We start from the raw sequence: 71,397 nt of genomic DNA on the forward strand, positions 1-71,397 counted from the left end.
GCATCTGAAGGATTCACTCAGTTTCTCCATTTTAGAAGTCATCAAGTCGGCTTAGTCCTTGAGCTTAGTTTCCTCAAATGAGGTCTAGACCCAGAGCTATCTGTACTTTGTGGTCACCCACAAAGAGCTCTCGATCTAGAGACTTCGTTCCATCTAGCTCAGTTCCTTTTTGATCTTTCTAACGTTGGTCAACATAATCAAAAGCCGCTTTCTTTCTCCTTTAGCCTTATCCACAGTGCAAGTGGGTGGCTATGGGAAGAAATTCTCTAAGCCTGTGCTAGATCACAGCATTTTCTTCCTTCTCTGTAAGACTGTATCCCTGCCCATCAATTTGTGACTTGAAGTCCTTCTCAGAAGGTCAAGTCTTGTCAGGCTTGGTCACATGACTTACTTGGCCATGGGAACCAAACCAAGGACCAGTAGTTTTCAGACTATGAGTTTGAATGAGACCAAGGAGCAAGGGGCAAGGTTACCTGGGAGAGGCTGGAGGGAGAAAGGGAAGGGGAAATGATGTAATTATATTATAACCTAAGAAAGTTATTTTTAAAAAGTGGCTTAAACATTAAAGGTGCAGCAGCCTGGGTTTTTGTTTTGTTTTTGTTCTCTCTCTCTCTCTCTCTCTCTCTCTCTCTCTCTCTCTGTCTCTGTGTGTGTGTGTGTGTGTGTGTGTGTGTGTGTGTGTTCACCTTTGCTCTGATCCAAAAGAAGGCCTCTTTGTTTTGGGCCTTGCAATGAGAAGACACTGCAAGACTTAACAAATGTTGTATAAGTGAAAATTATACATTGTTGTAAGACCCTAAGATCATGTGTTACTACAGCAAAGTCACCAAATGCAAATACCAAAAGTAAATTATAAATGGAAGATAATAAATGTGATAGTCTCAATTCCCAATCACTTTTATTTATATAAAGTATATTAAATAAATAATCTCAATATATACAAATAGAAGCTATATACATAGAAAATCCCATATACAAAACCTTTAAAATGTATATAAATATATGCAATGTTAACCATAGACACTTTTAAGTACCTTAAATCATAAAACTCAATGTAGTTGTTTATATAGTAGTCTTATAAAAATAGAGACAGCTGTCAAATGTTTAATCCTCACCATTGTAGTTAAAGTGCTAAATTGTAATACATAACAGAAAGATGCCCCACGCAGAAATATACTGCATTTAACACATTGATGTGAGAGTTTGCCAATTTCTCTGAACTTTCAAGAGTACCTAGGAGGGGGAAAAAAGAAACAAAATACCACTTTATAAAAGGACAGCTATCAGAAAAGTCAGCCCTATTTCCATTTTAACTGTTCTATAGTCAATGGAATCACCTTCTCAAAGGCTCTTCCAAAAGTCCACCCTGGTTATACAAAAGGCATCTGTCCCCTGATGACCTAGTGTCTTCCTGAGTGTAGAATACACAATCTAAAGCATTTGTGCAAAAGACGCGGTAGTGTTAACCAGTCTGTACCGTTCAGTACATTCTAAAGTGACAAATGCTAGTGTTGAAGTCAGAGTGTTGGCTGGGATATCAGGCCACAAAGGGAACCTTTCTGTACCGGGATCGTCAAGCTCTGTGCTCCACATCCTCTGTTCCCATTAGAGGTCTTAGTATCAGTGCGGTGCGGTAGTGCAGTATCTAGCGGCTTCAGCCTCCTTTCTCTCCTCTATGCTGAGCGAAGTGGGGAGTTTTCCTTCCTTTGCTGCCCTGCTCTGCCCTTTTTGCACTTGCACAAATATACGGACAGGAGGATGAAAAAGATGATGACCACGAACACCACTGCTCCCACGATGATGAGTGTTTCTGAAAAAAAATCAAAGACACAAAGTCAACTTGGAGGCTGAAATCCCACTCACAGGTGGGTATGACCCCAAACTACACCATCCTGCTCTTTTGAAACTGGAAGTCTATTTCTTTTACTCCTTCTACCATTCTTAGATTAAGAAAGAATTTACCTGACCTCATATGCTTGACAGAAATGACAATGGCTACAGCATTAAATGAACCACCCAATGTTCCTGGCTACGGAAGACTGTGACTTGATAATTAACTCTGAACTGTGGTCTGCATGCCCAATAGCCCATAGAATTTGACCCACTGCAAGTGCCTAGGGAAGTGCTTGCTAACTAAGGGAACCAGTGGAATCATTTCTAAATTTCCCCAAAGAAAACCCAAAAAGAAACCCTAAAACACGCAAAGGTAGCTTCTCCTTGAATGTTTGAACCAAAGACATACATGTTGTCTCTGTTGTGGGGCAACCAGTCCTCCCAGACAGGCATGGACACTCCTCCATCATACTCTCCCATTAGACAGGCATGGACACTCCTCCATCATACTCTCCCATAGACAGGCATGGACACTCACCTCCCATTATACTCTCCCATAGACAGGCATGGACACTCACCTCCCATTATACTATCCCATTAGACAGGCATGGACACTCACCTCCCATTATACTATCCCATTCATCTGAGCACTCCATGTTGCTTTGTGAGCTCTGCTGGTTATCTTTCCTGGAGCGAATCACAGCTTGTACAGTGAAGCAGTAGCCTTTAGCTTGTTCCAAAGGGATGGTGAAATTATTAGTGTTTGTATTGGCTGGCTTCTGTGAAAAGATAGAGTTATTGTTCCATCTAGTCTCTGAGTGGATTCTTTCCCCTTATTTAGTCACTGAGGAGGGTGAAACCTGAGATCTGAGCAAAGTCTATGAGGACATCATTGACATAGGAGGACTAGAAGTTACTTGACTAATCTGATAACTGCTAAGGATGCCTTTGCCAAGGCTGAAAAATACAACTTAGACCCATCTGACTCAGTTCAGCCTCTTTATTTTCTGTAGGAAAAAAAAAAGAATCACTGAAAAGGGGACATTTGGGGGCCAGGGATGTAACTCTAACTCAGTGATAGAGAACTTGTCTAGTGTAGAAGGTCCTGGGTAACAACCCCAGGATCACAAAGTAGTAGTGTGTGTATGTGCATGGGTGCACACAAATTAATCAATAAGTCATTTTCCCCCTCCGGGAACCCCAATGAGGATGTGGGAGAGGGCAGGACCCTTGGAGATGATCTGGTCCAGCTCCTTGGTTGAGAAACTGGAATTTCTGAAAGGACTTGCCCAAGGGCACAAAGTGACAGGAGAATGAGGGCCTGTCGTCCATACCGTCATGTCAACCCCTAGTCCTCTATATTTGAACTAGGAAAGAAGTGGACTGTGGAGAGTCAAGGTTCTATAAAACAAGGAATAAAAATGAATGAAAGATTTCTCACCGCCCTTGAGCTTGACTCTTTCTGATAATGAAGTGTATAACTCAAGTCCTTGCCAAAAACATCCCGGAGGGTGAGGAACGTGCCATTCCGCCTGACCGCTGTTGGTGAGTCTTCTACTGTCACATTCAGTTCCTTGCCAACTTGTTTAAAATGCTGGATTACAGGCTTTCCGAGTTTTGCTGGAATGAAAAAAATAAATTACCTTGGTTGGAAATTAATATCAATACAAAGAAAAGACCACTTCATTATAATAACCAACAGCTCCTCCATCACTCATATAGAATATCTGTCCTGAATCAGCTCCAGGAGCAGGAGTGGTGGGATTCTAGAGCTGAGTCCCAAGACAGCACACAGCAACACCATCCTCTGGAAACACAAGAGTTTTCCTTACAGTCATTAGAAAATATGACAAGGAGCTGGTGGAATTAATCTTTTTATTTTTTATTTTAGAAGCACTCCTATTTACTTATCAATGCCCCCATTCCCTCATCCTCCCATCCTCCCAAGTCCCCCACCGACCCCAGAATTAATCTTAATAAATAAACTTTAACAGTTCCATTGGTAGACTAGCATTTTAATATGCAATCAATATAAACATTTCATGTATATTTTACATTTTTCGAAAGCTGGAGTATGTTTCTTCTTGGCAGCATTAGCAATATTTCTAGAGTTTGGTCGCCATGTGTGGATGATCGCTACCAGGCTGTATGATGCAGTTTTACAAGCTTCCGTATTTTGGCTACAATAAATTAGGGGCTGGGAAGTCCCAGAAGTGTCCCTAGTCCACCAAGGAATCCATTTTAAGCTATTCTTGGTTCAGTTCCCTCATGTGAGCTGGTTATGTGATGTTCAAGTAAGTCCCCACCCTACAGGACAGTGTGTGTGTGTGTGTGTGTGAGAGAGAGAGAGACAGAGAGAGAGAAAGAGAGACAGAGAGACAGAGAGAAAGAGAGACAGAGAGAGAGAGAGTATGTATGTTCTGTCATGTGCCATAAAGAATTTTGTCTGGATTACTGAAAGCTCAAGAACTATAAAGGATAATCATGGCGGGGGGCCATGAGATTGTCAGTGAGCCTGCATGAGATGAAGGTGTCATGCAGAAACACACGGTAAAAACACATAAAAGTCTGAAGAGAGAGGGGCTTGTCAATGGGGACTCTAGGAAGACAGCCACATTCACCTGGGTAATTAGACCATGAGAGCAGACATAAAATTCTGGTCAATTGTCCCTCACCCTTCTCACCATCCATGTCGCAGAGCTGTCAGAGGGGTACAGATAGGAACATCAAAAATATAACGCTTTTGTTTGAACCAGCAGGGCTTACAGAAGAAGTGGAGTTCTGTCTTCCTAATGTATGTGCTCATGAGATGTCAACCCCTGAGCCACAGTCCTACACCCCCTCCTGCCCACCAAAAAAACCCCTCCTACTTGGCAGGAATTCTCTGTGTTTCCTCATCAGATGGCAGACTAGCATACCGGGACAAAAGTAGGGAAGAAAGCATGCCACACTTTCAAAGCCAGCTTGAGGGAGGCTGGCACATACTGGCTCATCTTGGGATCAAATGAAATTCGTCTGGTTGAGGAACCAACGTGCCTAATTACAGGCACAAGCAAGCTTCCCTATGGATGTGGGTTTGTTTGAGGAAAATCCTCAATGAGGACCTGTGATCTGAAGGGATAGAAAAGCCATGTGTGACATGTATCCTGACAGAGTATCCCAAGGAAAAGCCACAGCCCTAGCCTTGGCGCAACCTCCAGCTGGTTACTGGTAGGAACTGGGAGTAGACTGGAGGAAAGAGTAGATGACACAGTTATCAGCACACACGTTCACGTCTTGTGAGCCTCCCGCCACATCTGCAGAGAATGGAAGACTTATTTATTAGATGCCTCTTTGGCCCTCTCAGTGTATAGAGATACAGGGTTAATCTAATGGTCAGTAGGGGTCACGAAGCAGAAGAGTGTACAGAAGACTAGACCAAGAGTGAAGGCGCTATATACCAAGCTACTTACTGTCTCGGTAAGGTAAAAAATCTGGGGCGTTTGCAAATGGTGGTTCCTCCAAATAAGTGTTATTCCGTGGGACAGATAGGACCCTTGCTTGATAAGTCAGGTGCACGTCTTGCACGGTCTCGTCTGTGAGGTCACACTCAGTGTCTGTGATTAAGAAGCATTTGATTTTCCATTTAGATCCAGAGCTAAAGGAAGGAAGGGCAAAAAGAAATGAGATGTTAGGGTCTGTGCCCACCATTACACCACATGCTAGCTTTGACTGCAAGAATGAGAACACACCTCCCCAAAGATCGGAGAAAACCAATGCAGACAACACCCATTTAACAAAGTCTGAGCATCCTCTGAGGACAGAAGACAGAGCTTTCTTTTTTTTAGGTACCGTTGAAGAGAATATAATTGGAAAAACTCCTGCTGAAAATGAAGTTCTTTGAAAGGACTAAAATGACCATTAGCCAAATTCCGCCATTCCTTGTCCCATGCACTCCTACCAAATGAATGGCAGGACTCACTGCTCTGTGGTTCACACCATCCTTCCAGACAGACCCCAGCACTCAAGCCAAGTTCCAGACCTCCTATCACCTTGCTCAGCACTCATCTCTCTCTCTCTCTCTCTCTCTCTCTCTCTCTCTCTCTCTCTCTCTCTCTCTCTCTCTCTCTCTCTCTCTCTTTCTCTCTGGTCCCCACCCTACTGCCACACAAACGCTCTTTGTACCAAGAGTCTTGTTTTCATCTCTACCAAGAAGTGGTGGTTCAGTGTGTGCTGAGTATGAGGCTGTGACCCTTTTAGGGTGAATACACACTTCCCATGACCACACACATTAAAAAGAATCCGGCCCCTCCTAAGAGAGATTACATCAAATGAGGTAACATATGCAAAGGGACCAGCATAATAGCTGGCATACAGGAGAGCCAGTGGTTGACCAGCCATACATGATGAGCATAAGAGAATGTAACTATGTAGGCAATCTATTAATAATAGACTTTAATTATTCAACATAGATATAGACTATGATACAACAATGAGTAGGGGAGTCACATATAGATTCTTTTATGTAAATCCACACAAAAAAGGCACAAATGTGGATTCTCCAAAAATATAACCAGACTGAAAGTTTGAACCTGGGTACATATATCCTTTATCTTCAAAGTCACAAACTAACATTAAAATAGAAATATTTTAGCTTCTTGTATTTTTTTTCTATTGTTAGTATGGAGAGGCTGCTTGGATCCAGAATGGCCAAAACGCACCTTGATGACATCTTTTCCATATCAAAAGCCAATGGTGGCTTAATGGTTTCTTTCCAGCAATAAGACAAACAAGTCCCTCAGGGGCTAGGCTCTGGGTGAGGACATACAGCTGAGAGGTGTTTTGTTCCACTCAGTTCACAAGTAGGAACATGTGCTCTCTGAAAAAAAGTTAGGACAGGGGCCTACATCATCCCGTGACAATAGGTCAAGAAGAGGACAGTTCTCCAATGAGGTCCTCAGGGTGCTGCCAAGAGCACAGCCACTTTAAAAGTCTTCAAGGTCCCTCTAGGTTAGTGAAAAACTCCCCAGATTTGGAAATAAAAGTCCCTCCTAGTTTACTGAGGAGTTCCAACAGAAAGCAGACATTCACTAGTTGAGTTAGAGGCTGTGTCTCGATGCTTCAGAATTCAGCACACACTATGGACTGGATGGCACAAGTTGTGGATGGTGGTGAGGCTGGGCCTCTGATAATGCCCAGCTACTATGGAGTCTATTTTCAGAGAAACCGCTTATGGAGGCTCAGCCAAGGAGCTTTGCTACCAAAGAGCTGCCCTTGGTCCAGCAGCACAGAGCCAAGCATGGGTGGGGGTGGGAACAGGGTTCCCTTGTTAAGGTGCTGTCTTCTCAGGGAGGAGATGAGAAAATACAGGAGATTCAGGAGAAGCCGTGATGAGCAAGGCTTTCCTCCCAGCCTTGCGCCAGCCGGACAGTCTCCTACAGATGTGGCACGCCTCAATTCCAGGCAGCCTGGGAATTCACCAGAAGCAGTCAGGGTAGGTCCCTGGCTTCCCAGAGCAGCGGTTTCCTTTAGAAAAGTGGCTGCTATGATTCCCTTAACCCTGGAATCCCCTTCCCCTTGGGAAGGATGAAGGCTAGCTCAGGTCTCAGGCATTTACTGATGGAAATGCTTCCAGGATCAGCCAGCTCAGCAGCAAGGGTCTGAGGAGAGTGACTGGGCCTGTCTCTGGGCATCCCTAAGCTGTGCCCTGAGCTCTGATGATGGCAGATCGTGAGCCCTATTCATCTAAGTAACCACCATCTTAAACCCCCAAAACTTACAGCTAATAGAGATTTCTATTTCAAAACTCAAGTCAATCCGAGATACAATTCCAACGTCGTTCCAATTAAGACGATGTATTTAGAAGATAATAATTCCTCCCAAAATCTAATATTCTTATATAGGAGAAAAATGTTTCCTAAAATAAATGTCAAGTCCGTACAAAGGAAATTAATTACTTTAATAACTTTTGTTAGAATATGAACTGGCAAGGTTTGAATTTGTTTCAAGTCAGGGTCTCACTATGTAGCTCCAGTCAGCCTGGAGCATATATGTAGCCTTGAACTCATAACCCTCCTGCTTCATATGACGAAGGTGTCCCACCATTACCGGTTCAACTAAATTGAAGAGGAGGCATGAATTAAGGATGGGACGCAAGGCTTTGTATACGGCAGGAAAGAGCTCTACCACTACTATCCTATTGCACCAGCCTTTGAACTGATACATTTGACTACCATGGTAATTATAGGTTACGAAATTTCTTTATGCACAGCTGTGCATGCATACATATGTGTGCATGCTCACACTCATATTCTCTTCCCTCTTGGTTTGGCAATAGTTACTATGCAGTTCATTTTGAAAAACAAGCAAGTTGGCCGCGCGTTGGTGGCGCACGCCTTTAATCCCAGCACTCGGGAGGCAGAGGCAGGCGGATCTCTGTGAGTTCGAGGCCGGGCTGGACCAATAGCCTCCAAAACAATACAGAGAAACCCTGTCTCGAAAAAAAACCAAAAAAAAAGAAAAGAAAAGAAAAGAAAAACAAGCAAGTCATTGAAAAGACCCACACCTAAGCCTCGCACCCTAGTACTATCAAAGGTTTGGCATAAGCTGACACAGCAAAAGAAAGGCTCAAAAATGTGCTTGACTTTCGTCACCAATATCCCTGTTTATCTACATCATCACTGTTAAACTAATTTCTATACCAGGCAGCCTCCATCTCTCCAGTTCCATGCGCATCTCCTAGAACCTATCAGAAAGCAAAGGCTTGCCAAGAATATGTGAAAACAGTCAAAGGAAAACGTGGCACACCCTGATACTCAGTTTTAAAGTGTTGAATTACAAGTTCCTGAGAGCTATCAATCAGTGAACTGGCTTGAATGAGACGAACAACACCCCCCCCACCCCCAGACAGCAAAGGGTATAGACAATCCTTTAAACAGCTCAGTGAGTCAGGAATTTGGCCTCCACCAAGATCATGAAATTTGATGCACAGAGTCCATAGATGAATGAATCAAACGCTGCTTCAGGGCAGTGTAGACAATGGAATTCCTCCTACCTCTCCCTGGCATGCCAGGAGCAGCTCAATCTAGACAGCTAGAACCAGGAAAGTATATTGGTGCTTATAGGAGATCATCTGCCGCCTGATCCCAAAGCATAGCATGGATGCCTGCATGAGCAGGATCACCACGCTGTAGCTTATATGCACTAAGTAGTTTTCCTATAATTTCCCTCAAATATCTAGGCATTGTATCATTTTATTTATTTGTTTTTCATTCTTTATTTATTTTGGTACAGGGTCCCACATACTGCAGAATGACCTATATACAGCTAAGACTGACTGTGGATTGTTAATATTACTTCCTCTACCTCCTGAATGACACCATGCCAATTCTATGTATTGCTGGGGATTGAACCCAGGGCTTTAAGTGTCTAAGTAAGCACTCACTGAACTGGGCACACCCCTAGCTCCTGTCTTAACAGTTTAAAGTATGGAGACGTTTCCCCCTTGATGGCACACGACAGTGGCCAGCAAATTACCATGAAAACTCTATTACTTGCTGAATAGCCTCAAAGAGTCGGTATCTGCACATAAGATCCGGAAGAGCAAAAGCATCACCTTTGGGTTTTTAACCTAACTTACCTTATCTCAACATTGTAGGCATAATCCATGGGTTTGGGTTTCCACTCCAAAATTGTCTTGAAATTAATTGAATTCCAAGTTAAATTAAACGCTTTCTGTGGTGTGCCTGCAAATAACACAAACGCACTATAATTGCCTGCACTTCTGTGTTCATGAAACACTCCCAGCTTCCGCCAACAAAAGGAGCACATTTCAAGTGTCAATTCCAAAAACACTGCCAACTTATATAGAACAGAGAGTCCATTTTCCCCCGAGATCCATAGCATGCTCCAGGCAACATCCACATCGCAGTCTGTGGAAACGGCCAAAAACCCTGAAGTCCTTGTTTAAACCATTCAAGGGAAAGCCCACTTTATAACGACATGGAAGGAGGGCCCAACGTCCACTCACATGCCAGAGGGTTCCAGACCCTTCTAATGCAGTCAGGCTCAAAGCAGAGGCAGCAAGGAAGGGTTTGAAGAAGTTCAAACGTCCCACACAAGTGAGACGAGTCAGGAATGCACATAAATGAAAAAAAGCCAAACCTGGCCTTTCCCACTGTAATCTAAAACATCTCTACTCTGAAACTCCCACGGAGAGCAAGGTAGACAGGCAGCCCGCGTGGCACCTGTCACATGGGGGGATGCCATTCCACTAAAATATTCTGCTATTAACGTCTCTTTGTGCAAGTCCTCGGGTTTCAGTCTGTCTCACCCCAAACATTGGGCAAATGTGGGGGAATGCACTCCGTCTTGCCTGGGTTTGTCAGATCTAAACCAAAGGCCACAAGAACAGCTATTTTACGGGAAGGCGCCCCCCCTTGTCAAAGGTAAATAAATGCAAGCCACAGAAAGCACGCGGACTTGGAGAGAGGTGGACCCACCGCCTGCCACCTTCAGAGAAGCAGCTTCTTAGGAAGCTCTTTCCTCAAAGTAAAGCGGGAAACCCAGATCATTGTGCAACCACGGTGGACACGCAGAGCAGGCATCTCCGGCGGCGACAAAAGCCGGGGTCGGGCATCAACTACCCCTACCCCTTGCGTTCATTCGAACCCTCGGGGCAAGCGCAGCAGAATCCACAGGTGTGGCGACACGTTAGGGTCCCCCAAGGAACCACAGCAGCCTACAGCCACGCAGGTTCGTCCCCTTTTCTCCCGTACTCCCCGGGCTCCCGATGACTAGTGCCACTCACCTGCAGCCGGGGCCACCTGGACAAGGAGGCAGCCGAGAAAGGTGGGCGCGAGGGCCGCCAGGAGGCGCGGGCGCACGGGGATCGCCATGTCCAAGGGCTGGTGGCGGGAGGTCCCAAGGCTTGGCGGCGGCGCGGAGGCTGCGCTACAGAAGCGATCGGAGGGAACGGGTGATGGGTTCCGACCGTAGCCAGGCTGCCGGGGTCCGCGCGGGGCGCGTTATAAAGGGCCGCGCGGCCACCGGCGCCTCTCCACCCCGCGCCGCCTCCGCCGAGGCCCGCGACTCCCCGCCCCCCAGCCCGGGTCACTCGCCTAGGCGGTGGGCGGCTCCCGGTCAATCCACACCCCTGCCCCGCCTCCTCCCATAGGAAACTCCGAGACCCCGAAAGGGGTGACTCACCAGTGATTCAACAACGCCGCCGAGCACCGAGTTGCCCCTTCGGCGCAGGCGGGTCCAGGTGCTACGGAGTCCCAGGCTGCCGGGCGATCCCTGGATGACCAGCCTTGGGTGGCCTGCGAGGGAAAAAGGAGTTGTGTTCCAGAGAACTGAGTTGCATGTCAAGAGAGCCTTACTTTTCTCTGTGCTTTCCATGTAGACTCAGTCCCTAGCAGAGGTTGTATCGGGGTCCCTGGACCATCCCCAAGTAGACAAGGGCAGTTCCAAGGCTCTGGCCGAGCACCCGGTGGTTAGCGGAACATTCTGTCAGTCTCTTGGTACATTGTGCAGGACGGCACAGTAAATGCACGTGTTTGCCATGGACAATTGCCCTGGATTAGGTCTAAAGGCCACTTGGCACCCCCCCCCCCCATCCTGCCCCGGTTCTCGTTCCCAACTTCAGAGAAGGACTGAGGAACTGCAGCTTGAAGCCTGGGAGACTCTGAGTGTCACTTCTGTCGCCAGGGGCTTCCAGGAAGGATGGTTCACACGTTGAAGAAGACAGTGTGGGTTTGTGAGAATTCCTCCAAAATGCAGAAAAACATAAAGCGAAACTGAAAAATAAATGACATTCGGACTTCCAGTTTTGTTTGTTTGTTTTCCTTTCTAGATGCTGGGAATGGACCCTGGAGTCTACCCATTCCAAGCACACCTCTGTCACTGAGGCTAGCCGCAGCCAGGTGCCACCGTGCAAGCTTTGGTTTTCCTCACTTGTTTCCTGGCTTCCTTTTCTAGGTTGTGCTGTGAAGCTGTTCAGGTCTGAGAATGTCACGTATCTTATTGATAGTATTTGTCCAACGTCTCGTCAAAAGATTTCTTGTCATTCCTTGTTGACTGTTCAACTCATTCCTTCCTTTACACCAGTGGTCCTCAACTTTCCTAACTCTGTGACCCTTTAATACAGTTCCTCATGTTACAGGCTCTCCCAGCCACAAATTATTTTCATTGCAACTTTCATAAATGTAATTTTGTTACTGTTATGAATCGTAATGTAAATATCTGTGTTCTCCTATGGCAAAAGAGTCCTTCACTCTCCCACAGGGTCGCCACCTCCAGGTTGAGAAACACTGCTTCACAGGTTTTTTGTTTTATTTGGGGGGGTTTGGTGGTGGTAGTGGTGGTGTTTTGTCGCTTCAGTGAAGTCAGCTTAGGTCCACCTTGTAGGCTCTGAGAAGTGTAAAAAGTTATTAAACTGTTGTCACACTCACTGTGGCTTTGACTAGGCTTTCTGATTATGTCTGAGAACAGGCAGGGCAGCACCTCCTAGATATCTTTTACAACGCCAGTCTCGAGGTGGCTGTGGACTCACTGACCTACCTGCACAATGTCTCCGTATCTGGTCCTTCACAAGGGGCTTTCCCTCTTCTCCTTGCTGCTACTCCTGATCCGAGCAAAGGAAGATTGCATCAAGAAAACTTCAAAGAATGATAAGTTTTTCCACTCACAGACACTCAAGAGGGTTCTGCAGTGGTGTAGGAAACACTTGGTGCTTGGGTAACTTTCTGTACATAGGCAGAAAGATCCTGTTGGCCATTCCTTAAAATACACATGCATGAAGACACGTAGAAAGCTCGATTTCGATTTCCTTTTGCATAACCAGTGGTGAAGTGTGGCTGATGAGGAGTCTGCAAATGACCAGGGCACTCTTTCAGTCCTTCCTGTGCGCGTTTATAGAGCATGCTAATAGTTTTACCAACTCATCCAGTGCTTACATAATTTCCATTGTGCGCTCACACCTCAGTCTTCCCCGTTCAAGCTCTCTCTCTCTCTCTCTCTCTCTGTCTCTCTCTCTCTCTCTCTCTTTGTCTGAGGGGGAGGGGGTCACGTTTTCCTTCTTCCCAGCCTTTAATACAGTTACTAGCACTTAGGAGGAGTTCCATATGTTTGAATCAATGAAGACTACTATGCAGCTATGCATGCAGCGGGAAGTTTTAATTAACATTCAAGAGACACACTCTGTCGCTGAAGTTTTTCTGTCTAGGAGCCAGGCAGCGAGATGGTAGGATTGGTGAGAAAATGCAAATCTATGTCAATCAAGCAGCAGCAGGCCTCAGCTGTCTCAAGGTGACTGAGGTTCTTTGTGACTTCCAGGACTTCTAACTGGAGGAGAGGCAGTTTGAGACAGAATGAAGAAGTTTGGGAGCAGACTGCATTCTAGGGTGACTCAGAATCTGCTCAGTCATGGGATGTGATGAGACTGTTGGTAGCCAGGCTTAATGGCTATTTAGCAGAATTTCCTCAAAATGTCTGTCTTCCTAGGGAAGGGACAGGTAAAGATTTATGACAAAATGTCAAGTTGAGAATATTAAAAAAAAACTGTTATTTGGTTTGAGATAGTAAAAAGAGCAATTTAATCATTTCTCCACCCCCCACCATCCCCCAAATGAAGGTAAAAGGCAAAATATGAGAAAAAAGCCAGAGGGAATTCAGAGTTAATGAGAACACAAAGTTCTGAGTGGGGAGAAAAAGTGACTCAGCAAAACCAAAGAAACATCTGGCAGGGTTAGTCATGAAAAAATTGGCAGTTGTGATTATGCATTTTGTGAAAATAATTATGTACTATCCAACAGTTTATATTTCAACCAAAATTAGTTGAAAACCTGTTACAATAAGAATCTGCGTGACCGCGCAACAGACTTCTGCTCAGCAGCCGCTCACTCAGTCATCACACAGCACCGAGATTTTGAAAAACACTGTTATTTACTTGTTGGATTGATTGATTGTTAGTGAGCTTTGAGACAAGTTCTCATTAGACAGCCCTGGCTATTCTGGAACCAGTGTAGACCAGATTGGCCCCCAACTCACAGAGATCTACCTGCCTTTACCTCCTGAGTGCTGGGATTAAAGGCATGTGCCACCATACCTAGTTTAAAAAACTCCACAATTTAGGAGAAACCTCTTCTAGTCTAAGTCTTGGGTTTTGTTTTCTTTGTTTTTTGTTTTTGTTTTGTTTTGTTTTGTTTTTTTGCAAACTCAAGGCTTAGTAGACTGCCTGATAAACACACTTCCCTAGTGATCAATAGTTAACAATTTATTATGCACACTCAATGATGATAGATAAATTACAAATGGATCACAGTTATGATCTTAGTAACAAAATCCACTTAAAAGACAAGTTTAACCTGCACTTTTATTAATACAACACCAGATAGCTTAAGATTTTGTAGAATGGCCTTTCTGAAAGAATGCCTTCATTCTTAATTTCTGAGACTTCTAACTGAATTTGATGTATAGAAATCTATTCACCTCGAATGCCTAGCAGCCGCTGGCTTCTATGCTAGACCACAGATGTGAGGAATGAAAAAAAAGTCCCTTTTCTGTGGCATACATCATCTCTCCTGTTTGGGAGAGATTTTAAGGATGTGAATGTTTTTCTGTCAGCCGATTGGTTAGACAGAAAACAATGTTAGCAGTACTGTTTATTGATGAATTTTCTCTTACTCCCCTCCAAGCAAAAATGCTAGTCAGTCAGTCCTTCTAACAGGCATTTTAAAAAGATTTGTTTTATTTTTTAAGAGAGAGAGAGAGAGAGAGAGAGTGTGTGTGTGTGTGTGTGTGTGCAGGTGCCTGTGGAGGCCAGAAAGACTAAGCTGAGTGCCTTGGGGATAGTGTTGTAAATGGTTGTAAGTTTCACAAAATGAGGGCTGGAAACCAGACTCAGGTCTTCTGCAGAACAGCACCTCTTCTAAACCGCTGAGTCATCTTACCAACTCCAGTTAGGTAGGGTTCACTCCGAAAACTGACTATGAGTCTGAAAACTCCTCGAGTTAGTGAAAAAAATGAATGAAATAGCCAACTTGAAAGGACGTGTGTAGGACATTTCAACCTTGTTTGTGTATTTACTTGTTGACATTTTCTAATAGCCTAGTTCACCGATGCCCTAAGTTTTGAAGTGCATCGAGTCAATTTTGCCTTTGATGATGATGCTTCGTCTTGTCCTGAGTCTTTGTTCAAGGAAAACTCTCAAGGCAGAGGGTAACTCTCTAGTAAGTAAATATATATATATATATATATATATATATATATATATATATATACACACACACACGTATATATAAGTGAATATATGTATATATATGTTACAGTACCATTTGTGTATATATATAAAACTCTCTAGTAAGTGAATATATGTGTATATATATATATATATGTATGTTACAGTACCATTTGTAATGCTTAATTGGTTGTTGTAAGTATCCTCTTGAACCATTATTGTTTAACTTAGCCTATTGTAACAGCACACACAGTGGCTACTATTCTCTACTATTGGGGGTGTAACAGGAAGCTATAGACTCTATGTATCCATCTCTTGTCTGCTCACAAATTCCTAGGTAGAAATCCTTATCTCCTGAGTTATGATTGATAGACAATTGGGTCAAGTGTGGATCCCTCATGAATGGGATTAGTGCTCCATTAAAGGATTCTGTAGAGCTCTCCCGTCCCTTTCTGCATGTGAAGATACCAGGAAAAGATAGCCATGAGTAAACCAGGCACCTGAATCAGGAGGTAAGTCTTTGCTAGGCACCAAATCTATCAGAATCTTAATCTTGGACTTATGAACATGCAGGACCACCAACCGTATTTTGAGTGTTGTAAAGTCACTCTAAATATATTACTGTTGTTATTGAGTCAGAGCTGACTAAAAAGATGCAGGACATATGTTATGGAGGGTGTTTGTGATATCTTGGCTGTGAATGGCTTCTCAGAATTTGGTAAAGTTTATTATGAACAGCTATTCAACAGTGAACGTGGCAAGTCTTAAGCTTGAAACTATGTTTTAAGAAAAGTGTTTCTTTATCCTCCCTACCACTAGGGATTAACCAAGATCCTGGTTTACATAACTTAAATATTTATTGAGGGAATATATGTATGGGACAATATACCAGGAACTATGAGGGGTTTTTGGAAAATACCCTTAAGCTAGTCAGGGAGAAAAGGCAAACACACAACTTTTACAAGGGATTTGTGGAGCAGAGGCATAAGCTACATTGTTCACTAGTAGACTGGGAAGGTGCTGGAGACGGCCTTGGTTTTGTACTACACAGGCTTCCTAGCACACAGCAGCTTCCCGTGTCCCTAAAGCTTTGTTTATATCATAAAAGCTGCTCAGAACCAGCTGGAGAACTCTCTTCTGCCCAAGACTTCAGAGGAAGGCAGAGCTTGAGCTATGTCTTCGTCCATTCGGGCCACTCTAACAAAACACCTTCGTGCTCACTTGGCAACTCATACACAAGAAGGAGGAGGGACAGGAGGAGGAAGGGAAGGCACGCTTAGACTGGGTGATTTACAGGGACAGAAATTCCAGTGCTGGAGGGTGAAAAGGCCAGCAAGTGAAGATCAAAGTGCTAGCACATTCAGGGCTTTTCAAAGACTCGCTCTGGGCTTCATAGACGGTGACTTGTGTCCTCACATATCAGGGGAGGGCAAGCAATGGCGCCCCCCCTTTTCATTAGGGCACTGGTTCTTTATATAATTCAGGAGGACAAGACCTTTTGACCTTGTGATTTAATCACATCCAGAAAAACACTCCCATTTCCCATTGATACTCTTGCACCCTGCACGGGGTTCCAATGCATGAATTTTCAGGGCGCACCAGCATTCAGATCATGGTAAGCTGGAGAACAGAGGAAGTGCAGAGCCAGAGGCAGAGGGCTGAGTCTGTGGGCAGAGGGGTGTGTCCGGCTTTGGAATACAGGAATCCTATAGGTGAGATGTGTGTCCTCACATAAAAGCCCCAGGGCAAGGCCTGGGACTGGTGTCACCAGGCTATCCAGGAGGAAGCTCACTCTTTTGGTTATAAAATGTCAGCAGAATTGAGAATTGAAGAATTGAGTTGAGGTCACATAAAAACAAACAGAATAGAACCTCCGACCTACACAGTGGCAGGGATGCAAATCGAAGGGGCAGCTATAAGAAACTATGAAAGAAGTAGCGGTGGGATTCAATGATTGACATGGGTGGAGCAGGAAGAACGGGGGGGGGCGTCTGGGGACGCAGGAAGGTAGCGCCACAGGTCAAGACCCCGAAAAGGTGGGCAGCTTAGATGAGCTTAGAGATGTTGAAGCTGAGGGACCCCGGCACTGCTAGCACAGAGTCGAAAGTGGGGCATAGCTTAGAGGGAAAAATGATACTGGAGGGAGAAATCCGGAACCATACTGGACAAAGTCTCCTAGAAACATCTACAGTGTTAGCGACCCGAATGCAATTAGCAGGAGCTGCTCAGCTGTATGTAAGGAAACAGGCAGCAATTCACGAGTCCAGGAAGCTCTTAGAACCAATGAAATTCCCCGTATTTCTCCTCTCAGTCAGTTTCTGTGCTGCTGTGCTCAGAAGTCGCCAACAGACCCAGACTCACATCCTCTTGGCTTTGTCATTCTGGGATACAGTCACCAGTAATACTGCAGGATTCCAGTTGTCCCTGATTGAGGCAGGAACCGCTCCTCCAGAGGAATAACCCAAGCCTGGGTCACGTGACCTAGGGGTCTGAGGTAAGAGGAAGAGATTGGTAAGGCTACCCGACAGGTGGCACATTAGCTACTTTCCTGAGGTTGTGCTAAAAGAACCTGACAAAAAGTAAGGGAAAGGGGAAGGATTTATATTTCAGATAGCTCCAGAGGGACAGAGTCCATCGTGGTGGGGAAATCATAGAAGCAGGAACACAAGGCTGGACTAACAGGAATCAGAGAGATCAAATTTCACCCACAGGAAACAGACAGCGGAACCAGAAGTTGGGTGACGCTACAGATCCTCAAAGCCTGTCCTCCCACAAGGCTCGTAAGGATGCCATAACCCCCCAAACAGCACTGCCAACTGGGGACCAAATGTTCTAATATATGAGCCTATGGGGTACACTTCCCATCCAAACCCTCACAGACAGGAACAAGAGCTACTGCTGGAGGAGGAAGGGGACCTGGGGGAATACGGAGAACTATCCAGAGATATGGAGAAGGACAGCAGACTAAAGATTGCAGAAAGAGAAGACCATGAAATTTAAAGTGGCAAAAATCCCCTTATATGTTGTAGCAGCTACTAAAGGACACAACCACTAAAAACAAATTCTCATGGATCTTGTCAAGTTTCTCACTTCTTTTGACTATCAAGAAAGGAAGCTACTGTTGACTTGAGAGACACATGTTAGTGATTCAGATCAGTTTCCCAAACTTTTTTGGTTTCTCTATCATCAAGGTTACTCATGGTGTCCTTGCTCTGACGTCAGCATCATTCATCTAGGAATTTGTCTTTATCAGTTCTCTAAGGCCTAGAAACTTGGTGTGGTATGAAACTATTTCTGGAGAGACATGAACAAAAGTCTACTCACCCCAGATAGAGAACTTGCGACACATCAAAGTAACAATACCACCAAAGTTCAATTTGGTAACAAATGAGTTTATTGGGGTTACTTATGAGAGTATGGGTGAAGTTTACTTATAGAAGTAGGGATGACTTAAAGGCAGCTTTATTACCAAAACTCACCCCAGCCTGAATGAAGATTCACACACACACACACACACACACACACACACACACACACACACACACAACTGGGGCCTTGAAGCTCTCTGCACACTTGAAGCCAGCTTGACAGGTGGGAGAGTCTCTTTTCTTCAGCCATCCCTATTGCTTCTATAACCATGAGGAAGATGGAGCCTTGTGAATCTGATAAGTTTCAGGAACTTCCTAAGACTTCTAAATTGTTTATTTCCAAAGTCTTAAATAGCCTACCTTTAGGGCAGGCAGACCTTTGTGAGTTTGAGGCCAGACTAGTCTGTAGAGTGAGTTCTAAGACAGCCAGGGCTACACATTAAATGCTGCCACAAAACAAACAAACAAAAACCAAAACAAAAGACTTTGTAAGTATTGTGGGCTAGAGAGCTGGCTCCACAGTTAAAAGAACTTGTTGATCTTGCAGAGGAGTTCAGTTCCTAGCATCCATGCCAGGCAGCTCATCTTGTGGCTTCCCTGAGCATTGTCTGCAAGTAGCAAACACATGCACGTGAACACACACACACACACACACACACACGTATCTCCTGAGTACCATGACAGAATTTTTCATTTTAGAGGAAATTGCTATACAACATGCAAATGTTCATATTCTACCAGTAGGCCTCACAAAATAGTGAATGGACAGTTCAGACATGTTTATAATGGTTTCTGTCATGGCCAGGATTCTCTCACAATCCAGGAACTCTACAAATAACTTTGTTTCCTCTTTTCTTTCTTCTTAGCTGATATCATATCACAAGTGGAAAAGCAAATAATCATTTGGAAACAGAGTGGATTTCAGGACCAAGCTAAGATCTTCCTGCCATTGAAAATACTATTTACTAGCTACTAAGTATTAACTCATTTAGTCTTTGTAATAATCCCATTTAAGATAGATAGACATTTTCATTTTATAGATTGGTTAACTGAAGCCAAAGGTAACTGATCAAGTTGTCTAGAAGTTACACAGCTGGAAAAAGATGAGCTTGAGTTGCACCTAACAGTTGGTGCCCCAGGATACAACTTCATAACCACAGTGCTACACTACCTGTTTCACTGAGTGACTGAGTGCGTTACAACACACGCTTCCCATGGGAGTACTGTAAAAATTGCAGCATGGACTCAAGACTCTTTCTCTTATGCCCTCAATGTCCCCTGCTTTATGAAATTGAGCCTCTCTGGAGTTCCTGGCTTCAGAATATGGGAATTTTCCAAAAGAAAACCAAGCCAAACCTGCCCTTAGGCAAGAAGAAAGGGCTCTTTCTTTTGCTTTGTTTCCAGCTTATTTTGTTCCTGTATTTGTACATTCAAGTTGCATTCCTACCCAGAACAGGGGAGAAAAAAGAAATTGTACCTGAAAATGGCTCATTTGCCCTGAGAACATGACATCAATGCCCCCCAGCCCCAGCTGTGTCTGTTATTCATTGAGAAGTATGGGTCCCGATTCCAACTAATAACTTGGGCTAGGGAAGGCCGTTTCAGGCTTGCTAGTTGAACTTACGAGAACGTTTGATCATACTCACTTCCATGTACCATCCTGCCATTCCTCATTGCCTCTCTTACCCATCACTTCCTGTCTGCTTATCATCGTGACGCCACCACCCTGGCTTGTGAAGCAGTCATCTGCATTGCTTTGTCCTGTTTGTTAAGTGGTTCCTTCTTACCCAAGAGCTCCAGGGAAGTCTCCCCGAGGTGTGTAGCTTTCTCCTGGGAGATGTCCAGTGACCCCACTACTGACCTGGCTCCCCAAAGCCACTCACTTCCATAAACCTAGTCTAGTCTTCCCGGTGACAACCCCAGAGCCTGCCTCTGAGACAAGTTAAAGATTTATTTCCACTGTGTGTGTGTGTGTGTGTGTGTGTGTGTGGTTGGCACAGTCTGTCCCAAATGTGTGGGGGTACCTGCAGAGGAAAGGTGTTGGGTACTCTGGAGTTGGAGTAACAGCTAGATGTGAGTGCTGGGAAGATCAGTGTTCTCTATTATCCTGGCCACTTTTAATCTCTGAAATGATGTGCTATCTTCCCACGTGGGCACATGAAGGTATAGTTCCAGGATTTGGTTGTAGTTTCTGTGGAAGAATGTTCTGGTCTCGGCCTCATTCTGTGCCTGTGACTTATTGGGCAGGATACTGAAATGTTCTTTAGTCAGCATTTCAAAGAAATAAATTTAAACAACCAAAGCTGAATTCACCTTTGGAGGCAATGGACAATTAGCGAAAAACGGAATAAAATGAAAAAGGGAATTTAAAATTTCCCTGTCTCCCATGGGCTATGCCACTTTACTTGAAGCCTGTCTACCGTGTGTGTGTGTGTGTGTGTGTGTGTGTGTGTGCAACAAAGGCACTCTTACTAGTTTTCTAAGCCTGAGTCATCACTTTGATATATAAATCTCTTAGTCTGATGAGATTGAAAGGAAAAAACGCTTCCCCACGAAGCTGAAGGCTTTCCCAGGCCTCAGCAACACTCTTGTTCAGCATGTGTCATGGCTGTGACACAGCCCTCTAGAGCCCTGCTCCTGCCCTCAGCCCTGTAGGCTCTGTGGGGACTAGGAGTGCCCTGCAGAACTTTCTCCTGTGATGGACCTTTATGGGAGCTTAGGCATAGATGCTAGTAGGCAGTGTGGGTTCGAGCACACACTCTGGCGTCGCACTGCTGTGAGTCGCAGTTTTATCCAGCCTGGCACCTTATCCTGGGCAGATGGTGCTGGTCTTGGCAATCCTCAGTTTTCTCAAGGGGAAAGTGAGGGTAGCTGGAGTATCTGCTTCCCGGGGTTTACATGAGAGATAAATCAGACGTTGAGAGAGTTATTAATGACTACACATGAGCAGCCTAGATAGACAGAACTTACCAATGCTAATAAGAACAGTGATTTGTTCATGAATTGTCCCGGCAAAGGATGCCCTGCTGGTTTCAGCAGATGCATCACGAAGGTAGGAATACTAGGTGCCGCACACACGATGAGGAAACTTCATCAGTGTGTGTCTACAGTCCGCAAGCAAACTGAAGAATTCCAAGGTCAGGGGTCGGCAATAGAGGGAGAATCCAGTGTGTTTGCCTGTGGGGATCCTGTGCAAGGGGAGCCCCAGACAGTTGCGTCCACCTCACTCTCTGGCCTGCACCTCTCAAGTTCTCTCATCCCCAAAGCCGTTCTCAGAACAGCACCTCACTGCTTACAATGGAAAGTGATGGTGTCCATGAGCTTCCGGCCCCTCTATGTGTGCTGTGTCCTGCCAGCATGCCCACTTGAGTGGTCTGCCAAGGGCTGACACTGTAGACCTCGCAGGATCGGTGACAGCACTGAGTCTCAGTCTGAGAGGATGATAGTGAGAGCACATAGACATAATTACTGCATGTGCCAATGCTGACATAAAGCAACCAGACCCACAGGCAAATGGTCCTCATGCCGGAGTTAATTGTAGTGAAAAGAAATGAGGAGGCTGAGCTGGCTGTCAATGCTCATAACCAATTTGCACCTGGATGCTTCGAACGAGTCACTTTAGAAGGCATGTTCAGAGCAACTGTTAATTATAATCATTAAATATAATTGCATCAACTAAAATTTGAAGATAAGCTTGGACTTAGTCGTTACTGGATACGATTGGCACAGGTCAGCCGTGAGACTAAGTGCTGACCCACAGAATCAAGACTGTAAGTCCCAGAGTACAGAGTACAAGATCAAAGTCCTGGTTCCATGCTCCCTGTTTCACAGAAGCTTAAACTCTGAGAAATCAAATGATTAGACCTGCAAGTATACACACACACACACACACACACACACACACACACACACACACACACACTTCTCTCCCTTAGTGTCAAGAGCAGGTGTGCTTTTCCATATCTGCCCTCAGTCTTGACAACTAGGCTACTTAACATGACCTCATAACTCAGTGTTCTTTGCTCCCGGATGAACTGAACCTTCTGAAGTAAACGTCTAACTCATAATTAGTTAATTCCAAAGGCATTAATGTTGACATAGTGTTCAATTAGCAGCAAGGGAGGGCGGTGGCGGAGGAGGAAATCTCCGGTAAATTGATCCGCCCTTTCCCACACCTGCTCAGCTGCTCCATCCACGTCAGTCAACAGCAGCAGTCAGAAGAAAACAAGCCCCCAGTCCACCCAGCCCTCAAGTTCATTTCCCAAGCGCTCATTTGAGTGGCGTGTCATATTTTCACTTGGCTGTATGAGCCAATGACAATAGTTGGTTTTTATTATGCAATGCCTAAAACTTCACTGATGGCTTCAGGTGTTGAAAGCAACAAAAACCCTCAATGAAGATTACAGTTATGAAGCTGTTTAGGACTCAATCCAGGCTTGAGGTAGCAGGACTGGAGTGCCATGGGCTAGGGTGGTCAGCCCCTGACAGACGTGAGGAGACCCAGAGACGCAGATGGGCATCCCAGGCTACCCCTCAGGGTTTCTGGTTGTGAATCGCCATGAGGTGGAGGGTTGGGGATATCTCAACAGGACTGCAGTTGTCCTACTATGCTTTCTTGAAATAAATGGATCGAGAGCTCTGTACAAAATGACACTTGATCTCCCACATCCTGGAGCTAAGTGGAGACCCCAGCCAGTTACATTTTTGCTTATGCTTGGCAAATGCATAATCTTTCTTTGTGTGTGAAAAATATAATTCAACTTTTCAAAGCAAACTGGCATTCCAAGAAGCAAATTTTCTACATCAAAAATGGCTGGATTTGGATGTGACTCATTCCTTCTTATAAGACAGAGTGTATCTGTGCCCTAAGGTCCAGCAGTATCATCCTAGGAATGCAATTTCGTATAGAAAAAATAAGTATCATGCATGGGATGAATAGAGTCCTTTATCAACCACAAGAACACTAAAAAAAAAAGAGTTGGCAAAGAGTTTATCAGGTCTGTACTTTAAAATTATTAATAGGCCAGAAATAGATTATAGTACTGGGTTAGATTATGCAGGTACTTTTAATGAAGCATTAATGTAACTGAAAAAAAATAAGACATCAATTAAAGAAGATATCCTGGTCTCTATATTCTCTGCGTTGTTCAGGATGGGGAGAGATGGACAGTGAGGCCTTTGTGGCTGAGACCCAGAAGGAAGCTCTTCAGGCCCCAGCAGAAGCTAGAAGCCTGACTTCCACTATCTGGTTGTTCTGAATCCCGCAGGCAGGAAATGAGGGAAAGGTTTCCCCATGGTTGACAGTGGTCTGAGGTCGTGGCTGGAGGGCTGCAGAGGTGCCTGAGCCTGGCTTCCCATGGCCTTGACCAGTGTCACCATGTCTTTGTCCTGGGGGACAACCTCCTTCCCACCTTACAGGAGCCTACGGGGAACTCAGGTCTCTGGCATCAGTGTTTGGATTTCAAGTGGCCTAGATGTGTCACTCGTGCTTTGCTGAGGGAAGGGAGACCATTTCCAAAGAACATGCTCATGTTTACAGCTCAAACACCAGACACCCAGTTGGTGCATCACAGATGTTTGGTGAATTGTGTAGAATACGCTAGAATCTAGGAGAAAACACAATTGGTTTTGTGGTACTATCCCCATTAATGACGCAGCTGTGTCCTTGTGGCATAAATGTGTGCACCAGAACTAAGAGTAACAAGGAAGAAGGTGTACATCGGTGCCTCTCCTCAGCCAAACCCTGTTCCCACAATACCCCTCCCTCCGCTCCAGATGGGTTGGACAGCATCACTCTGACTCACAGAGATGCTGGAATATTCCCATTACTTGATTGTTCTCTGTGGTTCTTAGGGTGTTGTGGGGGTTCCACGAGTTTCTGTGGAATGAATGAGTATACTCATGGTTATTTACCTCAGGGACATCCAGGTCTCATGAACTGCAGCCTGGGCAACACTCTCAGCAGCCTTGGATGTGGGCTCGGGGAGACATGGATGGTCAGGGTGTTCAGCCTTTCACCCTCAGCCCTCCTTGGGTGGCGCTGACTGTTCAGGTTTGGCGGGTCCTCCTCTGACAGCTGTCAACTTGCCCTTTGTCCACCAGTTTCATCGCAGTGAATTATGGGTACAAGAACTTAGTGCTGCTTGTAAACCTATTCTCAGATCAAGAGTGCGTCCACCGGTCTTCGATGTTTCTTTGGGATCACACTTCCTGCATTTTATCTCATTATTGTGCCTCTTCCTCATTTTCTTAAAAGAAAGAAAGAACTAACGCACTAAGTGTATTAGTCAGCTCCGCACTGTAGTACATACTGAAAAAGAGGACTGGCTTATTTATTTTGGGCCGTGGTTTCGGGGTTATTAACCTATGGTTGCTTGGCCCTGTTGCTTTGGAACTATGGTGAGACAGAACATGCGGCAGTGGGGACCTGCTGATCTCATGGTACCCTTCCTTTTCCAGTCCTACACCCCCTGCCATATTTGCAACCTACTCCTTTCCTCATTGCTGATTTCAGGATAATGCCAAACCCTTGCATTTGGGGGTCTTAGATTTGAGACTGGTCTTGTCAGACAGGGAAGTATATTTCCCAGGATTCCATGCCCTCTAGCTTCAGGAATTTACAACTATTGAGAGGAATACAGACGGCTGGACGTTGAGAGGAAGAGGACAATAGAGGCCTTTCCTCCCTACCCTCAGCCCTTGCTTTGAATAGAAGTCTGTTGTCCTTGACCCCAGGGATGGAACCATGTTCTTGTTCCTCTTGAGATTGTGCTTCCATTATCTTCTCAACCAATCCCTGCACCAAGTCTGCTCTGTTTAAGAAACCTAGAGGGGTTTCTTTATAGCTCTTTCATTTTCTCCTTTTCTTTCTCTCTTTTCTCCTCCCTCCCTCCCTCCTTCCATCTCTCCCCGTTTCCCTCCCTCCCTTTCTTCCTCGATCAATCACAATGGTTCTGTTGTTGCTTTGGGACTGTGGTGAGGCAGATCACACTGCAGATAGGGGGACCTGTTGACCTTTGTATGTTGACAAAGCCACATACTACATCTGACCTCATGGAAGCCAGCCCTTCCATTCCTTCCAACCACCCTGTGGGATGAAGCTCCTTCGCAAAAGCATAGGCATCTCTCAGAATAAGTGTGATAACCAGTTGTTTGTGAACAATCTCTGAAAAATTGGAAAGACTGGTATATTGTGAGTACTGTGTATATGTCAGTAGTTAATATCCAGATAAAGCTGTCCCTTAGTATCTTCAAAGGACGGTTTCAGAATCCAGTAAACATCAAAATCTGCCTATTCCTCCTACAAAGTACTTGCTTATAAACTGTGCTCTTACTCCTGCATACTTTAAAATAGTCTCTAACTACTTAATATTCTAATACAAGAGCTATATCTACATAGGCGCTATAAGCGTATGGACTAGGGAGTTACAACGGAAATGTCGATATGTGTTCAATGTAAATGCAATTTGTTTGTCAATATTTCTGACTTGAAGTTGTTTGGATCCATGCAGAACACACAGATGTGGAGTCATACTCTCTGCACACCGAACATTTAATTTCTATTTCCTTTGGAAGATTCTAGGCTTGCACTGAGGAGCTCCTTTTCTGATCACTTTGTTTTCCTTCTAACCCTGGAGGCAGCTGTTGGCATCTGACTGTCACTCAGTCAGTGCCAGACCATCTAAGTGCTCCTCAGCCATGGATGCCAACGTGAACTCAAATCTAGACACAGGACAGACATCTCAAAGGACCTTGCAGATGACAATTTCATGGCTGTAGATTTCAGTTGACAACACTCGATGGGAAAGTTATGGTCTTTGGAGTCAGACACCCCAGAATTCAAATCCCAGCTTTGCATGTCCTGAGATAACTTAGGGTTTTTTACACAGCAGACAGAGAGAGAGAAGAGAGAGAGAGAGAGAGAGAGAGAGAGAGAGAGAGAGAGAGAGAGAGAGAGAGAGAAGCCTACTTTGTATTGTGCTAAGCACAATAGATGGTGGGCACCTGGTCCCTCACAGATGAAAACAGCTGTTGTTACACATGCTGGCCTGTCATGCCCTGAGCATGGGAATTTGTTAGGTCCCATTCTTAGTTGTAGGAAATATGGCTTTGGCTGTCAGTTCATAGCTATGAGGTAACTCAAAGGAGGGAAAAAAAACCCTCAAGAGGGAAGAGTCATATTTGTTTTGTAAAATAAATCACTGCTGGCTCATCCTGCCACATCTGTACTGGTAGCAATTATAAACCTTTCATTCTGACATTTTTTTTCCTTCAAAATAAATACTTTTGCAAAGTAGTTGTGTTTCTTTTCTTGCCTGGTCCATTTTGTAAAATTTTCACAATTCTAAATCAGAACAGCTATTGCTATACATAAGATAAAGTATGATTTTAAAACTAAAAAAAACTATATACTTGATATAAATGCAAGTATAAGATGCAAAAATTAAAAAGTGTAAATAAACAAACCAAAACAGAATCTAACAAACACCACATGAATGTCAACTAACTAACTCTGGCATCTTGTGACATTACAAAGTCCAGTAATTAAATGACAGAATACATGTCTTAATCTTCTTAGTAAGGTAATTCTGTCCTATAATGCCTTCCTTTGTATATTAACTGAATAAAATAACACCTATAAAATATTTCACAAACTTTGTTTTTAAGTGAAAATGCTTTTTAGTTAGGTATCCAGGACAGGCAAAACCAGATAATAATCTGTAAAATTTTATTAGTCTCAAGACTTTCACCCAATAGCTATATATGAGTATACTGTGACTTTAAATTTAAACTTTAAAAATAATAAATAATCCTTATTGCACAATTTGAACTCAATGGGAAATGTATGAAAGATCGAAAGTCCCCTTCTTCCCCCCTAATTCTCCTCTCCACAGCTGTCAGTCATTCTCTCTTCTCCCAGATCGTTGTCTATGTGCATTCATATTCATACATACCCGGAACCTGCATGAGACTGAAGGGTAGATTCTGAAGATAGGGGTTTTTGCTTTTATTTTTTCAACGTTTCAGAAGGTGCTGTGTTATACGTTGTCTGTTACTTCCCTCACCCTCTAAAGAAACTGAAGAGGCCCCTGCTGTGGGTTTTGAGTGGTTTCTTCCAGGCAGCAGGAGTACTGGATTCAGAACCGTAGGGCTCTGAGGCACCCTGGGCTTGACTGCTTGAGCGTCAACAGGGCTCTTAAGGTAGCTGTCCCCTAGAAAAGCCCAGGGTGTGAAGGATGTCCTGAGACCCTGCCTTCCCCACACCGGTGATCTCATGCTTAAGATGGCCTTTCGGGATCACAAGAGTGACTCACTCATTACTTCCAGACATGCTTAGAAATAAGTTAAAAGATCCTTTAAGGAACCCGATAAATTTGTTTCTACAAAAATCTGATTCTTAAGTGCATTCTTTTCTGTGTTTATTCATCAGGCCTGTCTATCACATGCTCGATTGCTTACTGAGAGGATACAAAAGAAGAGGGTCAATATTTGAAATGTTTCACTTTCATCATACAGAGGACTAGGTGAGTATTGAATGGTGCTGATGGAAACATGGATTTGAGGGACTCAACAAGGTTCTTTTCATTATGAATTGTAGACTAAACTCCAGCTTGAGGATGTGACATCACGGTTGTGCTCCAACTTGAGTTCATTGGAAGGACCTTTTTAGCATTTTTAGACTGGAAAAAAGTCAGAACTGAAATTTTGCAAAGTCTAACATTCAGAAACATGGCTGGGAATTGTGGAAAGGGATCCTGTATCCGCAGCCACCTCTCAGGCATCTGGTTTGTACAGATGTAAAAGGCTCGGGTGGGAGCATCCAAGAGTGGAGGGTTAGCTGAGAGCAGCACTAGGAGAAAGCCTTGGCCCTCATCAAACAAAGAAACATCTGCCTGCCTGAGGGTGACTGAGGATTTGATTAGCTCCCAGGGAGGTCTCTCTCTCCTCCTGCCCATTGAAAGCAGCAGAAGCTGGGGAGTCTTGGTGTAGGGGTACTGCTGAGTTATCAGAACACAGACTGGCAAACAGCCAGACATAATAATGTATTTCAAAGTCCTAGCAGTTGAACAGACAGCATGTAGGGCAATTCATTCTGAAGCAACTCCTGGTGAGAACAGAGTGAGGGCTTGGGACCTGTCATTTCTCACAACTGATGTCGTAAGTCTGCTGATCATCCCTGCTTTCCTCCCTGGTGTGCAAGTCTTCTCAGATGAGCCCCTCAAAAGTGTCTGTCACCTGCGTACTCCCAGGGTCCACCCTGAAGGTGGAAGAGTAAGCCAGTCAGTGTCAGAGACACCTTAGTTCACTGGTGTACATCCCAAATCCTCCTCTTGCTCTGTTTTGATGTTTAAAAATGCTTTTCCTTCGTTGAGGCAAGGATTCATGTATCCCAGGCTGGTTTCTAACTCACTATGTAACTAAGGCTGGCCTTCAACTCCTGGCCCTCCAGCCTCCACCTCTTAGGTGCTGGGATTTCAAGTATGCATCACTATCACACCCAGCTTTAAATAAACCTCTCCCCAACATAATTATTCCTTAAAAAAGAAAGAAAAGATGTTGACTGATGGTCTTCTCCCTCCTTTCTTCCCTCCCTCCCTTCCTCCCACACTAAGTTCCTTGAGCACAGATATCCCTGTACGTTCATCACTAATGTGAACCTCCAGCAGTTAGAACAGGGCTTGATATACAGCAGATGTTCAATATATATGTGCTGACTATGCATGAATACGGAGTTGGCAATCCTGGTTTTATATTTTAGATAACATAGCAGAAGCACGGTTTTTAAAGCCCCAAGAGCACTTCTGGATGGTAGTTCAGCGTCCCCCCCCACACACCTGCAGTCTACACAGTTGTTAAAGCTCACAGCAGTGAGCTCAGCTTACAGACTTCAAGTTGGGTGCCTTTGCTAGACTGGAACGTGGCTGGCCTGCTGCTGCAGATCAAATCGAAAGGCAGTGGAATTCAATGACACAGAGGGGTTTTGGTAACAGGGACACAATAATTGCTCAGTTAGAGCCTTTGCCTCGAAAGTTGTGTAGACTGGAAAACTGTATTTCATTATGTGGATGGGCTCCATCCACGCCTGACTGCTGTCTCCAACAGTAAAGCCAATTAATGTTCCAAGATGAAAAATAAAACTTTCAGATGCATAAACAAAGCAAGCTCATGGTTTGGCCCCTGCCATTGAAAGTTGCACAGAGGGCCAGACTTCATCTTAGTGGTGCTGGGATCAGAAGCAAGGGGAGTATTCCTAAGACTCACCATCTCAGCTGGATGTGTCCTTCCCAGGGGCATCTCTCTGTTCTCACGGGCCTGAGGAGTCTGTGCTGGACAGCAACCTGCAGTCACCAGCTCTAGACTCTCAGAATGGGGAAAATGAGCCAAAGTTTATTTCTAAAATTTCCTTTTGTGTAAGTCTACAGGATAAATGCATTGCTCTATGAAACATGTTGCTACCTCAATCAAGTCTTGCTACAGACTGAGAATCATTGCATCTCCCTAACAGATTAGACACGCACTCACTCACCTGCAGTAGTTCTTGAGTGCTCATTCAAGTTAAGGAGTGGACTTGGTCCCTGACTGATCTACTGGATGATTGGTTCTCAGTAGTTTAGGTCTTCAGCGGGTACCCATTTATCCCTCCTCCAAATAATAGTTTAATGTCCTATTTCCCACATCTTCCTCCTCCTTACATAAGCGACCTCCTCAGATCATGAATTCACTCTCCCAAACAGTGTCCTTCAAGGAAAGAATGAAGTGACATTCTGACCCACACATTCTGCTCCCTGGCAATTTATTGCTGCCTATAGATTGATGAATTGCCTTTTGAGCCTGACATGAAGCCATGAGCAGTGAATATGAGGCCCAAGGTCAGTTCACATGCCATTTCAGTGAGGGGTCCTCACTCCATGCCCAATGCCATGGCCTCTCTGTGTGAAGTCATTGCCTTTAAAAACTCTTGACTCCTTGTGCATATATTTCATTGCCCCTTGGTTTGGGGCCCAGCCCATGATTTATCTATGGATTAGCTCTGCCTTTGGAAGATCAACAGATGAATTAACAAGAGATTGGATAGAAAAGCCAGTCTTCCTGAAGAGTCAGCGTTCCCTTATCAACTCTTGAAACATGTTCCTGTAAGATCTTAGCCAGGAAACCTGTAAAGGCCACGGTGTGGGTCCATGAAGCAGAGGGTCACAGCTAGAGGTTCCTCTGAGGTCAGAATCTACCCTTAACCATCCTTAGGATGGTGAGGTCCCTGAAAAATGTTCAGAAATGCAAAATTGCTCACATATTCAAGGCATTGATCAGAGTTGGCCCTGTTACACTAACTACACTTTGCATGACTTTGTTCACCAACCTGGGAGTCCTGCAGTAGCAATAGGTTTCTTTATATCACTCAGTGTGTGAAATCCACTCAGAAATATAATGTCACCTGTGACTTAAAAATTTCTGTTATCCACATTTTAAAAAGTAAAAAATATGAAATGAGTTTTGAGTGCATGTTTTACCTAATCCAGTATTTCTCAGTTTTTTTCAATATGGAATTGATCTAAAATTATTAATGAGTTGCTTGACATTGGTATTTTGCTTTCAGTGGCAAGTCCTTAAACTCAGTACAAGATCTATATTGGCAGAACATCTGGATTTGGGGTAGCTGCATTCCATGTTCTTTGTAGCCATGCAGTGCCAGTATGAGACTTCATATCCAGCAATCTTCCCAATGAGATGAAATTCCATAGTTCTGGATCATGACTGAGGGAGCTCACCAGTCCTGTCCTGTGACTGTATGGTGTCTTTGTTTTCAGTACCTTAGTAATGTTTGGACACGTCCCTCACTAGGGGAGATGCCCTTGCCTTTTTTTTTTAAAGGTCATTGGAATTCACAGTGATTTTTCCAGTCCAGACTAGGTGTGCAAAGCCTTAAAGAACCCTTTAAAAAACTCTCCGTTCCCAAAGAGGGCCTCACCCTCCCCGGGGAATGATGTGGGGATTGGGTGGGGGGTTGGGGAAGCTGGTGGAGGGACAAGGGAGGAGGGGTAGGAGAGGGAGCTGGGATTGACATGTGAAGCATTCATGTTTCTAATTTAAATAAAAACATATATTGAGGGAAAGAAACTCTCTGTTCTCATTGGGGTCTCATAAATTCAGGGACAACATCAGCTTCTGCCTTACCTCCCTCCTGTTTCTGAGAAGATCTGGGATAATCGCTTCAGTTTAAAATCTTAAATATGATCTCCAGGTACCCTCCTGTGTCACCACCATGAGGTTGTGAAATATCTGATGAGCCTGACTCCATGATGGCCTTCCATAGCACCTAGAGCTCAAAGCTGTGAATTATTACTAGACAAAGATAGACTGAAGCCTGTGGCTATGGGACTGACCTATCACGAGGTTCCAACTTGAATGCCCTGGAGGTGATAAATAGATACCATCCTGAACTAGACAGACTTCATGGTTCCTGGGACAAGGGACCAGTGACCCGTCGCTGTGGGTCTGGACTTATGTGAATGTACAGTTGTCAGTCTGTGCTTAGAACTGACCAGATGAGTTGCTGCCATTAGGAAATAAAACAAAAACTATGTCACTCAACTAACCTTGAATAAAAAGAAACATGAATATGAGGGATGGAGTTATTGCTTTGGTAAATATTCTTATTTTAAATGACATCATATACTATAGTGAATTCTGACTAGGCATACTTAAACCTGAGACATGGTTTTTAGAATATAGATTAATAGAACACATTGTAAACTATCTCTTAGAAATAGATGAATTACTCAAAATTTAGTAAAGGCTGTTTATTAGTTACTTCTCTTTTGCTATGATAAAATACCACAACCATAAGGAACTTACAGAAGACAAAGGTTATTTTGGCTTATGGTTCCAGAAGCGGGGGTAGGAGGTGGGGGATTATAATGGTGGGTAAGGCATGACAGCACCCACCTGGAACTGTGAGAGACCACATTGTCCACCACAGAGAAACAGAGAGAAATGGTGATGCTATAAACTCTCAAAGACAGCCCCAGTGATGTGGTTCCTCAAGGCTCCAGCTCATGAAGGTTCCTCCCAAACATCTCTAAACCCAGCACTCTTGCCTCTGGTATGCTGAGATAACAGCAGTAGATGGAGTTTCTGGACTCGGAATCTTGACAATCTAGAGTTCAAGTTCCCCTCGTACCAAACAGCTGTGTGACCTTGGGAAGTCACCACATTGATATCCCCAGAGTTTGCATTATTGGGTATATTGGCCCAATTCTCTTTTCCTGTCTTGTACTCACAGGCCCTGGCTTTGTTATGAATCTTTGCTTCTAGGAACATCTTTGCTTCTTTCTGTCACTTGTCTAAGAGCCCCCTAGCAAATGCATTTACACTGCTTCTTTCTGTCACATGTCTAAGAGTCTCCCAGCAGATGCACTGACACATAGTTTTGAACAGTCTTCCTCTCTACCCAGATATCTTCTGGAGTTGTTGCTGCTGCTGAGGTGGGACTGGCATTTATAATGGTGGATAGCTTAGTTCAAGAAGGACAGCAAAAGGATGGCAACGTACAATGAGAGAGGAAGGTGTCCGTGGGTGGAGCAGGAGCTGAGAGCTCCTTCCCAGATATTTATTCAGTTGACATTAGGTGAGAATCCAGTCACTGCCCAAGCATTGTGTAAATGGTGGCAGGGGCTTGCATCAGGGGACTCTCTGACCACAGGACTTGGACAGAGCATAAAGGGCAGACTTGGAGCAAAGGAAGTTCTGTGTTCGAGTCGTGAAAGTGTCACTCCTCTATGAACCTGGGCATGATGTTTATCTACTCAGTTTCTGCTTTATCCACTTTAGAAAGAAATGGTAGGTCAGGTGTCCTTGTGGCTAGTTCTGCCTCTCGATTCTGCTGCACAGGGAGCGAGGAATGGTTCTGTTTAATAAACAGAGTCAGTATTTCTGAGCTGGATCTTAACACAGGGCTTTTCTACTAAGAAGATGATGTGTGTATCACATGAGTGTGGAATGGGGGAAAGTTACACCTGCAGGTCACTCGGAAAACATGGAAGTGAGTTTTCACAGGGGCCAGTGTTGGCATTCTTCTTCACTGAAGGATGTCGCTTCCTCTCTAGCGATTCAGAGCATAGAAAAGAACTCATTAAAAAAAAAAGGAAGATCTCATTTGAGCAGTGTAGAAAACAAAAGGCCCTTGTGTGTTATTGATGACATCTATTCAGATGCCCGTGGTTAATGCAGACATTCACAGCCATTATTTGCCCAAGAACAGATACTAGTCACACTGATGTGTTTTCTTAGTGTTCCTGTTTCTAGCAGCTCTGAGTATTCAATGGATGTCATGGCTCTTAATCTACAAATGGAATCTCCCTTGTGTTACCTACTTTTAACAGAGAGTCAAAACCCAACCCAGATTTGATGCTAACTTCCCCCTGTTAATTGTTAGAGAGCTACATTTCATTACTTTAAATAAATTCAATAGAAGCTATCCAATCTTTCGTAGCTGTAGTTTAGTGTCTTGCCTGGTCCTACGGCTGCTTTTCAACCCCAAATAAACACATGGACACTGCATTAGTTATAAAACTGTTGGTAGATGACTAGGGCTTCTTAATAATCTTAATTATTAACCCATTTCTATTAGTCTATGTATTTCCACATGGTCTTGGCTTACCAGGGAACGCCCAGACCTGTTACTCCTTTGTGGTCTACATGGCATCTCTGAGTTCACTCTCTGCCTACTTTCCCCAGAATTCTCATCATCTCCTCATCCTATCTTCCTGACTCTATTGGCCAAACAGTGTTTTATTCATGAACCAATAAGAGAAACACATATACAGAAGGACATCCCCCATAAATTTTTGGAGTTAGCAACTTAGCCTTCAGTTGTCTAAGCCCTTCTGGTGTTCCTGTGTCCAGTTGGCATCAGCCCTGTGAACACTTGCATGTATAGGAGGCAAAGTATGTTACTGTGGTGAAGCCCTGAACTTTTGGTGAAAGCTTGATTTCAAATTCTGGTTCTGTTACTCACAGCTATGTCACTTTGCCAAGTGCTAACCTCTTCAAGTTCACTTTCCAAATCTGTAAAAAGAAGATGTCACAACTACTTACCTCAAAGAGTCATTGTGAAAATGTCAATTTTTTTCAAATGTATTAAAGTGTACAGTGATTGGCACAAAAGTTAAACTACAGAAAATGTTAGCTCAAGTTGTTGGTAGTTATGAACTAGAAAGAGAATATTACATTTCTTCTTTCTCTGCCACCCATATAGCAGAGCTATGATTCCTTTCAGTGTTCTTTAAGCCTGTATACTAGAAGCAAGGTTGTTTCTGGACCACAGACCATAGCAAGGGTACTTGTTCAACCTGGGATGTTGTTAATCATTTTCCCGATGTCCTTTTAGCAACACTCCATAGACTACTATTTCATATTGTTGCAATGCTTACAAAGTCAGGAAGAAACACGATTAAAAGAAATATGCAGCCAAAGAGAGACAAGAGCAATTTCAAAAAATAAATTTCCAGCTTTAAGTCTTTTTTAAAAAATTGCTATAGTTTCATATGTTTGTGTAGACAGTAGCATAGTTTTAGTGAAATGCTTAAAATCTTTGAGGATACACATACAACTTCTTCAAAGCCTTGCCAAGAAACTAAGCATAAACAAATTCTCACTATAGACATATTTTCAAAGTCTTTTCAAGCCAGTGAATACAAACACTGCTCTATCTTCTATTTTCCCAGCCTCCCCATCAAGTGAATAATCTCTCTCTCTCTCTCTCTCTCTCTCTCTCTCTCTCTCTCTCTCTCTCTCTCATAGGCCAGTGGTACTTTACTTCATGTACTGGTAATCAGAGAGAAAAAGAAGTCCTTCTGTCTCTATCTCTGTCTCTATTTCTGTCTCTGTCTCTCTGTTTCTGTCTCTCTGTCTCTGTCTACTCTCACTCTCTGTCTCTGTCTACTCTCACTCTCTGTCTCTGTCTCTCTCTGTCTCTGTCTCTCTGTTTCTGTCTCTGTCTCTGTCTCTCTGTCTCTGTCTACTCTCACTCTCTGTCTCTGTCTCTCTGTCTCTCTCTCTCTCTCACACACACACACACACACACACTTACTCAAGTACTGGAGACTGAACCTAGAGCCTTGTATGTGCTAGGCAAATGCTCTACCATGAACGGTATCCCCCAGTGCTCTTTCACTTTTTGCCCCGAGACTGTCTTACTAAATTATTTGGGCTGGCTTTGAACTTCCTCTGAAGCCTAAGCAGGCCTTGAATTTGCAATCTTACCATGTCAGCCTCTCAAGTAGCTGGGATTACAAACCAATGCCATCAGGCCTGGCTTAAGTTGTAACTCATTATACCAGGATAAATATAGACTAGCAGTAAACTAGCTTTGCCTCAAGTATTGGAAACTTATTTATATTTTAGAATCCCAAAGACTGTTTTAAGCAGAATAATTATTATATTCTTAGAAAAAGGAATAAAAAAATGAGCTGAGAAGCAAAGAAAGGTTTGGCCTAAATTATGTCTAAGATAGGAATTCAAATCTTCCAGGATCTAAAATTCCTGGGATCTAATCTTTAGCCACAACCTTTTTCTTAAGAATTTTGGAGATAATAAGTAGCCAGGCATCCTTGTTTGCTGAGAAACTAGATTGGAGCCATGGGTATCCGGGGCTGAACGAGGGTCTTAGCCATTTTGAAGTATTTACAGAGAATTCTGAGAGAACACAGGGTTCCCTGATGTTTACACACAGTCAGCTTTCGGTGACTATTCATTCCAGAGACTTCCACAGACACACATGGGTTCTCCCTAACTCTCCAAGACTCTAGACCTCATCTCCGTTACAGTTGTGTTCTCGCAAGCATCTTTCCTAGGCCAGGAGGAAAAGAGCAAAACAGATCAAAGAGGTCTGGACAAAAGAAGCAATCCCTTATTCTCTTCTTCCATCTCAGCATACAACTCCCAAATGAAACTTTTTGGCCTTCCAAAACCAGAGAATAAATTTTGCTTCAGATCATAAAAGCCAAAATGAGCACCAGCAATAGAATATTCCAGGGGCAAACTCTCCACAGTGGAATGTGTTATGGTGATTACAGGGAAGAGCACTCTGGTAATAGGACAGAATGGGTGACTCTTATAAACATGGCTGAGAAAAAGAAACCAGGCAGAGCTGGGAGGTAGTGACAGACAACTTTAATCCCAGTACCTGGAAGGCAGAGGAAGGCAGATCTCTGTGAGAATTTGAAGCCAGCCTGGTCTACAGAATGAGTTCCAGAGTATCCAGGGCTACAAGGGGAAACCCTGTCTGAAAAAATAAAAAAAGGACAAAAGAAACCAGGCAGAGAAGGATGATCACTATATGATTTTTGTTATATAAAAAACAGGGAAAAAAAAGAAAAGGAATGTAGATGAAGATTTCTATCTGGGGATCTTCTGGGGTGACAGAAACTTTATGTTCTTTTTTTTTTCTGGGTGCTGGATACACAACTGTGTTTTCTGTAAAAAAATTAACTAATTATACATACACCATATATATAGTGTCTATATATTTCACTTCATCGAAAACCTTTTAGAAAATGGTTTGTGGAAGGCCAGTGACTCAGGGGTCCAAGACCCTTCAGACTGTTGTTTGATATTGCTTGCCTATCACTTAGTTCTTTCTGCATTTAGTGATTGATGTTAGGCAATAGCAGTACAAGACTCTTCCAAATGTTCCATAATGATATCCCTGATAAGCATAATCAGGGTTTGTCATTTTTTAAGCCTAGTGACTTCCAGATGTCTGTTCTGTTAATTTGTGTGCTGAGAACAGCTTGTTGTTGTGAACTTCTCAAGAAATGGACTGTTCTTGCCAGGATCCTATGAGCCAAAGGCTAAACCACGTCCTTTGTGTGAATGAATCAGCAAAGGCCATGTGTATCTACGGCAAGGTCGCTGAGGTGGTCATGGGCCAGCATGTGTACTTTAGTTAGTGGTGTGAGATTTCTCACGGTTGCCTGGTGCTACAGGGAAGGGGGAGCTTGAGTGTGACATGGCAAGGCGACAAGAAGACCTTTTAAGCCCCTCCACGACAGCAAGTTTTTATGCCGCTTGGTCGGCTTTCGAGTTCTAGAGATTACTAAGAAAGAAAAGAAAGCGAGTGCCTCCGTTTATCTTTGTATTTGTTTAGTGAGGGAACAAAACTAGGTTTAAAGGTTACTTTGTGTTAGTGATGATGTAGGAACCTGGACCCCTCTCAAGATCATCAAAAGGACAATCTTAAGATAGTTTTTAAATGCTTGAATCTTTAGAAATATCCATCACGGGGCCAAGGAGATGCTCAGTCAGGAAAATGCTTGCCTTGAAAACACAAGGATTTGAGGTGGATTCCCAGGTCCCAAGAGAAAAGTCGGGTCGTGTGATGCGCTCTTGTCATTCTGGAATAGAGAGATAGATACACAATTATTCTATATTTTAGTGAAACTATTTTGGTTTTGCCTTAAACTTCAGCGATGTAATATCCTAGCAGGCATCCTATAAAATGAGAATAGAAGAGTATAGCTGTGCAAAGACTTGCAGAGGATTTAAGTCCTTGTGGATTTCTGCTGTGCATTAGGAACACCTAGCTTCTCTTGGTCTCAGTTTCCACATTTTGCAGGTGGCATCAATAATTTTCATTCTGGCTAAATCATAGCATTATCTGTAGTTGTGTTGTGAATGTTATTTATTGATTTATTATTTTTATTTTGGGTGTTTTTTGAGACAGGGGTTCTCTGGGTAACCTTGACTGTCCTGGAACTCCCTCTACAAACCAGGCTGGCCTTGAACTCACAGAGATCCACTTGCCTCTGCCTCCTGAGCACTGGGATTAAAGGCATGCACCGCCACTACCTCCCCTGTTCTGCTGTGAATGTCATTTTTAAGGCCAGTTTTAAGATGTTTTCCTTAGTTATTTCAAATAGCAGGAGAGGGGGTGGAGAGGTTCTAAGAGCCAGAGGTACAGAAGAACTAGATGGGAACGGTATCTTCTAGACATGACAGGACCACTACACTCATGAACTCACAGCTGCTGTGGTTGCTGCACAAGACCTTCACAAGAGCAAGCCAGTCACATTTCCAGCAGGAGTGGGAAGGGACTCACATTCCCCGTTCTTAACTGATGGTTTCTGAGGGAGGGAGAGTCAGTTTTCTTCAAGACTGTGGGTCTTGGTGACTGACCACACTCCAGTAGATATCCCACACCCAGGAGCATAAGGAAAGTGCAAATTGGAGTTAATGGGTTATTTAATTAAAAAAAGAAAAGAGGACAGAAAGTTGGATTGTGGAGACAAGACTGGATCTCAGAGGAGGAAGAAGGAATAAGGGGGTAAAAATGATAAAAATTCATTTATGAAATTCTCAAAGAATTGATAAAATATTTAAAAGAAAGAAAAAATGCCCCCTCTTACTCCACTTTCTCCTTTAAAATACAGTTCCCTGAACTCTTGGCTGCCTTCACAGCTAGTACATCTGTGCTTCTCTTATGTGTGTATGTTTCTAAAACTGCTCACATTAAAAGTGCCAAAATAATAGCAAAGCAAGAAAATTGAAAGAATTTATAAATGAAGAGGCCTTCAGTTTTTAAAGATGATATCCAAAGCAGAGGACTTTGGTTACCCATCGTACTGCACAAAAGCCTACTTCCCTTCCAAAGCTGACTTGAGCCAGCACCAGGGCCGGAATCCCACAGGACAGACACAGGCTTTAGGAACTTCAGCAGTAATGGTCTTACAGTTTCTTTCTCGATCCCCCCCCCTTCCTTTCACATACTCTCCAAGAAGCACAAAAACGTCTTAGTCATGGTACAATGGGACAATTTACAAGAGTGTAGCTGTATAAGGAGTCACCCCTCAGTCACCTGCCAGTCACCCCCACCCCTTTTCAGAAGCAGACAGCATGTCTGATGAAGGCACCTGCTCGAGTGAATGGAAGGAGCGGAGGGTCTGGGAGAGCCTCAGGCCACTGCTCAGCCTGCTCACACTCCCCATCCCTCCAGTGAGAAGCTGTGCTCCAGCTGGACTCGGGCTTTGAGGGAACATACCCCTCTTCATTGACTTGGAGTGATCTTCTAGCAAACCTAAGGTTCCTTCCTGTACAGCCAGGACTTCCGGCTCAAAAGCTCAGTCTGTGGAACCCACCAGCACTTTGTCCTTCACAACATCCTAAAGCTCACTGAATACTGAAAACACCTCACAGTTTGCCCACGTTTATTTCTTTGGAAACATGAAACAATTTCATGCCAAGTGAAATAACATCAAATCAGTTTGACAAGACTGTCTTGTTTAGCCAGAGCCAAGGCTTTGCATACATTAAACACCACACCTTCAAATGCTTCCACCTAAAGGACCACCCTGAGCCATATTTGGTGCACAAGATCTGTTCTCCAGGCCTCCAACCACAGGAAGTGACCTGGAGTGCCCTGCTGACCTCGGATGACATAAGAGATGGCTTAGTGGTTAAGGGCACTCACTGCTCTTCCAGAGGACACATGTTCAGTTCTCAGCAGCCGCACGGCATCTCACAGCTGTCTGTAACTGCGGATCCAGAGGCTCTGATATCCTCTGCTGGCCTCCAAGGTACTGCATGGTGAACAGACATACATGCAAGCAAAACACTCATACGTGTGAGATAAAAGTACAAGCAGTATCTTTTTTTAAAAAAAGGAGGAGGAGGAGGACATCTTTTGGGATCCAACTGACAAGAAAAAGAACACTGTAGAATTTGATTCTGCTGGCTGTCTACTAGGTATAAGAACCAAAAAACAGCAGACTACCAAGATGACGCAGTGGGTAAAGGTGCTTGCCTTCCAACCCGAGTTCAGTCTTGGGGACCCACAGCCTAGGAGAAGAGAACCGATTCCTGCAAGTTGTCCTGTGACCTCACATTCTGCAGGGATGTATACACCCCTCCAATAAATAAACGTAATTAAAATGTTAAAGGTTTCAGCAAATAACCCTGAGCTTTAGGGCAGCTCCAGCTCACCTGGAATCATTCATGGATGGAAGTTCTGTCCCTGTGGAAGGTGACAAAAGTGTGTGCGCTCATGCTTGCTGGGAGCAGACAGTCCTGGGTCAGAGCCATTAACCCGCGCAATCTCTCAGGGGCTTTTGCTCTATCCTCCTTGCACAGTTGAATGCTTTATGGTTGGTTGAGTTTTTTCCATACAGAATTCAATGAAAGTTGATTTCCTCCATTTTCTCGTTTTAAAAAGAATTCTCTTACGGAAAACCTGCTTTGTCAGTCAGTTTTAAGACAAGCAGGCGGAACTGACTGGCTGGTTTGTTCCACCTTGAAAAGCATTTGAAACTGCTTGCTAAGGAAATCGTATTTTCTTAAAACGTCACGGCTCATTTCTTCCAGTTTTTTGTTTTGTTTTGTTTTTGGAAAAACTGACTATGAAGGCCTGGAGGTAACGTCCTTTTAATCTGCAGAAGCTGCTGGGATCCAGGCAGTGGGCTGCTGAAGGATTAATCAGTGCGTCCTCTCTGGAGCGTAGAGCCGACCACATGGCAATAGAAGCATTTCAGGAACTCCTACCGCACAGGGTACCGTGGTACCATCGTAATCGAGGCGCTGTGGCTCATCTTTCATACCCAGGGCCACTCTCGGAGCTCAGGAGCCTAGCTCTGGTTGCCGTGGTAGGATAATGGCTGCTACTTAAAATAGTGAAAGGATCACGTGCTCTCCCTGCCAAGCATGAAACAGAAGCCCACTTGTGCAGCTCCCTTTTGGTCATCCTGGTTCTGTTCCGGAATAATAAGCTTTAGAAAAAGAGTGGGCAGGAGCCCCGCAATGCAGTGCCCATCCCCCACCCCAACCTCACATCTCTTTGTTCCCCTTTCATCCTAGAGATAGTTCCCAGCAGAGGCATGTCCCCAGTTTACCTCGGCATAACCCCTCCACCCCCACGCCCGCTGCTTTGGGCAAGGCATCCAAGTAATCCCAGGAACCAGAGTTCTGATTGACAGGATGGCACTCCTCCCTAATGAGAAGGGGGAACTTTGGGCTTGTTGTTCCGCTGATGAATTAATACTGTCACTAAGCAACCATTTCCAACTGCAGTCCAGATCTAGCAAGATGAGAAAGAACGAGGTCACTAATTTCCCAGTCTTTGTTCGTTACCGGCTCACGGTTTTTTCTGAGCAGACTGTGAATATACAAAAGAGTGCCCAAATAAACTGAAATGGTTATGATGTATTTCAAGGCCGAGTGAGAGAAGATAACAGTGGCCTTCAAGCAGGCTGCCTTCACTTCCTGTAGCTCTAGGAAATTGTTCAAGAGGGCAAATGGGTGTGAGGGCCCCACTATACACAGCGTGGCTTCATTCATTTAAATTGTATAAAAATCCTGGACAGTAGATTAGCTTTGTTTGCAGATATCAGACACAGAACTCAGAGAGGTGAAGTGACTGGGCCGAAATCATGGAGAAAATAAGCAGCTGAGTCAAGCCTGGGTCCCGGCGCTGCGTGGTGTAAAGCCCTCAGCCTGCCTTCCCACCGCAGAAGCTGCCAGATTTCTGACCGATTAAGGAAGTGAGCTGGCCAGCTGCGCAGGCAACAGTGTCTATGAATAACTAAATATTTGCTAATTTAAAACTCCAGTCGAATTGCTCACCAGGTAATCATGATTTGATTTCTTCCTGGACAAAGTAACTTAACATGAATGGTATGCTCTCCTTGTGCTTATGGGATGTGCCGACCATGCCTGGCCCCACACAGAAAGGATGAAGAGAGAATGAAGTCCCATCTTCCTAGCAGCATGAGCACTACATTCCCAAGTCCACCAGATGGTGGTCTCTTTGCAGCATATATGTCTCCTTTGCTGCCTAGAAACCACTTCTCTTCCTCCAAGATGCTTCTCAGTAATGCCATGAGTCTTCCCAGATGTCCAATGCTCCCTCGCAGAGCACTCTGTGCACCATGGAATCCACCACTCAGACACTCATTTATTGGTGGAAGCTGTGTGGGTAGAACATCATTAACTAGGAACTTACTAATATTGTACCAGCTTCCCAAGTCAATTAGCACAGAATGTAAAGTCTGTCTTGGGCCAACCTGAGACAACTCTGTAGGGCTAGTGCTTCCTTTGGCCATCATTGAGCCCGTGCCATGATTTAACATCTCTGTTTGCCCTGATTCCTCCTATCTCCCCATAACATTGATCTCAAGGACAGCCTGGGTGCTCACCAATTCTTTCTTGGAGTCTGTTTCCTAAGGAGCCCAAAGTGCTACATTGTCCCATAGACCTTCTCTGTATCAGCCTTGCCTCTTAGAATGTGAACTCCATAGGGGACTAAGTCTCTTATTTGTTCAGTAACCTGAACTTTACACAGCAAGAGTCAATCATCATCATATCTGCAAATAGGATGCCTCAGTATCATTTGGCTATTACCATAATACTGCATTCCCTGGAGAAGTAGCTTTCCTGTTATCCCCCTCGAGAAACATCCATTACCCGACTGAGAGTAGCATGAACTCCTTCCTCCTCCCTTAAATCTGCTCTCGCTTGTATGAAGTCAAGCTGCATGGTGTTGGTCCTCAGGAACTAGAGAAATGCCGTGGGAAGCTAGGGGCAGAAACTGTGCCCGCAGCACCCCCAGTGTGTGGCCAGAGGGGATTATTCCAGAATATGAGGTCCCTGTATGCTGAAGCTCCTTCCAAATATAGATTACTTTTCCGTTAGTTTATTTAGGTATTAACCCAATTAAAAATACTGTATCAGGTTTGAGAGTGTGTCACTTGAATACCTAGCTAGGGGAGCCCCAGGAACAACCTGTCAGCAGTCATATTGCTTTCCTTGATGGAGGAGACGTCACAGAGAATGGGGACAGAGAGATAACAAGCTGAGGAACTTGGGAAGCCCAGAATTCATTCTCTGAAGCCATTTCAGAGGGTTAGGGTTCTTTTTTTCAAGGAAGGGACAAAGTTGCACCCACAGAAAAAGAAGGAATGAGCAACTGTCTATGGGATTCCAGTATCCCTTCGTACCTGTTAGTCTCATGTCATCGCCTAAACTGCTTTGCCATTATTATATCATAGTATTTTGTATTATTGACCAGTTACACTTTTGATCTAGCCTAGGTCCAGTGAGAAGTGTGGACAGGGCTTGTTGGTAGCCTTCTTTGTGGATTGTGAACCCTTAATCCAAAGAAACACTGAAAACAAGTCTCCTGCCCATACAGAGGGTATGCCTCCTCTCTTGACTCATGTCATATCAAGCTCAGAGTGGTCCCCATCTCATGTGATCCGGGAGACCTTCCTGTGTGGCGCAACTAGCTGTGTTTGTATGAACACCACCGTCTAAACAGCCCCCGGTGAGCACAAGCCAACTCTTCAGGTAAACAGAATGCATCCTAGTCTGGAGATTCTCCGCGTTCCTTTATCTTCTGCTCACTAGTTTTGACCCTTCCCTGCTTGTGGGTAAGACCTCCGGAAGCCACACAGCACCATGGTTTGCTTACTCTTGTGTAATGGGCAATTCTGGAATCTTTTGATTAAAAGCTGACTTAATAAGCAATCAGAATGTCCATTCCAAGAGCGAAGCCAAACCTCTGAACCTGGAAAGGTGTAGAATGCTTCCTCCTTCCAGCTGGCAGCTAGCCCTGGAGATCCGGGCGGTGGTCAGGCTGGCTTCTATGCAGTGTATGAAGAAGGAAGGCGGAGGGAAGAGAAGTCTCAACATCATTTGGAAGTCATACCCTACTGCCACCTAAAGCTGGCTCTTGATGTCTTGGGCTGCTTTCATTGGCTCCTAACTGGCTAGTAGCCTCCATAGTGGTTTTAGTTACAGCTTAGGGCAGCTCTGTTTGGAGGTGGCTGTCTTTCCTTCTTTGGTCATCAGGTATGTGCACCCAAGTTCTTGCTGCTAGGATCTCTTAGACACGCCCAGTGGGCTTTAGGACACAATCCATGATAACCCAACACTTCTCTGTCCCCATAGTCCATTGACAACATGACTTTGCCCTTATCCCCAACAAGCTTGCAGTGCTGGGCAGCTCAGCCACACAGCAGCAGCTTCCAAAACAAATGGTTGGCAAAGCTCTCCCTGGTGGGAAGTAACATAAAAATGGCCACAGGACCTCAGAAAAAGACAACAGAAACCATGAAAGAGAAGGCATAAAGAACGGTCACTTGGATTTGACCCTGGTCCCCAAATGTAGGACTCATAAACAGCATCCTTTGGAGCGGGATGCACCCAGGACAGGTGGACACCGCATGGCACTATCCACCGAAGGCCACCCCACACGATTTCCTTTCCTGCCCAGTGTCAAGGCTCTCTTTAGTCTCCTGTGTGGTGAGCAGGCTCAAGACTCCTGAGACGCAGTCTCTGAAGTTGCCTTTGAAACCCACCTGGAAATGTCTCTCCTCTGAGGAGTCACAGACAGACTGAGTTGGGTGTCTTGTCAGGGTGTCATTGCAATGAGGAGTCATAGGCAGACTGAGTTGGGTGTCTAGTCAGGGTGTCACTGCAATGAGGAGTCACAGACAGACTGAGTTGGATGTCTAGTCAGGGTTTCGCTGCAATGCCAGTTACAGTTTATGGATATTGTTTGTGGCTCCGTTGCTGGTATGCACACCCCAATAACTTCTAGTTACTTAAGACAAAACCACACAGCTCAGTGTGTGTTTACCTGAAGATAAAAATCAGAAGGACGACAGACTCCCAGCCTCAGCTGTGAGAGAGAAGCATTTTTTTCCATGCTGCTTGCACAACTTGAGGGCTGGAGGAGAAGTTCATGACCACCACTTTCCTTTCCAGGGAGTGAACAGGGAAAGGCCCAGCAAGGGGTCCTTATGCTGCTTTGGAAGACAGCAGGGACAAAAGCAGGATGAAGAGCCGAGAAATTCTCCCATCTCCTTCCTTCTCTTCCCTCTCTCCACCCCACCCCCGTCTTTCCCACTTCCTGTGTGCAGACACATGTGTTCATGCATACATGCATGTGGTGGCCAAAAGACAATCTCTGGTGATGTTCTTTAGCGCTCTCCATATCTATTTTACTTTTTGAGATAGAGGGATCATTCACCAGCCTGAAACTCACCAAATAGACCGTGCTGGATGGCCAGTGAACCTCAGGAATCATTTCCCCAGTCCTGAGATCTTGCCACCATGCCCGATTTTGCTTTCCGGTGGTTTATTTTCATTGCTGTTTGTCTTTTAGTCTGTGTTCTGGAGATTAAAATCTGTCACTATGCTTGAGATGTAAGTATTTACTTTGTTTTTGTTTTTCAAAAGTTTATTTGAGCCGAACAGTGGTGGCATTTGCCCTTATCCCAGCACTCAGGAGCCAGAGGCAGGAGGATCTTTATGAGTTCAAGTCCAACCTGGTCTACAACACTACACAAAGAAACCCTGTCTCAAAAAATGCCCCCACCAAAAGTTTATTTGATGTGTGTGCATGTGTATGTGATATGTGTGTGCATGTGTATGTGTGTGCATATATGTGTGTGCATGTGTACATATGTGTGTGCATGTATATGTGATATGTGTGTGCGTGTGTATGCGATGTGTGTGTAATATGTGTGTGTGCATGTGTATGTGATGTATGTGTATGCATGAGTATGTGATGTATGTTTGTGTATGTGTGTGTGCATATGTATGTGATGTATGTGTGTATATGTGATGTGCATGCATGTGTATGTGATGTATGTGTGTGCATGTGTATGTGATGTATGTGTGTGCATGTGTATGTGATGTATGTTTGTGTATGTGTGTGTGCATATGTATGTGATGTATGTGTGTGCATGAGTATGTGATGTATGTTTGTGTATGTGATGTGTGTGTCCATGTGTATGTGATGTATGTGTGTGCATGAGTATGTGATGTATATGTGTGCATGAGTATGTGATGTATGTGATGTGTATGTGTGTGTATGTGATGTGTGTGTGCATGAGTATGTGATGTACATTTGTGTATGTGTATGTATGTGATGTGTATGTGCATGTGATGTGTGTGTATATATGTGTGTGCCTGTGTATGTGTGCGTATGTACAGTGAGAACATGTGGAAGTCAGAGGACAACTTTACAGTCTGTTCTTGCCTTCCACTCTGTTCAGGGAGGGTTCGCCTTGTTTCTACCTGCTGCATATTCTGGACCAACCATCTCTGAGCCTTCAATGATTCTCCTGTCTCCATCCCTCATCTCCTGAAGGGGTGGCTGAGATTCCAGACAGGTATGCTGGGGATGGAACTCAGGCCATTAGGCTTGCACAGGAAGCATTTTTACCCACTGAGTCATCTTTCCAGCCGGGTTTGTTTTTTTGAGACACTTTCACTCTACAGCTCAGACTGGTCTCAAGCTCATAAAAATTCTCCTGCCTTAGATTTCCAAGTCTTGGGATTTCAGAGGTGTGAGCCAGGCATTTCTCCCTCCCTCCCTCCCTCCCTCCCTCCTTCTTGTCTTGCATGGGCCAGGGGAGTGCTCTATGGCTCAGGTTCATTTCCACCCTTTGCAGGGAAACGCTTCCCTAACCCCGGCTTGTGCTCTTTCATTGGGTGCCCAAGGGCGTGGACTCCAGAGCCAGGCCAGCCTGGATGTGCATCCAGCATTGTGACTGAGAAGCTGTGTCACCCTGGGCAAGCATTTCACTTCCTTGAACCCCAGGCTTCTTTCAGCACAGCAAAGAGTTTGTAACCTTACATTGTACACCTTAGACATAAAGGGAGCCTATGCAGTGACCGGCATTTAACAAACTCTCTATGAGATATTTGTCTTCCACTGGCAGGATCTTGGAAGGGAACACACACTAAAGGAACGGAGTCAAAATTCCAGCCAAACCTCTCAAGCTGAGCTGCAAAAGAGGTGGCGGGGGCGGATACCGATACACCCGGTGTTTCAGGGTGAGGACTTCAGAATGCTATAACGTCAGTGGTTTCATAGAAAGAACTCCGGTGAGAAATGTCTCTCTCTGACTTCGATGGCAATGCCCATGACAGAGTGTTGCTCTCTGTCATAGGAAAGAAGTGTGACCACAAAAATTCCAGAGTTTAGAAGGTATTGCATGGTGACAGCTCCACACATGCGCATACGGTCTCCCTTCACACGTGCTCACACAGTCTACACACACACACACACACACACACACACACACACACACGCAGGACTTCCTCCACACATGCGCACACAGTCTCCCTCCACATGTGCACACGCAGTCTACACACACACACACACACACACACACACACATGTGCGCACAGTCTTCCTCCACACATGCACACACGGTCTCCCTCCACACGTTCCCTCCACATGTGCACACAAAAGTCTACACACACACACACACATGTGCCCACAGTCTTCCTCCACACATGCGCACACAGTTTACACACACACACTCACACACGCGTGCCCACAGTCTTCCTCCACACATGCACACACAGTTTACACATACACACACACACACACACACACACACACACACGTGTGCACAGTCTCCCTCCACACATGCGCACACAGCCTCCCTGAGCCCCAAAGGCTCTAGGCTGACTTTGTCTTAGATTCTTCTCTCTGCTCTTTCTTGCTTCCACTTGGCCTCTCTTTGGGGTGGCCCTTTGACCATTTCCTCATGTTACTCAATTTCCTAACCACTCCTCAAAACCAAGTTCGAATCCTTCCTCTTTCTCGACTGTCTGTCAAACTCTTACTCTCCCCTCACCTCACTTCGCCTCAGAGTGACCTGTGTGACCTTCGGTGTTACTGAGAGACAGGACCATGTCCACGCCCCTCTGTATCCTCCAAGTCCTGTCTGGGTCTGCCTGGAGCAAAAGGTCACTAAATATTAGCTGAATTCAAGTGGGACCACAAGTCCTGCGTTCTTAAAGAAGCCATGAGGCGGGAAGCTGGAAGGAAACGAAAATTGCACTGCTAGCCATTTCAACACCGACTTCGACAGTTTTCCTGTCTGCTCTGCCCCGCAGGCAACTATGCCAGTGTCTGTCCACAAAAGCCAGGGGGCAGTAAAAATTTGGCATGTCAGCCAGTCTGTCAGGCTCCGGGCAAAGCAAACAAAACTGCAATAAAGCAAGCTGGAGACTCAGCGCCAGCTCCATAGCTCAGCGTGCAAAGTATCCGAGGCTTCCCGCCCACCTCCCGGTCCTTACTCTTACTCTTTTTCCTCTGGGGCAGGCAGTGTCTGCTGCAGAGAAGACACTAGGCGGAATCTGCGGGCTTGCTCCTGAACTCCTAAGGCGGAGGTCGCCGGTTGTTTGGGCCAGTAGCCATCTTCCACTCCCTTGGCATTGGAGATCCCAGTGGGGTAATGGCCACTCAGAACAAAGACCGCCGCCCATTTTCCCTTGCAGCTAGGCCTAGCTCCATGACTCCTAGACTACAAGCACTGATCCATGGACCATGAATGGAAGCCTTTGGAACTTGGGGAGACTGTGTACGAATGTGTGCAGGAAGACTGCGCTTGTGCATGAAGGATAAAGCTGGCACGGAAGTTGTGTAGGATGAAGTGAGAGAGACGGATGGAAAGGTAGTTGAAACTAGCTTCGAAGAACTTTCAGTCCACAGTAAGAGTCCCAGGCGGTTCTGTGGAGGAAGTAGGGAGACAAGGAAAGATTCTGAAAGAGAGTGATACTTCCATTGCTTCCCTACTGATAACAAATGATATTAAATGGTCGTCATCCTGTTAGAATCAGTCTACAGGAAGTCATTAATGGAGATAGCCTGGAGGCATTTCTAGCTTCCAAAGAAACATTCTCTCTTTCCCAATGGGAGACACTCTGAGCAGGTAACAACTACTTTGTTGGCCTCTGATTGGCTTGGCTGTGGTTAAAGTCACTCCCGAGGAGGCTCTAGAGACCTGTACAGCAAAGCCCGCTGGTCTTATGGCTATCCTGGAGCAGGGCAGTGTAGGGAGAGGTCTAGGTGCCTGTGGCGCTGACCACAGGTGTGTACATACGTGTGGGATAAAGGGCTGAGGAGAGGAGAACTCGCTCTCTTTCGGAATTCCAGTGATGTCTCGAAAGGCTGCAGAGACTACCCTGGGTTTTCGGTTTCTCGTGTAAGAAATTTCCCACAATAAATAACCAACAGCACATCCTAATCCCTGTGTACTGTTACTTATTTCCTCAACAGGGCAGCTTTATCTGACTGGTCAGGAAGCCACCTGGGGTGAGGCAGAATCATTCTTGTCCCAAGCTCACTCGGTGGGAAGCCAGGGTCACTGACTGGTAGACGGTCACATTCCTTGCTATTTAATGTTTAACTAGTTGAATTAGGGGCTGGGAATACACCGGGGATACACTTCATTTTACTACAGGAAATGTATCTTGTTTGATGTTCACTGAAAACTTGATTTGTGGAAAACCAAAAAAGAATAAAATGGTGCAGTGTGTGTATGAACACAGTAAGTCACACAAGGTTTCATCTGCTACCAATGATTTGAGAATTTTAGAAGATCATGAGTAAAGATATTTTCATTTCATACACTGCAACAATAGAGTTCTGACTAGATTTTACTCTAAAGTCTCTTGCTATTTGAAGCAACAACTTTAGAGTTCTTCCCTCACCCTTTGTGAAGGGTCTTTTTATGTAGCCCAGGCTGGCCTCAAACTGAAGATGTTTCCTGCCTCAGTCTTCCAAGTGCTATGTTTAGAAGTGCGTGCCACCACATCCCACTTTAAGCAGCTGTATTAAATCAATACCTTTGAGCACTGTTCTAGAACCTGGGTTTGAAACACACACACACCTTAAAAACATAATTTAGGTGGTCTTATATAATAAAAATTAATTTGTGTGTACCTTTGTGTGGATTTATGTGTGTGTGGTGTGTGTGTGTGTGTGTGTGTGTGTGTGTGTGAGACAGAGAGAAACAGAGAGACACAGAGAGAGAGAGAAGGTCATAGGTCAACCTTGGGTGGTTCTCTTAGGAAATTAGATGAGACACCACTCAATGGCAAAATTATAGTTATGAAGTAGCAACAAAAATAGAGTTATGGTTGTGGGTTCATAAGACCATCAGAAATATGTGTTTTCTGATGGGCATGGCCCACAAGTTGAGAACTGCTGATCTAACTCACATTCACTGGAGGACTCATGACTGTGTGAAACACTTTTGATAGAAGAATTGTCCAGACCTCTTGGGTGCCCGTGCCTCATAAAACACAAGTGCAGAGACTTTCAGGTCCAAGAGGCTGTGCTGACTCAAGGCATCACTGTGAAGACCAGTTACCAGGTCACTCTGAACTCTCCTTGCTCTCTGAGGTTGCCATCTCTTCATTCCTTCCCTCAGTGACCCAAGTGTGGTGTTTTAGTTCTTTGTTAGCCATTGCTTGTTTTTCATTTCTTATTTATGTGTGATTTGTGTGTTTATGGCAGTGTGTGGGGGTGCCTGAGGTGACTAGTGAGGGCATCAGATCCACTGGAGTTAGAGGCAGTTGTGAGCTGTCCAATGTGGATGCTGGGAACCAAACGAGTTCTGTGGGAAAGCGGCAACAGGCTTTTAACTGCTGAGCCATCTCTCCAGTGCCTCCTAGTCCTCCTCTAATAGCCTCTTGCACCAGCTGAGGAATCTTTGTCCTCTGTGTTACTCACGTCTAGTGTTGACGATAGAAGTCTGGACCTCAGAAAGGGTAGGCTTTGCTTATTCTTGACTTGATTAGTCTCGCTCCCTTGTAATGTAAACTCAAAAATTAGACTTCAGAGTCTCTCTTCCTTGCATTCTCTGTGTGACCTTGGACAAGTCAGCATCTGAGGTCCCAAGGGAAAGAATTCTTCCAGGACACTGTGGGGATAAGAACTGAGGTCCAGGACTATGCACAAATTCCCTTCCCTTTTAGGAGAAAGAAATGCCCAAAGTATCTTACAGAAGTGTGGTTGGTTCTAGAAATCAAGTATCTCTGGCTAGGACTGTGCTAGTAAGTATTATTAGTGTTTGATGATCTGGTCCTTCTGGTAAACAGCCCCCAGGGTCCCACAGCACTAAGTGAGTCTAACTACCCCCACTCAGGCATCTCTTGACCAGAATACTTGAGATCAGAAGCCTTCAGTTGACGTTACTGTCTGTTTCTGACATGTTATATGAGACCCAGTTCTGAACTTGAAATTCATAAATGTTTCCTTTCTCCCTTAAAAGCATAATTTATAGGTGATCTTACATAAGAAAAATTAATTTGTATGGATTTGTGTGTGTGTGTGTGTGTGTGAGAGAGAGAGAGAGAGAGAGAGAGAGAGAGAGAGAGAGAGAGAGAGAGAGAGAGAGGAGGCCAGAGGCCAGAGGTCAACCTTGGGTGTTCCTCAGGCACCTTGTTTTTTGAGACATTTTCTCCCACCTGGACCTGGGCTCACAGAACTGGCTGGCTGGTGTCCAGCAAGTCAGGAGACCTGTCGGTCTCTGCCTCCCCAGCGCTGGGATTACAAGCACATGCAATCATGCTCAGCTTTCTTCCTATCTTTCTTTCCTTTATTTTCCTTTTTTTTTTTTTTTTGACATGTGTTCTGAGGACCAAACTTGCAAGGCAAGTTCTTTACCAACAGAGCCATCTACCGTCTTACACAATATCTTTTTTTTAAAGCCTTTGTTGTTTTGTTTCTATTGTTTTAGATTTATTTATTTTATGTATGTGAGTGTTTTGCTCACGAGTCTTTCTGTGCATCACATGCCTTCTTCGTGCCTTTAGGCTTTAGGTAAAGGTGTTGGGTCCCTAACTGACAGTTGTGAGCTGCCATCTGTTGAGGATCGAACCTGGGTCCTGCGCAAGAAGAACAAGTGCTCCTAACCGCTGGGTCATCTCTTCAGCCTCTCTTATGCAATGTTCAGATTAGGAGCATTCAATTTGTAATACATGACCTAGGACTCCAACTGTAGCCTCAAACTGGATTTAGGGGCTTACACTGGTACACAGATAAAGAAATAGAGAAACCCATTTGCATAAGCGTGAGCTGTTAGCCTGGAGCTTGTACATAAACTGGGGTCCTGCTCACAGTCTAGACTTGGTAAGATTCTCCTGCTAGGCCTAAACTTGCAGTGGGAGCCACATCCTCATTGTGTAAATTCAGGTTAACCACAAACCAACCAAATGGCCCGTGTCTTACTGTACAAGGAACCAAGGAAAAGTTTATTCTACTAAAATATACATGCTTTCTCAGCACAGAAGGAGACCCTTTAAAAAATTTTTGGGGGATAAGGACGTTGGGAATTTCTTGTTGGCACAAATGAAGGATTTAAGACTGGGGGCAGTTGGCCTGCTGCTCCAGCACGAAGCCCAGAACTATTCTCCGGGAAGAGAAATACTTAGATTAACAATTATGGGGTAATTACTTAAGTCAGAGCTAGCCACTAAGAAACAAGCAAGGCCAACAGCTTCATAATTAATTTAGCCTCCTGTGTGTTCATTTGGGACTGATGCGGCTCTAGAACCAGGCTGGCGGGAAGGCTTCTCTCAAGGAAAAAGCTTCTCTTTACAAGCACGTGATTAAATGATCAGGCGGCTGAAGTGTTGCTTGTTGCTGTTATGTAATGATTTCCTAGTTTCTAAAGATGTTTTAGAAAACCATCTTTAGAAAAACTCAGGATCCTTCCCACAAGAACAGACAGGGCCATTTACGGAGGAAAGACACAGGGGTTCGATGAATCAGACCAGTACACTAAGGAGATTTCAAAGGCTGAATTGAGGAAACGGTGGAGAGTAGACACAAGCCTTTTATCTCGGAGATATAGTAAAAGCACCACAAGTTAAACAGTCCATAGGACGGAGGAGCTGAATCATAAGTGGTAAACACAAAAGTCTCGTGGTTCCAGCCACACGGCGATAAGCAATTCAGTTTGTGTCTTTGATAATAAGGTGTGCCTGCTACCAAGAGCAAGTCGGGGAACTGATAGGAGCGGGCTCATTGTTTCCTTTCTCAGGTCATTACCTGTTCCACAGGAAGTGAGACCTGAAGCAGACATGTGCCACGTACCTCATACTCCAAATCACTAGATAAACGCCGTTGGCTGGAAATACGAACAGTGACATTCTTCCATATGCTTTCCACACTCCTGCCCTTGTCCTGAGATCTGACCAAGTGCTGAGATCATGCCGGTTGGTGCACCTCCATTTACTCAACTGGCATTTACCGAGCTCCCACTAAGTGCCAGGTGGCATGCTCTGGAGGCTCACCGCTGAGGAGGAAAAAGTTCCAGTCTATGTCCAAGGGTTCAAACACCTAGATGTTAATGAACAGGAATTATAATCTCAAGTGTGACAAGGAAGGACAAAGGAGTGAAGGACAGGTGAGAGTTGGCGGTTGTTTATCATGGAAAGTTCCCAGTAAACTCTGTAGAAGGTCCACAACAGTCTTTTAATGACTTGAAGGATGGACTCACAAAGGATCTGGGGAAAGTGTGGTGCAGAGGCAGAGGAAACGGCATGCGCGTCCAAGGTCTTGAGGTGCGAACTCAACAAGGTCTTAGGAAACCAGAAGGGTCAGGATGGCTGAATCCTACGGGGCTTCCTGTGGCCCCAAAGGAGTGCTGGGGTTGATGGGAAGTTGTCGGAGGATCATTGACTTCTGAAGATTCCAGGAGGGCAAGAGGTCAATCTGGAAGCTATTAAAGGGAATGGTTATGGCTCTGGCGTAACTTCCAGGTTTGAGACAAGTCTCTGCCATTGTTTGGCAGTGAGAGCCCAAGCAAGTTAAATCACTGCTCTGCGAATGGAGGTATAACAAGGGTTGCCACGATGAGTGCATCAAGTGACCCCAGTGTCAGTGGTACCCCTTGGATCTCATTGTGATTTCTGTCCCTCTGTTTTGTCACATGGGATGGTTTAAACAGCGCTTGGTAATGGGAAACAGTAGCATTCGTGATCACTTGTGGCTAAGGTGAGAGATGATCATAGCTTGTATAAGGATTAGTGGCGTGACAGGGTGATAAGTGCAGAAAACCAAAATAAAAGTTGACGAACATCTGCCCTGGCTCCCAAGGGCGGAGCTACTATGGTGGATGGAACTCAGTGCCATAGCTTTGTGGGGGACTTCTTGGGAGGTTGTCTGTTCTGGAAATGAATGTCTTATCTTCTTCCCCACAAAAATATGTATGTTACAGGTGGTGGTTATGGACTGTGAGGTTAAAGAAGATCCTATGTGTTGGTCCTCTAATTTAGGCCTATGATGCTCTAAGTTTTAATAGACGTTAGCTGTCATTGCCACCATGATCGTCAGAGCTGCACAAACTTCTAGCATTAATGATGTACTTGCCTCCACTCTTGTGAGGATCTCCTGTTTCCCAGAGGCCTTTAGGAAATACTGTCCTCAGGCCATTATACCACTAAACAGCCTGCTCTTGTGCCCTCAGACACCCTTCAAACCCCCCCCCCAAAGACTTGAGTAAGAAGTAAACCAACTAGGAAAAGAAACAGCAGATTGTAAGTGAGGGCATAATTCAAAAAAGGTGTGGTTCATGATAGAGAAGTCAAGTCCACCACTGACGGTTACAAAATCTGCTATGTTCATCATTTGGCCCTAATGAACTGCAAACCCAAGGACAGGAGGCAGAGGGAGGCCCTGGAGGTCTCAAAGCTATGAACATCTAACTGCTCCAGACCCTTCTCAACCTCCTAGGCGGTAGGAAGTGTGGGTGACTGCTCTGCCCCCTGAATCTGAGGGCTTGGCCACATTGCTAGAATTACTCAGCCTTCATGAGCTAACCTTTCCGTTTTGTTTGTTCTTAGGTGTGTGAGCCATAAAATTTCTTCTTCAAAAGTTCTAACGATGAGACTCTAGCCAACCACTCCACATAAAAAGAAGCTGCCACTTTCTCACTCTCGGGGCTGGTAATGACTCTGGCTGTGAGCCAGGCCTGGAGGTGACTCAATCCTTCTCTCCTGGGTTGAGGATTTTACTGTCTTCAATCCTGACTCAAAGTAGCTCAGAGCAGAGTGGGGATCATAGATGCTGTACCAGAGTGTCACTATGTAATTGTCGACATACCAAAATGCTAAGCAAATAGGAGCTATTCCAGCAGGCCCACCCTCGTTCCAAGCCTGCTGCTGCCACAGCCCAGTACACACACTGGGCATCTGTTTCCCTCTTCCTCACCAGCTGGGTGCTGTGACCAAACTCCTACTTTCTCCTGAAAGCCTAACCAGGGTCTTCAAGACAGCTAGTGGGCTGAAATCTAAACAAGCCATTGGCAATATCCCCAAATCTCTAATACTGGCCACTTAGGCTCTTCTTAGAGGTCCTAATGAGAGACCTGACCCAGAGAGGGTGTCCAGTAAAACTCCAGAGTTACTGGAAAACTCTCTGTGTAGTTTTCCTTTTTTTAGTTGAAATGACCATTCTGGGCTACACCAAGGATTCCGGTAGTTTAGAAGCTAGCCAGAGCCAATCCTTTATTCAATAGACATTATCCACCACCAACTAAGAGTCAAACCAGGCTTTGAGGATTGAGAGACAAAACACATAGCTCCTTTTGTTGAACTTCAAGGTGGTGCACTGGAGCCTGGTAAGACTATGACAGTTGTATTGTGATGTGTTGTCAGTATTAGGCAGTGCCTTTAGTGTGAGCACAGAGGTATTAGGGATCACATCAGAGGGGCCCCAGAGGAAGGTGTGAGAAAGTAAATGCTTCCTACAGATTCAGGAGCTACTCAAACAGAGAAGGACCGTGGCTGGAGAGAGGGCAGCGTATGAGATGCTTGTATAACTATGGTGGCTTGCTATGACAACTAACATCATCCACCCATTTCCTTCTTCCTGGCTACACAGATCCCTCAGTCTCCCTGGCAGTTAGCTTTGTCTATGTTTTTTCTAGACAGGGTCTCATGTAGCCTAAGGCTGACCTGGAATTCTGTATATGTAGCCAAGGATGACCGTGAACTTAAGATCTTCCTGCCTCCACCTCCCAGTACTAGGATTACAGGTCTACATCACCATGCCCGGCTCACATGGTACTGAGGATGGAATCCAGAGATCCATACATGCTGGGCAAGCACTCTACCAACGGAGATATTCCTACAACTTTGTGACAATTCTGGCCAGTGGAGGCTGTGCTGAGGTGATGGGTGGGCCTGGTCCATGACCACATCTTGGATGTCCTCTTTACCTGCTGCATTATTTTAGCTTGTTGAGCCACAGGAACCAGGTCACAGAGAAGTCCTGGTGCCACCTGAAGTAATTCCAAGTGAGGGAGCAGGTAATAAGCAACTGAGCACAGAAAAGTGACTGACCCCTCAGGCCGTCTGACCTATCGGTCATGAGATAGTTACTGTCCTTCTGAAGTTCCTCTTGACTGGCTGTCTCCCTTGTTCCGATCTCTCCTGTCTCTGGCTGTAATCCCCCAAAGTCTCTGCCCTATCCTCTTTCTTGCTATCTCCTCCTTGCTTTCCCTTCTCCTTTCTGAGGTCTCTCACCTTCTTATTCCTTTTGCTATGTTGTTGATTGAAAGCCTGGGGCAGAGGGCTCCTCAATCAGTGACCAACCAGGTCTGTGTTTGAATCTGCTGGGTCAGTACAACCTTCAACGGCTTTGGACATGTGCTTGGTTCCAGGGCTCTCGAAAGTTAAACATTCACTCACAGCTAGAACTTAGCTGTCAATGTTTCAGTGATAATCAACTAATGAACTTGTTTCTTTCAAGCTGGTTGCTGAGTATGGCGGAGGCAGAAGAACCCAGGTGAGGACCCTGCCTTCTAGAAGCTTCCAGTCCAATAGCCCAGGACCTCTCAGTGGGTCTGAAAACCAATTCATAAAACCTGCAGCCGCATGGCTGCCTTTTCTTGCAGTTTCTGGAAGCTACGTGTGTCAGGCAGTGTGGGGGGCACCGGAGGCTCAGTATAGGTGTGGGTGAGACATCTGGAGCTGAGGGAAAAAAAAACGGCTCATTTGTGCCAGTTGTGGAAACTCAGGCAGACGGCGAGCCAGCCAGCATGAAACCTGTTTACACTGTGGCAAAGTTGAAGGATCCGTTTAATTTCTTCTATGACAGCTTTTATAAATAGACAGGCCTGAATCTTTTCTGGGAAATGATGGTCAAATCATGGAGCCTCCATGGGCAGGCCCTGTAGTTACAGAACTCTGGAGGCAAAGCAGTGAAAAGATGTTTCCCTGGGCTCTGCCGTGTGTACTGTGGTTTAGGCACTGAAATGGCAACAAAGAGGACAACGACTAAACGCTCTTTCAGGGAGCTGATTCTTGGAATAGAAGGGGATCTGAGGGAGGAAAGAAGAGCTCATCGGGAAGGGTGTGGGAGGGCATTTGCTGGGGTTCCTCCCAAGCTCCCTGAGGAAGAAAGCTCTCGTTGTCCCGTCTTGAGGCTGTGTGTTCACACAACTCACAGAACACAGAAGCGCACCCTTTTAGTCACTCCTGCCGACCCTCAAATTGTCTTAAGCACTACAGTCTGGAAGCCTTGCAAAGACAATTTTGTAACAGCAAGAGTGCTGCCTGGGTCTGCCTGTGCACTGTTTGAGCTGCATGCACATGGCAACAAGAATTAAGAGATTTGGAGCCAAGGTTCAGACTAGTGGATAGACTAGGGCAAAGGTCCAGGTTCATTTCCAGGTTGCTCTCTTCCACCAATCAGGATATTTACAAAATATCTAAACAGCAACGCTCAAGAAAACTGACTTGATTGGTGCCCCCAGTACACACACACACACACACACACACACACACACACGACCATGGCGCCATACTGCACCGGTCTTGAAGTACTTGACACCTGATGTCTTAACTATTATAGGAACAGGATGCCAAGGAAAGGGACTCTATCTTTCTGTCTCACTTCGATGAGACAAAAGGTGTCATGAAGACAGTGAGAACACATCATCTGTAAGCCAGGAAAACAGGCCAATGCTGTTAGCATCTTCAACTTCCAGCCCCCAGAACTATGAGAAAATATAATTCTGTCATTTGAGCGGAGAAGGATGAGGAGGAGAAGGAGGAGGGGGAGGAGGAGGAGGAGGAGAGGGAGGAGGGGAAAGTGGAAGAGGGGGAGGAGGAGGAGAAGAAAAACTTCACCTGTTTTCACAAGTAGCGGAGTTGAAGCTCACAAAATCATGGGCCACATACAAGCTCACACAGCCAAGAAAAGCTGCAGTCAGAACAAAACTCTACAAGCACATGGAAAGTGAGGACCAAGGTCCTGCCTGCCTCACCAGATGCTCATCAAAACCTAGACTGCCTCCCTCTGCCACTAAGTTTCTCATGACCAGTGATGTCTCTGGCTTTGTATTGTAACATTGCTGCATTCTTCTTGTGTAGAAAAGTAGCATCGTGTGCTCAACAATAAAAACAATATTAAGTTAAAATTGTTTTATAGTTTTCAACATTCTTGAATCCATGCCATTTAATGCTGACTACACTGTTCAGGGCAGTTACCATCACTAGAGATCATGAGGAACACTCTAGTCCATGACAGCGCCTGATGTGTGATTGGGTTGAGGGGTGAGTACATGACTAAGCTGACCAATCAGAGCAAATGAGCTCCAGAGGGTTTGCAGCAGCGATAAGAACCAAGGAGTCACTCTCTGGCAGTACTGCAGAGCTGGAGCCCTCGCCTAAGGCGGGGAGAGATGGTCTGAGCATGGAGATAACGCAGACGAAAGTGCACCTAGAGAAGAGGATGAAGGCGGGCCTCTGGCACGTGGTCTGGGCACATAACCAGCAGGGTCAAAACCAGGCTCTCCTGGACTTTTCAGTCCATGGAGCTCGTAAATCTGACCATGCTTAAGCTAGTTTGAGTTGGGTTTATGTCTCTTTATTTGGGTCAAAGTCCCCACTATCAAAAAGTAAGACGGAAGTTGGTGACTCACCATGGAGAACCTTATTGACCGTTCCTTAATTGTGGCTTCTGGGGGTTCAGGAAGAATCCAACCCCAAAGCTTTTTAAAAAATCTTTTATAGAGTAGTGGGAAGTGATACGGATAACTGTACCATCAGGTAAAAGGCATCATTGTGGACTAAACTGTATTCTCGCCCCCTTCCCCGGCCTTTCTTGGTGGGAAGGCAGATGAACTGTCAGGACTGGGGAAGAAGGGGAAGGAGCTATTCTGAAGCTGTTGGGAGGGAGACAGGACCTTGGTGTAAAATACAACATTAAGTGTAACGGGAGGCGTTTGGTGAGAGGTCAGAAGTGAAAATGCAGCCCTAAGGTGATACACATGCAAGTGAAAGGCGACATCTCAGGAGGTGGAGCAGGGAAACCCTTGCCCAAGGCTACAACTGCTGCTCAACACCCAGGGGACAGGGAGAAAGGGCTGGCAGACTGTCCTGTTGCTTAGTCTACTTGGCCCAGCGCTGTCTGAGGAAACAAAATTCTGACAGAATTTTCTGGAATGGGGCGTCTTCATACACATTCATATTATTTTGAAATTCATTGTTACTAGAGAAACTTGCCTTTAGCAAGTCTGATCATAGTTTCACTTTGAAAATAATTCCAGACTGTTTGAGAAGGGAGTATTTTTCACATGTAATTCAGCAGGCTAAGTTTGGAATCAAAGCGACACAGCATGTTATCTCAAAGGCTAAGGTCGAAATATCACGTCAGAGCAGAGCCTTGTCAACCTTGTGTATCTAGGGCTTGCCCAGAAGTCTGTAGGCTGGAAAGCACATCACCAGAGCAGATCCTACACTGACATCTAACAGCTGATGGAAACTTCTATATAAGGATTCTTCTTTCTTTCTGGCATGGGCATCATGGGCTAACCTCTATTTATATAGGCAAGAAGAGACAAGCTGGGAGATTTGGTGTGTTTCTAAGTTAAACACAAGTGTCCTGGATGATTACAACAGACCAGCGGTGGCATTCCTGAGTGCATCTGATGTTAATACATTCCCCCGGGCAGCATTCATGGTTCATGTCCCTGGCTCTCATTACACTTGTTGAGGAGCGTAGTAACGATGCTACCAGCCTTTGTCAGCCAAGTCCCCCATAGCGCCTACCATATTCCAAACTCCCTCTGTAACCGCCCCCTCTCCATAGCGGACAAACCACTAGAGGACTGCCCCTTTGTGTCTGGCAATGTTAGCTTTGTGAACCCCAGGAAACCTTCTACATCTGAGATCTTCTAAATGTAACTGTCCCTGTGTCTGTGTCTGCCATGGGGCACTTACATTAATGCCTGATTGTTGTCAACTATAGATAACTGATGCTTGGGGATATGATGCTGGTGAACACCATCTAGCCCAGACTTTTCTATCAAACTGCTTGTGGGCATGGTAGATCTGATGTATTAGTTAAGGCTTTTAGGTACTCTTCTCCTGGGACCAGGAAATAAAGAAGCCTGGGGAGCACTGTGGAGCCGTGTGGACACTTTGAAGGTGGCTCCTCCTTGGAGCACATGTGGCTTGAGACCATCAGTGGATGGTAAGTGTGGATGAAAAGGTTCTCTCTCAGCTCCTATTCTCATCCTCTCACTTGATTTTCTTCTGTTCTCTTGACACAGTTTAGGGGGCTTGATTCTGTAGATGGAGTTTCTGTTCCACCTGGTCCCACAGCCGTTTAGCCCCAAATAAACACACAGAGACTTACATTGATTATAATCTGTTTGGCTGATGGCATAGGCTTCTTCCTGGATAGCTCTCCTTAATTATTAACAAATTTCTATTAAACTGTGTATCTCCATGTGGTTTTGGCTTACTGGAGAATGCTCCAGCATGTCACTCTTTCAAAGTCTCTCTCTGCCTCCTCTCCCCAGAATTCTCCCTCTCTGGTAGCCCTGCCTATACTTCCTGCCTGGCTACCAGGCTACCAGCCCATCGGTGTTTTTCAACCAATAAGAGAAACATATATACAGAAGGACATCCCCATCAAGATCCTGTTTGTTTTCTCTGTCAATTCAAGAATCAAAAGTCAGGAAAATTCTTGAGTGTCACAGGGAGCAGTGGAGAAAATCTCAAACACTGAGTATAGCAGCAGACAGAGCCAGCAGCTGAAGAAGGATGTTTATTGGAGGCAAGGAGGCATGTATACTGCAGACACAGAAGGAAAGGCCCTTGCAAAACAGAGGGGGTACCCAGGAAGACGAAAAATCCAGTCTTTTCTTAAAGACTGGGGTTTTATAGTTTCTGAACAGGTTCCCTCCCCCAGTTTAGGGTTGGTTAGTTGAAGAAATATAAGCTGGTTGAATGGCCCATAGTTGTTGTGTAACATATACTGATCAGGCCTCTAACTTGCAGGAGGCCTACTGACAGGAACAAACAGCCTATAAGAACTTTGTTTTATGTTGGCAGATTTGGAGGGTGAGGAAGAAGCAGGCCGTCTTTGAAGTTTTCAAATTTATTACCTAGCCATGGTCTCCCTCCCTATCTGTCCGCCTAGTAGGGAGTTTGTCTAACTCCTAGTCTCTCACATTAGCCCAGGCTCCCCTACTCAATATCTCTCTTCCCCACCTCTGTTGCCTGCAACTGTGTTATTTTATTTCTGGCTGGATGGGAGTCTGAACACTGGTCATCTTTCATAACAGGGCTCAACATTTTTAAGGAAAACAGTATAAGGAATTTTGGGACAGATGACAGAACTTGGTTCCTTTGTTTGTGGGCAGTATATATGGTACTCTCTGGCATAGTTTTCCATCCCAAGCATTAAGCTGTAGTCTCCAATATTTGCAAGAAAACATTGTCCCTTCCCTTGATACGAAAGGCACGAAGCCACCCAGCCAGGGGTTAACTTTTCCATTTTAAGTGTTCATAGACCAGAAAGGCGAGGTAGCCTGCTGAGTCTGGATAGTGGCTTCCTGGTGGCTTGTGACTGCTTCCATGGCAGCAGTAGTTTATCTAAAATGCTTTCAGCCCTTGGGAAGATAAACACCTGGACTACTACCAAGAGACACAAAGAGAATCTTCTTGAAAATCTCTAGAACTATGGGAAAAAATGGGGTGTAATTAGGAAAAGCAGAACAGCCGCGGCATTCTGGAAGGAAGTTCTAACCACCCTATCAGGTGCACAGGAGACTTTTTGATAAGTTAGATAACCTCCCACATTCTTAATGCTCAGTCGTAAAATAGGATAATCCATTATTGACTTGGGTTGTCAGTAATGGGGACTGCCGAGAGTTTTACATGAAATCCAGGGAGAAGTTTGCCCATTCTTGGCATGCAGGAATAACTCGATAGATTATAGTTATTATGATGCAATGGTTGTTTTCCTCCAGAAACCAGAACAGACACTTATTAAAATGAAAGTCTTTCTGGGTGACAGAGTTTCAGGAGAGGAAGAAGCCAAGCAGTAAAAGAAGCCTGTTCTAGTATTATGAATTTATTAACACACCTGCCTTTTAATGTCAGGGTTTAGAAGATAACAGTTGCATGAAGAAACCATCCAAAAACTTACACAGGGTGATATGTGGAAGAAATAAATGGAGTACATCTCAGGAGTAAGAATTCAAAATATTTAAGATATGGGAGTTCAGAGTAGGTCTCCTTGCCCACCAAGGAGGCCGGCTAATCTGGATTCTTCAGAGATCAAAAAGATGCCTGGAATTCTTCTGGGAGCAGTAAAGGGGCCCTCTCCTGCAGCCCCATTTGAGGGCACCCTTCAAAGCCTCTCACTTAGCAGAGGATTGCAGAGTGCCTGCATTCTGTCTGCTGGATGGATCCTTACAAAGAAACCTGGGCTCCTCTCTGTAGACAGTCCCTTAGAATCAGCTCAGATCCTGAGGCTGTGAGCTCTGTAGTGAGTGATTAACCACAATTAAAAAAAACCAAACAAACAAACCCACATTCCTGAGACTTGTATTTCCTGTTCCAGAGCCCCTGAGGAGATCTATAAGTAGCTTCTTAGAGACACAGGAAGAGGCAGGACACACACACACACACACACACACACACACACACACACACACACACACACACACACACACACACACACAGTGTCCCGGGATGCACTCCAGTACTTCTTTTGTGTGCATCTCAGATACATCTGAACACTGGCTAACAGAAGCTAATGATGCTTTTATTAGTAACAGCTAATAATATTACCAATATTAGTGATTAATTAGTAATTGAAAGGTGCAGGCATTACGCTGGCCTGCCCTATTACCTGGCAGGATGCATTCAGGCAGCACTCTGGCCAGCCCAGAGTTCTGTGAGAACCAGTCTCCGCAGGTACAAAGGTCCCCTTTAAAGGACAGACCCCTGCCCGCTTACGCTCTTTTACTCTCGTCTTCCTCTCTCTCCATCTCATCCTCTCTCTTACTCTAGTCTCTCTCTCTCTCTCTCTCTCTCTCTCTCTCTCTCTCTCTCTCTCTCTCTCTCTCTCTCTCTCTCTCTCTCTCGTCTTTCTCTCTGTCTCACCCTCCCTCATCTCTGTCATGTCTGTCTCCCCCCTTTTGGTCTTGCTATAATAAACCATGGTTCATATGCTTTCCATGGCTTGTGCTTGGTCCATGGCACCGGTCCTTATTCCATATTTAGCAACAGTAATACTAGTCATTGTATAAGTTGACAACCGGAACACTCCATGGTATGGCTAAGGGGAAGGTTTTTATTGTAGATACGAGGGAGAGGCTAGCCAGAGGCACCTGGAAGAGTGCAGAGGAGTAGAAAGGAGAAGTCGCGGACTGAACATGGCCAGCAGACTGCGCCTGGCCTGGTGAGAAGCAGGAGCAGAGTGTGGAGGGAGCAAGATGAAGACAGAGAGGACCAGGAGAGTGCACAGCAGAAACAACAGGGTCATAAGGAGAATGAGAAGCTGGGGGGAAGGAAAGCCCAGTAAGCTTAGGGTGGGGGGAGCTGGATGGGCTGGGGGAAAGCAAGAAAACCTGAGAAGACCCAGGATGCCACCCTGAAAACTGTAACAGATCCTTGCCATACTGAGGGAGCCTGGAGACCTGCTGCGCTTTGGTGTGTCAACAATCATCACCTCAGATCGACATTTGTCCCCTTGGCCAGTGATAAGGGAAATGATTCCTTGGTAGAGGGGAACTAGCTTCACAAGTTTCTGAGGAATGCTGGCTTTTGTCTAACTGCCAGAATTTGGGGAAATGGAGTTTCCACTGGGCCCGACAGTTTTTACCAGTCATTCAGTAGCTACTATGTGTTTATGTCATGCCTGATGCTTAGAGGTTTCTTTTTAATCTATTTAATTTTTATTAGTTATTTATTATTATTATTGTTTTTTGAGACAAGGTTTCTCTGTGTAACCCTTGCTGTGCTAGAACTCACTCTGTAGACCAGGGTGGCCTTTAACTCAGAGATCCACGGGCCTCTGCCTCCTTAGTGCTGGGATTAAAGGCACCATCACCCAGCTCTACCTAATTATTTTAAATGGTAGTGTGCATGGTTGCTCTAATCATCTCTCAGTTAAGGAACACTTAAGTAAATGGCACTGCACTGGATGGCTGAATATGCATATGTGGATATATGACAGAGTGTTCCTTTAGAAGAGCATTGGAATCATATTTTCTGAGCTCAAAGGCATACATACTCATTTAACATTCTGTTGGGTACTACTAATTTCCCTCTAAAAGAAAATGTGTGCCAGGAACTTGGCATATCACATGTATTACTTAACAACAATCCAATCTATGATTTTAAAAAAAAGCCTATATTGTGCTCCCATATTAAACCAGGCAGATTTGATCATCTCTGCTATGGGAAAGCAGATATACACATAAGGCTCGCTGTAGATAGGGCTGCCATTTGCTGTCTGACCTTCTTGAGGACAAGGGTCCATTTCTATACCCTCTACAACATGGCCCTCCAGCCCACTGTTCTGTGGGAGGCGTTCAGCAAATGCCAGCTTATTACACAATCATCTGTACCCCACTGGTGTAAGCACTGGGGTGGAATAGAATCAGGAAGCGATCTCTGAATTAGCGCTAGACCCCAGGCCTACCTGCAATGGCTGTCAATAGCTGCACAGCCTGACCTCAGCCTCTGCATCTCAGAGGACACCAGGAGCTGGAAGCAGAACTGACTGTTCACTCTTGGATGGAGCCCCTGTGTGTAACGGATGCTTCCATTTATAAAGCTTCTGAATGAGGCTGAAAGGTTGTCAGCCAACATCATACAGCCAAGGGATAGCAGAACTGGACACAAGTGCAGGCTACCTCAACTCCTCCCCATGTCTTCCCACTATACAACAGGTAAACAGGGTGTTCAGGGAGGTCATTCAGCACAGAAAGGGGCCTCTCGCTTAACTGCTGTGGCAGTAACAACTCTAGCTGTCCAGGTGAGCGGGATGGCACAGATCTCTCTGATTGACAGTACAGATCCAGGGGCTAAGTTATTTTCCTGAAGGCTCCATCGTTATGCTTGTACCTCCAAAGACCAATCCAAACACGTTGTATATTTATGGAGGCTTTCTCCTAATTAGATCTAGTTTGTTTCAGCTATTATCCCTATGGAAGCATCCCAGAAGGAACCACAGATATACACATTGTAGCTAATTATTTTAAAATGTGAATAAAAGACATTTAAGGAAGCCCTATTTTGTGGAATGATTTCTCCAAAATTTGTACCTTCTTTCAAAACCACCGGGTTTTTTCTTTCTTGAAGGAAATTCTCCTAGAGGATAAAAACCATTTTCTGTTGAGTTAGGTATCTTCCCTCATGTACAAAAACAAACTCTTGGGTAAGCTCCCTATTGGTGGAACAACAAAGAACACTGGAAATTAGCCTTAAACTTCAGTTGTAGGTCACAATGGCTGCCAGACATTGAATACCGAGGCTCTGTGTCTGGCTCTCCCCACCCGTGACCTCATTTTGGACTTCTTCCGGGTTTAGGAAGGAGGCACTCAAGCTAGAAACCTGAAAAGCCCAGGAATGTATTTGTCTTGCCCAAGGTCACAGTGATGGTGAAGGTCATAGCTGCCAACACACTGTGCTAACTCTATGATGCACACAGCTAACTAATATACATTATGGCTGGTGGGTTCCACTGTTTAAATCACTTCCATGTGACTACAAGGCTGTCAACTCCTAGTGAATCCCCCAATATCTTGCACACGATGAATCCCCTGACCTGTTTGTGGTTAAGGCTAGCCCTCCTGTTATGCTCTTTGAATCTTCTCAATCACTAGGATTAAATCAGGACAAGAACCTAGCTTAGGAGAGGCGTGACAAGCCCAACCGACTGGTGGTTGAAGGAGGAGCTAACCACTCAAAGCTGCCAAAGTGGAGGGTGAGGACTGGAACCTCGTTTTCTCCAGCAGCTTTACCTGTAGCAGTGGAGAGGCAGCTTTAAGTCCAAGAGCTCACACGTGTAAGTGTTTGCTTAAGAATACCATGGTGATTCCTCCTGAGATGACACACTTGGAGCTAGATCTGCCCTTGAATGTTGAAGTGGACCTTTGAGCTCTATTGAAGACACTGGGATCACACTGAATGTACGTGTGAATATATCTAGTCTTTAATTTGTTCATGGATTTGCTTTTAAATTTGAATCCAGAGGTTCCATTGTTGTGGGGCCAGAGAAGACGGCTGGGACATGGGTTTAAGCCAGTAGAAAGTCTGTATTTGCCAGGTGGCAACTGCTCTGGGTATTTAGAATTCCAGGCACCCGGCCTTCCTCAAGGTGAGCTTTTAAGCACAAAAACTATGTTCTGGGTTGGCACACTTCAGTTAACTAGAACAGTTAGTCAGATGCGGAACTACGGAAGCCAAAAAGCAAAGTCAGTACAATTAGACTTTCCCAGACTTTGATGGAGTAGGTCTTTGTTTTCACTATGGCAGGTGGTATAGTCTGCTAGTAGAGTTTTATGGCCTGAATAGCACTTCCGTCATGGAGATGGTTGTGCTAAGGTCTGGGGCTCTGTTACACCATTCAATTTCCTGGGTTCAACTGAAGGTATTCATGTATACAAGTAAGGGTGCTGAGGACGGGGACTAGAACAAAAGTATAGAGGCTAGTTCAGTGGGATCTATCATCAGCCATTGAGAGTTATCAAAGGCATTTCCCAGGAAAACTTGAACTCCCTGGCAGAAGAACCTGGGAAAAGTTTCTGTCTCCCTTTCCTCCATCCCTCCTTCCACTGTAGTTTCCTTTGCCAAGGAAAAAGCAATGCTACCTGTGTGAGTTGGCCAACCTGTTTAGCAGCCAAAGAAGATGGAGATGGAGACAGACTCAGTCCCAACAGACCACAGTCCCCCGGTCTCCTGTAGTCCTCTGAGGGGGGCAGGACACTGCTGAGGGGAGCTGAGACTGCCTGGTGTGACTCATGCCAAGGAAGTGGCAAGCCAGACACATCTGGCTCATAGAGTCCTTCTAGGTCCCTGGCTGAGACTACTAACCCAGACAGTGTGAGCAGACACTGAAATCAAGGTAGTGACTGGGACTCCCTGCGGGATCCAACCATCTGAGACCCATGGTGACAAACATGACCTGATGGTTGTTGGTGCCACTGACTTCTTTCTGTTTTTCTTTTATTTCTTTAAGAAAATTAGGTGATTTTTCAGAAGGCTGAAACAAGACAGATCCCTGAAGTATATTCCTCAGCTCAGATACACTCAGAATCCGTTGAAATCCTCTTTGTTGTAAACAATCAATGCCGTGGTGAGACAGAACCAGATAACAGGAAGAGTCTAGAATCTAGAGTGAGTGGGGCTTGTAGAAATGGCATCTAAAGTGGCACCAAGTAACTTGGTCACTGTTCCCAGCAACCAGCAACACTCAGCTGGACTGGGAGGGTGGCCTCAGCTCTAGGCTCCTCTCACTTGTGTACTGTGAATACACAATTCTTACCTTAGGAGCCCTAACGTGGCTTTCCGGCCTTAAACCGGAAGTTGGCTCTTCCAATAGTAGAGAAAATGCGATGTAGCAATTCCAAAATTTTTGTTTTCATTTTGTTTTGTTGAGACAGAATTTTATATAGCTCAGGCTGGCCTCCAACTTACTATGTAGCTGAGGATAATCTTAAAGTCCTGATGATCCTCCTGCCTCCACCTCCCCAGTACGGGTTCAATACTGCAACCTCTGCTTAGCCAGTGGAAGGAAGCTTCAGGTAGACAGAAGAGGGTGGCAACCAGAGTCATCCTCTCTCACTCTGCAGCTGAGTGCCTTGGGTTCTCATTTATTGAGAACCTACTAGGTGCCCAAAGGTCCAAGGCACTGAACAAACAAGGATAAACATGGCAAATTTTCCATTCTTGGCCTCCAGGCATGAGACACTTGATAATTATTTACCCAAGTACAGCCATAAGAAGCCACTGTCTTCTTTGCTGCACCCTGATTTTTCTCCTGGATTTCACCTTAACGCAACACCGAAGGAGTTACTCTTGCTTGAGTGTCCCTCTTTTTCATGCTCTGTACTGTGTGGGGTTGATGTGGGCTGATGAGGAGAGGGTGCATACAAGGTATGCTGTAGGAGAGATTCCCTTGGAGATCACCTCCACCGTCCCACTGGGGACCTTAGGGAGGTGGAAAGGAATGCGCCCCGCCTTGTCCACCCAACAGTTGCTGAGGCTGGAGAATGTGTCCCCGTTCACTGCCTGTCAATGGCTGGCGCTAACTCCCTGACAAGTATGGCCTGCCCTGGCTGCGGGCCCAGCATGTTCCTACGGGCAGAGAAATCCCTCAGACTGCATGCAGCCTTCAGGAGACGGTCAAGAGATAGAACGGAACAGCAGGCCGGTGGTGGTGGCAGTATGAACCCCTAAAAGGAGCAGGGGAAAACAGATTCAGGGACAACAGCCTCTGAGGAAATAAGGCGAGAAGGCAGGGCAGGCTACCGTAGTAGTATATCCTATCATGTTACACTTATGAGTATTATATATAATATTGATTATAAAACATTATATATACTACATTATAGTATTGTGTTTACTTATGTGTGTGCATGGGTGTACAGAGGCCAGAGCATAGCCTGTGGTATTGTTCCTCAGTCTCTGTCCACTTTGTTTTTTGAGACAAGGTCTCATCTATGGACATAACACCCTGAATGGGCCCATCTCATCGGATCTTAGAAGTTAAGCAGTCTCGGTCCCGTTAGTATTTGAATGGGAGACAGGTTCTTTCTCACTGGCCTGGGGCTTGCCTATTAGACTCACAGGCTTGTGACCTCCACCCATTTCTGCCTCCTCAGCACACAACACTCTAACTGACTTTTGTTTTCTTTAATGTGAGTTATGGGATCAAGCTCAGGTCCCCATACTTCTGTGACAGGCACTTTACCTGCAAAGCCTGCACCTCAGCCTGAGATACTGCTTCTTACAACACTTTTTGTGAACAGATTCCCTGCAGAGCTGTAAGTGCTCTGAGAAATAGACTCCAATTACCTTACACATCTGTGATAACATTTATTGCTCCATAGGTGGTCTCAGGGCAAGCTGTGTCATCAGGATAACTCTTGTACTAGTGTACACAGAGGTATAGTTGGTGGCAGGGGTAGGCACTGGACACAGAAGCTTCTTGGACCTGCTTTTCAACACCACATATGTGTTCTCTAGGACCAGGGAAGGATCTGGGGACTTTCTGGTGCCTGCACGACACACTGCATATCAGGGTAGGTTTCCATGGCATGCCTCCCAGGCAAGTGGAAGCATTGTTGGCCTAGAAAGGGGCTGTCTGTAGGAGGCCTAGGTTGGCTACAATGAGCCAACCCATCTTGGAGCAACCCAAGCCATCTGCATGTCTCCACAGCACCCTGACACAGCAGGGCTGGCCAGGTCTAGCTCAGATCCTGCATCAGGGCCTAAACGTGGGCTCTGTTCATGTTGGAAGTTAATCTGCCTGGTCTCCAGGTGCCAGAGTTTGTGGTACTTATGAGCTGTTCATTAGCAATGGAGAAAGCCCGAGCCTTGGCAGGAGGACAGGGCAGGGCCAGGCAGGGCAGGGAAGGCAGCCTTTGCTCTGCAAATGTGTGTGTCTGAATAGTTTGGTGCTTGGTCAGTCACCTCCTGTTTGTGGAGTTTGTGATGCCCTCACCAGGCCAGGCCTGTGAGCTGGAAGGGGTGTAGGACTCAGCAGGAAGCAACCCACCCGGGGTCCTGGCTGTGGTGAAGGGAACTTGGGGTTCCAGCTCTTTCTTCCTCCCACTAAGCAGTTGTGGGCCCCGAGGGGGTCTTCTCAATTCCCTTGGCTCCCAACTACACCACAGCAGAGTTCAACAGCAGAGAGTGAGAGGAAGGTAGCTTTCTTCTTTCTTGACAGAACGGACTCCAGTTTCCTGAGCAGGTGGTGGAGTCCAGGGCCCTTTCTGGAGTGAGTCTCCTTGGACTCAGAGATGCTGAGTGTCTCTGCTAGTTCTGTTAGTCTTGTTTATCTTCTTTAGACAAACATAGGTCCTGGATGTGAGAAGGGAACAGTAGTTGGACAGAACAGAGTGACCATTCCCAGAAGACCTTGCCTAAAAAGCAAGCAATCGGGGTTGAATCGGAAGCCGTTCTCTGACCGCAGGAACATGAACATGTACCTACCGTGTTTCTGTGCATTTTTCCTCTCCTTCATGGGGTGTGGTATTCTTTGACAAACTAGCTGAGCTGCCCATCTGACCACTTTTTATAAGAGCCTCAGAGCCTTCTGAAAGGAAACACATTCCAGAAAGGTCCAGGCATTGGACCAGGCCAGGAAAGTAGCCCATGTGCTAAAGGCAGGTAGGATATAGCTTCTGCCCCATTGACTGTACCTCAAGCTTGGGGCCCAGGAATGAAAAGTCACCAGCAAAAAAACTAAAAAACTATATATATATATATATATATATATATATATATATATATTACTTTAAAATCCTGGTCTTGTCCCAAAGTTCACTGAGGGACTTTGGCTAGTGACCTATCTGTTTCCCTGCCACCACCACACAAAGCATTCATGGTCTTTACCTCACAGAGTTGCTACAAAGCTGAGGCTAGAGCAGTCAATATTTTGATTCCTCTTGGAATAATAAAAATGCTCGTCAAGTGAGTGACATCCCGCATTAGTTGTTTTTTCACTGTTGTGACAGAATACATGACAAGAGCTCCCAGCTGGCTCCCAGTTTGAAGGAACAGTCTATCAAGTTTGGGACACCATTAAGCCCAAGTGTGAGGCAGCTGGTTACATCTACGGTGAGGAAACAGAAAGAGGGGAATGTTGACATTCACCTTGCCTTATCTTCTTTACTGTCTGGAACCTCAACCCACCTG

General features: G+C 45.1%; 1 protein-coding gene and 3 long non-coding RNA genes across 5 annotated transcripts; 2 read left to right on the plus strand and 2 right to left on the minus strand.

Moving 5' to 3' along the window:
- Positions 1-873: 873 nt before the first annotated feature.
- On the minus strand, positions 874-11,153 carry F3 (coagulation factor III, tissue factor). Its single transcript, XM_040751945.1, has 7 exons — positions 11,020-11,153; positions 10,622-10,764; positions 9,452-9,557; positions 5,286-5,470; positions 3,275-3,453; positions 2,453-2,612; positions 874-1,810 (listed from the first exon to the last, which is right to left on the minus strand). The coding sequence occupies exons 2-7, from the start codon at positions 10,707-10,709 to the stop codon at positions 1,674-1,676; spliced, it is 855 nt and encodes a 284-aa protein (XP_040607879.1). The 5' UTR covers positions 10,710-10,764; positions 11,020-11,153; the 3' UTR covers positions 874-1,673.
- LOC121142338 lies at positions 10,099-11,638 on the plus strand. Of its 2 annotated transcripts, none has more exons than XR_005879330.1 (2): positions 10,099-10,662; positions 10,988-11,638. It is a non-coding gene; the product is annotated as an uncharacterized LOC121142338 (long non-coding RNA). The 2 variants fall into 2 exon arrangements; XR_005879329.1 differs by having other exon boundaries at positions 10,099-10,566.
- Positions 11,639-24,122: 12,484 nt separating this feature from the next.
- On the plus strand, positions 24,123-32,023 carry LOC121142339. The gene is made up of 3 exons (XR_005879331.1): positions 24,123-24,540; positions 27,848-27,941; positions 31,658-32,023. It is a non-coding gene; the product is annotated as an uncharacterized LOC121142339 (long non-coding RNA).
- A 5,516-nt stretch (positions 32,024-37,539) lies between these two features.
- On the minus strand, positions 37,540-41,152 carry LOC106021672. Its single transcript, XR_001196892.3, has 3 exons — positions 40,396-41,152; positions 39,884-39,992; positions 37,540-37,811 (listed from the first exon to the last, which is right to left on the minus strand). It is a non-coding gene; the product is annotated as an uncharacterized LOC106021672 (long non-coding RNA).
- Positions 41,153-71,397: the final 30,245 nt, after the last annotated feature.

Source organism: Mesocricetus auratus, unplaced genomic scaffold (assembly GCF_017639785.1).
Source record: "Mesocricetus auratus isolate SY011 unplaced genomic scaffold, BCM_Maur_2.0 Super-Scaffold_100009, whole genome shotgun sequence".
Classification (NCBI taxonomy): domain Eukaryota; kingdom Metazoa; phylum Chordata; class Mammalia; order Rodentia; family Cricetidae; genus Mesocricetus; species Mesocricetus auratus.

What these genes read in the sequence shown, in the direction of transcription:
- F3 (XM_040751945.1), bottom strand. Translation starts at nt 10,709, where the DNA reads ATGGCGATCCCCGTGCGCCCGCGCCTCCTGGCGGCCCTCGCGCCCACC. An exon ending in CCAGGTGGCCCCGGCTGCAG is followed by an intron (nt 9,558 to 10,621) that starts GTGAGTGGCACT and finishes TGTTATTTGCAG; the next exon opens with GCACACCACAGAAAGCGTTT. An exon ending in AAGAGTCAAGCTCAAGGGCG is followed by an intron (nt 2,613 to 3,274) that starts GTGAGAAATCTT and finishes ATCTTTTCACAG; the next exon opens with AAGCCAGCCAATACAAACAC.